The 55,961-nt window shown below is 40.0% G+C and overlaps 1 protein-coding gene across 1 annotated transcript; it reads right to left on the bottom strand.

Moving 5' to 3' along the window:
* Positions 1-20,049: 20,049 nt before the first annotated feature.
* Positions 20,050-43,159, bottom strand: lmo1 (LIM domain only 1). Its single transcript, XM_085354969.1, has 4 exons — positions 43,104-43,159; positions 29,334-29,547; positions 21,694-21,819; positions 20,050-20,155 (listed from the first exon to the last, which is right to left on the bottom strand). Exons 1-4 carry the CDS (start codon positions 43,123-43,125, stop codon positions 20,050-20,052), a joined length of 468 nt encoding a protein of 155 aa, XP_085211095.1. The 5' UTR covers positions 43,126-43,159.
* Positions 43,160-55,961: the final 12,802 nt, after the last annotated feature.

Genomic DNA, 55,961 nt, shown 5'->3' with positions numbered 1-55,961 from the left:
TATATATCCTTTCTAATAACCTCCATTCACTGTGAAAAAGGTGTCAATAAACTGACATGTTAAAAACAAATGCAATAGCCTTTATCTCTGTGAAATTTTACAACCTTTGCTTCAAACAGAGACAAAAACAAACACTCAGCTTTCATGTTTTGCCTTATTTTTTAAAAGGGGACAACCTTGGCTGAGACTGAAAATGTTGGCTTTCAAAAGGTTGACATTCAACTACTGTAGATATTATGATGGATACATGAGATGGAGCACGTTAATGGAAAATGACGATGTCACGGTTCATCTTCCGAATTCAGGCACATTAATCCACCAGTGTTATGGAAAACGCTGATAAAAAAAATAAATGCACTGAATCTTTGTAACAAGTTGCATCAATTTCCCTTTTGACTGTCAGTGAATGAAGATTTCTTAACAGATTGCATTATTTACTTTGCTCAGAAAATCACAGAGCTGTAAAATCCTTGCTAGCATATTTCTTGATTTCTGGAAGAGATCCCAACAAAGGCATTTTAAATGTCATTGGGCTGAAATGCCCTATAGTGACAACTTCGCTTTCATCATACCTACGTTAATTAAACTTGGCTTTAGCAAAGACTTTGACACAGTCATTTGTGTATGCATGAGTGGTTCTATCTTCGCCTGCTTTTTGATGATAGGTTGATGCAGTATGTTGGTGAAAATAGCTTGAAGTAATCTGAATGTTTGAGAAACTTATATATATATATATATATATAATGCATGGAGAGAGAGAAAGAGAGCAGAGCCAGGGACATGGCGAGTTTTTTGATGAGCAGTATTAGATTGACTGGCTTGATAAAATCAATCATAGAGGCTTTTAGAAAGGATGAAATGCTTTTATGTGTTTAAATTAAAACCCAGCTGATAGGATTTTAAGATTTATGCAGATATTTGGGTATTTAAATATCCAATATATTGACCAAGATTTTTTTACTTAGGTACTCTAAAAAAGTAATACATTACATGTTACTTGTTAATTTTCTTACGTTACTTTTTGCTCACTGGAAAAAATAATTTGTTACACTGCTCTTACATTATTTTCACATTATTCCATAAATGATCCATAATTACCAGTTAACAATATAAACCTCAGACTAGACTAACACAAATAACTGTCTTAATGAGAACACGCGCACTCTTTCTTTTAGTGTTTAGTTGTGAAAACAAAACAGAGTTGAAATACTAAGAGCCAGTGAAACATCTGCAACAATTCTGTTTATGACTGCCTTTGTTACCTTTTGAAGATCAGGCTGTGGCTGCTCGGCTGGGCATGGCAGTTTTAACATTACTCGTGGTTCTTGGCTAGCTTTGTGTTAGCATGCTTTGTTTTCTATAATTCAGTTGTTTCTATCCTGGAGGCAGTTTGCACATTGCCATCGCACTCTTGTCCTTTTGTGCAATAAAAATATGTGTTACTGAACAATGTAATGTGATTTTAGTAACAGGTTACTTTGGAAAGCAGCACACCCAAGCTAGGTATTGAGTTAATAACCAGCTTCGTTTGACGACTTCCTGTGAAGTGAATCCAGATAATAGAGGGATATCCTGGATATGTTGAACTTGCTTTGTGGTACAAGGCCCAGCTAGTTGTTAGTAGCGTTCCAAACAAATACACAGAGATGTTGCCCTCTAGTGGACAAACTATTCAATGAATACTCATAACATGGTCAAAGGGTGTTTCTCCCACATCTTTTTTTACTTTTTAAATTTTGATTTATCATCAGTTATAAATGCCAAAACCGATATCTCAGCAAATAGCTAATATCGGCGCAGTATATGGTAACAAACAGTATAAATTAGTGGGATTCACACCTGTATATTTAATCTGATAGTAAGTATTTAGAATTTAAAAGTGTAATTGTCACTAAATCAGCGATTGTTGTTGTTGACAGCAAAAAAATATATAAGCTGACACTTAACTCTTTGTAGATTTAGATGTGGCAAAATTCCTTGAGATGGTTATTGAAACTGGAACCAAAATAATGAGCCGGCATTTTCCAATTGTAAGACGAAGCATATTTAGCAGTGCTGTGAATTACATTTCTTAATGTGTGCTAAACAGAAAAGCATTTGGACCGGGAGCCTCACAGAGCAGATGTACAAAAAGGCTTACTCGGACATCTCTCGATTCCATGTACTTGTTGAATAAAACATCTGTCTCATGCACAAGGTAACGACAGTGAGAGGGCTTGTGTTTGCAGAGATGAAACTCCCCATCCTCCTCTATGCCCACGAGAGTTTAGCCTTGATGCATTTTACACCAGCCTAAAAACCTGCGTTGACAAGTTATCTGTGACCTGTGGTGAGAGCGGGAGTGGCTGCGGTGAAAATCAATCTTCGCCTCTTCTCTCGCCTTGAATACCAGCAGAGCAAACAAACAGGCCTAAACAATACGATATATACCACATATCAATTACACTAAATGCCTCAGTATCTATACTTCACTGTCCCAGGCACACACCGGTTACAAGGCACACACGCTGCTGTAAGACGATAATGGTGTTGCATTGTTCCTCGCCATCTGGGGGACTGATAAGGCCTGCCTGTGCATAGTTGATAATGAGAGCAGGCAGAGGAAAAACTGAGTGTTAAACATTTCCTTGGCCCATGAAAAAGGTTCCATTAAGTCCACTGACCCCAATTGAATATTAATGAGCTAATTAACGGATTTATTGTTATGCGCAATTTCTGGAGGGGCGATTTTTTTCAAGTGCTATTATTTTTTCTAATTATTTTCTGTACTTTTTATAATTGAATCTTTGTAGCTGCCAGCATCCTATTTGTGCCTTGGCAACAAGAAAAAAAAAAGCAGCTGGCATCTGTTTTTCCTTCTTTAAGCTCGCTGTAACCGCGACAAAAACAAAACAATGTCCGAATGTTTTGATACAAGCGTGCGTTAGTCATCACGGCTACTCCCTGAGCTTTCGTTAATGCAACGCAGTTCCCAAAATGTTGGTCTGTAAGAGCGGCTTTGCTTCTGTTTTTTAGAAATGCGCAGCGTAAGAGATGTTCAGGTGTTGGATTACAAAAGTGCAATTACTTGGTTTGGTGCAGGCTGCACTGCATGCATGCACTTGACAAAGGTTTAAATGGGGCAGTGACAGCTGTGCTTGATAGATAGCATAATCAGCTGATGTAGAGGATGCACTGAAGCAGTCCTCTGTGGACAGCGAGAGACTATAGCCGGCTACTGAGAGAAATGGTAACCTTGGGAGGAATGAGTGCTTATAATTTATTTAATAGATACATGGACTGCAAAAGTAAATTGTTATCTTAATTATGTGATTGTTATTACATTTGTATACCCGCGCTGCATTATTTATTGCATTGTATCAAGCCAGCTTGTTTTGATTTTATTTTCTGAAGCTCAACCATTTCCACACAAATTCACCCCAAACTGTTTTGAATTAAAAATAAATCTTGAGGATGATGAATGCCTATAGGATCTCCCTTTGGAGACAGACCCGTGATGTACCACAGGGATTACATCTTTGAGTTCTTCTGGAACTGCCTGGGGGCGCAGGCAGCCTGATGTCATGAAGTAGCATACGAATAACACGGCAGTTTAGTTAAATTGCTTTGCCTGTTATCACGTGTCACGTGCATGCAAATGCATGTTCCATAGGTCCTGATGAAGCGCTGGGAAGCTGCGGGGAGAAGAAATTAGCGCTGTCCCGCACTTAAAAACAGCACCTCAGTTTGAAAGCCGTGAATAAGGAACAGCCGGGGCCATTCTGATAACCTTTTTGGATAAGAGGAATATAATTATTATTATATTTTGCAGTGTGCATGTTTGCCTAATTCTGTTTATGGCTTAAACTCAATTCTAGCTTAATAAAACCATCAATTTCTTTTGGTTACTTCACCAATATAACTTAGAGTAATGAACTCAATTTGCTGTTGTATGGAAATTTTGTCTCATTACAATAATTTTGCCTGATCCACTCGGCGGCCGATATTAAGAGTAAGGCCCTACAGTCATAGACTGGGTTATTATGCTATACATCACAAAGTGCATTAGGCTCATAAAACCTGTCAACAATGAGGTTGGAAAGTTTGCATGCAGCCCAGCAGGTTAATATATTTCCTCCAAAGACTGACTAGAAGTGTCCAATCTATTGCCACTTTACTCCAGATTCATGACCCATCACCGCTTTTTCACTCAGTACTTACCCTTCATCGTTTCCCATCAGATCAGCTACTCAGACTGTTGTAATTCCTATAATGAAGATTTGATATATATTTTTTAAAGATTAGGGGAAATATATTTGGTTACTAGAGAATAAGTGAAGATTTTTTTTATTTAAAAAAAGAGTGAAATTAAATCATGGTCCATCTTAAGCAATGTTTGGTTCGTTCATCCTCTAAGAGTCCCTAAAAAAGCCTTGATCCTGCATCTGGATGCTATACTGATGATTAAGCAGTTGTTTGTTTTTGTGAAAGCTTTTCTGCATCAAACCTAATGTATGTTTTGGAACACTTAAAATATTTAAGATTTAATATTTAATGCTCCTAGTGGCGGAGACACATTGTGAGGTTTAAATGACTACGGAAACACATGCATCCAGAACTTTCAAACAGCAATTCATTATCATTTTAACTACATCATTTCAGCGGTGAAAGCAACTCCTTATTGCATATTTCGAAGTTGTGTAGGAAATATGCATTCCATTTTCCTATAACTGACATCGCTTGATGGAAGTCGTGATTGCCCGCATGGTTGGCAAGTGAGTTGTAGTCACACTTATAAAGAACCAAAGTGGGGACAAAGATCAAACAACAGCGCATGGTAATTGTTTTGCAAACTGCATGTCAGCATGAATGTGTTGCGCTGAAAGAGCCTTGTTTGCACAGCACTTTGAGGCATCAAATGCAGTTCTGAAAAGCTCGATGTTTTTCTTGAAGAGGGTAATCTTTTGTAACAATCAATTACGATACATTTCCCCCTTTGTCTAGGCACTAATAGCTCCTGTCTGAGCACATGGTGAGGCATGTCTAGTAAATATACACTGTTTTCCTTTTAAATGTCTTATAATATGCATGGGGAACACAGAAACACACTATGACAGAGGGATTGAGCATTAAAGCTGTAGAAGCAATTCAGCTGAGTTTCTCAGTCTAAGAAATGAGAATGGAGCAGTTTGTGGCTTTCCTCCCATTAGCCAGATTGAATTACTGTGTTTTACTTTTAAGGGCCATCTGTTCTGGTTTAATTCATATTTCTAAATCTGTCGTGTGTGTGTGTGTGTGTGTGTGTGTGTGTGTGTGTGTGTGTGTGTGTGTGTGTGTGTGACAGAGAGAGAGAGATGGGTGGTAACCAATTTTTTGCTGAAAATAAAATGAAGTCTTAAGACTATTGTGGAAATGTTGCAGTTTGCAAGCTTCTCAAGGCAGCTTTATTGGACAGTCTTTGCCATAAGCTGCTGCATGGTAATATGGCTGCATTGAAAACTACAATATCTGTAGTCAACAAATTACCCTTCTAAAAGATGTTAATTAAAAGACAGCCATCACATTTGCAATTCAGCACAGTGCACGGGAAGATTTGTCCCATTTTTCTCTCAGATACCAAAAGGATGCAGAGCTACATAGATACTCAAAGATAGATGGATGTGATGTTGCTGTATATTCAATTGCTTACAACCCTTTATTCTGACTTTTTCGGGAGCTTTTACTCCAAACCTCCTGATTTATTACTATACTAAAATACTTACAGTTGCACTAAAAAACCCCCCCAGTAAATTGCATGAAAATGGCCTTTTTCAATCTTTGAAGCCATGAGTTAAGAAAAAAAGATAATAATAATAATAATAATAATAATAATAATAATAATAATAAATTTTATTTATGAGCGCCTTTCAAGTCACCCAAGGACACTTTACAATAGGATAAAACACTTAGTAAAACAATGGCAGAATAAGAACAATAAAATACAAGCACAAGATAAAATGAACAAACAGTGGATTCACAGTGAATATGCAGATTTGAACAGATGAGTTTTGAGTTGGGATTTAAACTGGGGGAGAGAACCAATATTTCTTATTTCAGGGGGCAGAGAGTTCCACAGCCTGGGAGCAGAGCAGCTGAAAGCTCTGCTTCCCATGGTGGTGAGGCGGAAGGAAGGTACAGTAAGCTGGATAGAAGAAGAAGAACGAAGTGAACGGGCAGAACAAGTGGTGGTTAACAGGTCAGAAAGGTAAGGAGGAGCGAGGTTATGAATGGCCTTGAAGGTGAGCAGAAGAAGTTTGAAAATTATCCGGAATTTCACAGGGAGCCAGTGAAGTTCCTGAAGAACAGGGGTGATGTGCTGGTAGGAGGGGGTTCTGGTGATAATGCGAGCAGCAGAGTTCTGAACCAGTTGAAGCTTATGGAGGGATTTTTGGGGGAGACCATGCAGAAGAGAATTGCAGTAGTCAATACGGGAGGTAACAAGACTATGTACAAGAATGGACGTAGACTGGGTGGAAAGAGAAAGAAGCAATCTGCTAATGTTACGTAGATGGAAGTAGGCAGAACGGGTGAGATTATTGATGTGAGATTTATAGGAAAGTGAACTGTCTAGGATGACACCAAGGCTCTTAACCTGAGGAGAAGGGAAAACTGTGGAGTTATGATTAAGATTTAAGATGACATCCTCAAACAAATTACACATAAAAGTGATTACTAACGTGACATTTTGTAGTCAGTTTCACAATTTAAATAAATAGAAACACAGAGAAAGTTAAACATTGGAATCGGGGGTTCTGAATGAAGTGTCAAAGACAGCCTTAAAGACTGAACTATATTTGAAAGTGTGGACTAGAGATTTGTCTTCTCTTTGTTGCTGAAGTGTGCGGCATCATCAGTATATAAAGATTTAATTTACTCAGAATAAATCCTAAATGCCCCCTCTCCCTGCATGAACTCAAGTGACAGTAAATAAATAAACAAAACAAATGAATGCCATTAACTGAAGCCTTAACATAATGCTGTTGTCATGCATTTATATTGAATTTCAATATTTTACAATGGATTTTGTAATACATTATTGAACAAATTGATCAAAATTAATGTATATGTTTTTCACACCAGCTTTGCCTGTTGTACAACATCTGTTATCTGCATGATAACAGATGTTGTACATGTGCATGTGCACTCCTGTGTACAAATCAGCATCATCTTCTATCTCATTCTCGCTGGCAGGTTTGAGTATGATGTTTTGTGCCCTTCTCCTTTGTTGACAATCCATAACCATAAACCTAAACCAGTATCCAAAACTCTCAGTGTCTGTTGTAGATTCTAGACTGTAGATAAATTAGCAGACCATATCCACATATTGTGGATCTAACTGGCTGCTTCTTAAAGAGTTGACTGACAAGGAAGCGGACACCTGGGTAGTTGAGCTTTGCTGATAGATTTTGTTTCACAACAATCATTAAGAATTTGCTGTGATAAATCATTACTACTGTATGCCTTCGTACTTTATAGGAGTTAAAAGTTTGATCAATAGAAACGGTTTATCATGAAGGCTTATGCCATCAGCACGGTTGAAATCATTTTCATATTGTTACCTTGAATTCTTGGAGAGACAAACATGTTCAGATGTTGGAGTTTGTGCTTCACTTTGTAAAATGTATTTACTTTTTACTGAAAAATAAAGTCAGCATTAAGCACTTACAACTGCATCATGTCGAAAGGCCACGAAAGTTAGTAAATCCGCACAGTGCAGCAAAAATAAATATGTTTACAGCGCGGTCCAATAAAGTGTCTGGTTGCTGTAGCTAACTGCGTCATAAGAGGCACGCTTTAGTGACAAGTGGGTGCTAACTAGGTTGCTAGCTGTTGGTTGGATCAGCAAAGTGAAGTCACTGAACTGGACCTTTGTGTGGTGTTTATGTAAATGTTTATAATGCAGTTATCTTACAAATAATCTGATTTGCAGTGTGGTCAGTTAGACAGAGAGACAGTGACTTGGAGGAATCTGTGTCTGTGCTACGCACCCATACAGTGTAAGCATATACCGTTCTGACTAAGCTTCCTAGCGTTAGTAGATTTTCATACCCTCTTGTTCAAATAGGGTTACTTCTGGCTCCAAAAGCAAGGTAGCAATGGCAATAATGCTGAAACTGATGCTTCAAACTGGTGGTAGGTGTTCTCTTTTTACTTATGTATAGCGTGCAAGCGAGACTGCATTAGCTAGCACTCAGGATGTATGTACTGCTGCACAAGAGAAATTTCCACTCTCCTATATGCACTTTGCTACTACTGTATGCAGGGGGTGCATGTTAATTTAGATTAACACTTAGAGATCTGTTTTAATTTAATTATTGCTCTCAGGCATTATCTGCCATGTCACATTCTTCCCTCTTTCCCTTTGAAATGCTGACATGAATCTGGGCCTGGAAGAGCCTCTAAAATGTTAGTGATCCCCTGTTCTGTTGCAAAGATGGAGGTGCATGGCTTGAGGGGACAAACCATTTCCCTGCCAGCCGAAAGACTCTCCAGAACAACCTCTTCACAGACCAGCAGGCCTTGCACTGTCACTGAGTCCTACGATTGAATTGAATGGTCCACAGATTACTCAATTATTTCTATATACCAGCCTTCCATGGCCTATTATTGGAGGTACTGAGACCATAGGAACTTATTACATGTGTGACCTTTTAAAGCCTTTCACCATGATGGATCTCAGGTGAGAATTTACTGGAATCAATTTTTATCTGAAAGCTCGATGCTTGCTCACCAGCCCTGCCCTGTGTGAAACATTCACTTTATAAAAAAACAAAAAGCGGCAAAGGGAGAGACGGCCGCTCGACTGCTGGAAATGGGCAACATTTTAAAGCATCCCAAATGCTCGTGTGTCCTTTCCTCCCAAATTAAAGAGACTTTGAAATAGGGGGCTGGAGGAAGTGCTGGAGTATTGTGCTTAATCAAGGTAGAAATACAAAGACAGAGCCAGTTCCCCAAAGGTTCACATCAAAAGGTGCATCCCACTTTGTGAGCTATTTAATCAGTTAAAACACAGATGGCAGGCTGCCGCAATTAATTAATCATATATGAGGCATCCTGTACCTGCTAGCAGAAAGTATGTCAGTGCTACAGAGATCTCATTTGGATTTCATTGTAACTATGTGCCACCAGAATAATTGCTCTTTATGAGCAGGGCTAGCTTTGGAATTTGTTCTGGATATAATGTAAAAAAATGTGAACTTTCGCTACTGTCACTGAGGCAGAGTAAAGGGCCGCTGTTATTACTGACAGAATTCTTAGGAAGCCAAGTCTTTGCTTGTGAAGCCTCTTTTATGTTTCAGAAAGAAACATAAAAGGGTAAATAGCTATTTATTCTGGCTAAATTTATGAAAATGGCAACAAGCGTGGGTGAGACTGATGCAAATTTGCTGCAGATGTGAACTTGATCTTGATGTTTCTCTCACTTTCCCAAAAAACTGGGGAAAAAAGCAAGAAGGGATAGAAACCCACACACACACACACACACACACACACACACACACACACACACACACACACACACGCACAGGTGCTAGGTCACATACGGAGATGCAAGAGATGTGTATGTCTGTAGGGTTAGAAAACCCTTAAAGTTTATTATACTTCTTCAGTGTGCTGTATATTTTAACTGCACCATGTACAGAGGGTAACAATGCCAGAGCTGCCCTAAATCAACAGTATTGGTAATTACCAAAATAATTTTCATCATTATGTTTCTGTAAACCCAGCAGTATGCACAAGCTCTTTAATCAAACAGATATTTTTAATGTTAAGATATAGATAACGATATCTTTATTATGAGTTTTCAATTTTACTGATCTACAAGAAAGCAGGAAAAATAGTACATTCTTGTTTTTTGATTAATGTGCCAAATTACAGTTATTTACTTGCATTCGTTTGCTTTATTAGTAGAATGTTATGCTTTATTAATTTTCTGACTTCTCAGAGAAGTCCAGTGTGCCCGCTTAAAAATGTTTGACAGATTTCTAAAATGTGTGTGTGTGTATGACAGGTGGTCTAATAAACGTTGTAAGCACTGTAACCAACAACATTAATAAATGATCATACTTCTAAAGAATGTCTCAGCAAATTGACCTCAATAACAAAAAAGAACAGTCTCAACCTCCTGTGAAGATCACCGGGTTTAGCTGCTTAACAAGCAGATATATCCTGATGTATTTACTTTGAGGCAATATACTGTATATCTCAGACGACTGGGAAATCTACTTTGCTATCACTCATTTATCTTGTAGCCTGTCCAGAGTTTCATTAACAACTACAAATCTGTGTTTGCTGATGGATTAAACAGTAACAGAACTACAACAGATAATAGTTATTAAAACAACCATGTACGATGGACTAAAATGTAGCATTGAGGCAGACAGCCTGTAGAGCAGGATATTATACTTAGTTGTGCTAAATATAAGATCCAAACCAATAAAATCTCTCCAATAAAAGCCTTAATTTGACTGAAAAGTTCAAGGCCTGGTATGTATCCCTATAAAGTTTTTGATTATAATGCAATCTATTCAATTGTAAAGTTACATAATGTCACTATTCATTGAATTCAACATTTGTTTAATATGCAAAAACTTGGAAAGAGAAATACATTTAATGCTACAAGGTCACGGTTTAGCTGCCTGGTATGTTATAGAGGATATCATACATAACTTGATACTGTGGACTGATTTGTAGGATTAAAATGGCAAGTTCAGAGTGTGACACACAGGACCTCGTCATCTATGTCTACATAGGATCTATCTACATGTCTGCATAGGATCTGGGGCACAGTATTGATTGCAAGAAGGGGTTAAATTGGGATTTGGTGGGTGGGGGAACCTGGAGATCAGATGCACTATTGCACTTTGGGGGAAAGAATTACTTAGAAAGGAGTGACATAATAATTTGTTTTGTTAGCTCCAGTAGATTTTTCTTTGTGTACAGACTGGGATCAACTGATCTGTGGCACTGCTACTCTGATATCTACTGCTCTTTGTGGATGTAGCCAACCAAATTCAAGAAGATTAAAGCAGTGAACTATATGGTCAATTTCCAAACTGTAAACACTATATAGCTAGCATAAAAGGTAGAATTAATTGAATATTAGTAAATATAATCAGCAATGAATCAAGCAATCAATCTAATAACCCAAAATATGAATTGAAATATAAATTGTAGCCCAGTAACGGTAACCCAAATGCAAATAGTCCAACATAGTGAAAAACTGTAAACTTCATCACAACACTGCATACTAACCAGTGTAGTCTGCACTAAACTGGTATTTCCATGCAACATTTGAATAACACCGAATTAGTATACTTCAATTTGTTTTGCAAGATATCTCACAAAAACATCAGGTACAGAGGAGGAAATAATTATTTGATCCCCTGCTAAGTTTGTATGTTTGCTCACTTACAAAGAAATGAGCATGCTCAGATTTTTATGATAGTTTCATTTTAATTCAGAGAGACAGAATATTACCCAATCCAGAACAAACACTTTGCATAAAAGTAATAAACTGGATTTGCATGTCACTGAGTGAAAGAAGTATGTGATCCCCTACAACCTAGCCAGAAATTTGGCTCCCACAGTTTGGCTGTGTGCCTCGAGGAAAACACTGCCTTAGTCTAGAGTGTGGATATGGGTATTACTTTTATTTTTATTGCACTAAAGGACAAGAGTGCGATGTTAAGGTGGAAACTCAAGACAGAAACATCTATGTTATGCTGCTAACAGAACTTCAGCTCTTTGCAAGCATTTGCACAAACAGCATGCTAACGCTAAGCTAACAAAGAGCCCAGAGCTATTTAAAAGTTTAGTCAATTATGACCTGAACTTCAACTTTCACAGGTAACAAAAGCAGTGATGAGCAGTCAGGCTGCAGCCTCTGTTTCTTCCTGTTCATGTTCTAAAGTAAAATCACCGTGGCGATCGCTTTAAAATCTCTTTGTGCTGGTTTTCATTGTTGCTTTTTTCCTGTCGGCTTTGTGTTCATAGCTAAGTACTAAGAAAGATCATATGCGTGTTCTCATTAGGACAGGGATTGTGTTGGTGTGTGTGTCTGTCTATACAGATAAATGGTAATTATGAGACAATACCCATATGGAAAAGAAATAGTAAAAACTTATATGACTTAACTCATGAAAGTGGCCACTTTCATGAGTAAATCATATAAGGCTTACATGATTTACTCATGAAAGTGGCCACTTTCACATTACTTTCATATATTGTTTTAGTAAGTATCCAAAACATACAAGTTTCATTATATAATTTTTCAAGGGGTCTTCAGAATCAGAATCAGAATCAGAATACTTTATTGATCCCTGGGGGAAATTATTTTTTGTTACAGTCTTATATCTGTTTTTACTCTTGTATGCTTTTCATACAAGTTTCACACAAGACAGATACAAACTTTATACGATTTATATATATATTTTCCATATGGGTAAGGTCATTTTACAGAGAAAGGCAAAAGTAATATAACAGGTAGTGTAACAAATTACTTCCTCCTGAGAGTAATTAAGTAATGTACTGCAGTACCTTTAAGTATTCTGTGTAATATATGCGTAATACAAGTGGCTTTTTTCGAGTAATGACCACTGATCAAAATATATGCACAGACATTTGACCACACAGCATGCAGTTCATTTGCATGAATGTAATTTCTTTGACAAACATGCTTAGAGATGGTGGTGACTCTTAAAGCAGAGCCAGTGAAAACTCAAATCAATAAGGGGTCAAAGCAATAAGTGCAATCGATGACGGAATAGGAATCGCTAAATTCCCATCAGTCCCTACTTACATGTATGATTAAAATGTGCAATATATAAAATGTAACTTTCCTCCTTTGTTACATCTATCAGTGTCACATAAATGTTTTTTGTCATCCTGAGAAATACAGCAGACGTACCTTTCGCCAAGAGACACATTTTGTGAAAAAATGTGAAGAAACAGTTCAGGATTTTGCACTTGAAACCACCTGATACTTAATGTTACTGATGTTATGCTCACTCCACAGCTAGCTACTTGTAAAATACTGCAACTACGTCTGCACCATGAACGCATCGCAGGGATGAGAAGAAAAAAGATGTATTGAGGGTGTAAGCGGGCCTTGGGATGTCATTATTTTCTTATTACTGAGCAAGTATCTCCACGCTGTCACTGGATGTAGCGCCAGGCTGCAGCACCCGAAAAATTAGCTCATTTAATAGTAACCTGCCTATCAGATTTAATTACTCATCACCTGAAGGTGCTGGAATGCTGTTCTGGATCACTCAGGCTCACTTTAACCCGTCATTGTAGGATTGCCCACATTTTGGATGTCCAGGAGGCATGTTGTGTTTAAAACAGGAGAAAATAGAGGAAAGCAGATGACTGAAAAATGCTTCTGAAATGCTTTCTGCTTAAAGACACTGTTAGAGATTCTGAAAGAGCTGGTAAGAAGTCACTTTGTTGCACTTGTTCTGATTTAGCATTTTATGATTAAAATGTGCTGTTGGGGAAACGTGCAGTAATCCAACAAAATTGAACATTATTTTGTAACATTACAGTGAGGACTGAAAAATATTGGAAGTATTAAAGATCTGTGTTAGGACTTGGTTGAATTTTGGAGTGTTTTCTGTCGTAGCATGGAGTTATATAAATTCAAAAAGCCAAATATGATGAAGTGAAAACTGAAAGGACTCTGAGGGCTGACAGCAAAGATTGAAAAAACCACTGGGGTGAAGGCAGCCTTATACGAGCCTGTGCTAGTATTAAGTTAACTCTGGATGTGTCAGTATTGAACTGCATTGTACATAATAATGAAACCATGAAAAGGACCACCGAGCATATGGTTTGTGCATTTGTGAAGTAGCGTTACACCATCGAACTGATGCATTCGGAGCTTAAACACAGTACAAACTACTCCCCGTGATTTTATTTGCTCACTCACTATGTAAATACACATAGCAATGCAGTGATCTCTCAGCTTTTTTTTTTGGACGTTTTATACATGAAGTGTTTCCATCCAATCCCAAGTGCACTATCCTTGGGGGTGTAAAGAGACAGCATCACATCAGAGATAATAAAAATAATATACTGTATATGTCTTCTCTGGATCATCCATACTCAACAAGGTGATGCGCACGCTCGCTATTCTTTATGAGAGAAGAAAATTGCACATGTAATAAAATCCAATTTTATATTTTATTCTGAGAACTACAATAAACACAAAACAAGCAGTAAATAAGCTTTTCAAAAAGCTGATTACCAAAGCAATTTATTGCCAAGTCCAGGACTGTGTTAAAGCAAAGCAGCACTGGAAAGTGGAGGGACCCACATTCCAAATCTTCTCTCCCTCAAGCTCTTTGCTTGCCACGTTATTAGCTGGGCTGCTTGCTGAGGAGCCAATCTGATCAACTTATTTTACTATACAATGTCCCAGCTCCCGCTGAAAGCAGTTAAAAATTGCTTGTGATTGAGGTCATCTTTGCATCCATTACAGTGGTAAACACTATGTCTTTGACTGAGGACATTTCCAGTCTAAGAGTTAGCTTTTCTGCAACAAAGAGACGGAGCTTAGTGGCAAGAAGTGTAACAATATTTTTATGTTTTCGAAGAGCAGATCAATCTATAAAGTGTTTATTCGTGGACCGCATGTTCTCGAGCTGAATTTTGGTTTTTTTGTCACGAAATAGATTTTACTACAGTGTACAATATAAGGTGTCATGTCAGGCATGTTATGAAACTGTCGACTCAAATGACCATTTTACCCTTCCCATGTTAGTTACACTTTTTGTTCTGAGTCACTGATAAAACATAGTGTTAATGTGAAAAATGCTTCAGGGATTTTGTCGGCTGTATTGTATTGCAGATATCTGAAATTAGCTCTAACTTTAGGTGGGGATGATTGAGGAATGAGCAAAAAGTAAAAAGTCTGCATAATATTTTTGAATATAAATTGAGGCTGTGATGGCAGGAGAAAATGCTATGTGGGGATTATTCACAGTTATATAATGTTAGGAAGAAAACCAGGCGCTTCTCATTTTGGTCACTTATCCCTCATTGTAAAGGTCTGTATATTTCATTGCTGGTGCAGCAGCTTAGGGGATACATTTCAAAGCAGCAAATAAAAATTGGCTAAACTTCCAAAATTAGCACTTCAAAGTCAAACATGATTTGCAGCGAGGGAAGGGGTGGAAGCAGTGTGACTGTGAAAGTGTGTTTGTAAAAAGCTAACTCAGTGTGTGTGCGTTTGAGTGTGTGTGTGTGTGTGTGTGTGGCAGAGCTGATGTGCAGAGTTCAACATTAGGCCTTAGAACCAATTTCTAGGCAAATTGGTTTCATTTAAGAATGAGATCAGAGTAAGCAAACCTCTTTCAGGGCAAGTTCATGCATCTGTAGCCATTTATTTCAGTTTTATATGCATTGCTTGGCACAGGCTGTTTGTAGGTAGAATATGCATAATCTTAGCCATGGGCACCATGCTATAGTTAACATGTGCACATTTACCTGTTATTACCATGAATTTAAATAGTTTCTTCCATTTTTATTGCATTCTGTCACAAAGAGCTTCAGCAGTAATTTAGCATTTTGTTTTCTATATTCCTTCCAGCACTGCTGTGGAATCAGTGCTAATCAAAGCCACTTGTAACTAATTGCCCTCTTCAGTCTCTTGCATATAGCAAAAAGCAGGCCTATTAGGCAGCAATGGAACATATGCTGAAATTTTAGAGTAGCTTTGAAAATCTGTTTATTTGCAAGGGGAATAACAGTCACTTGACCACAATTAGCTTCTCTGTACATATCCTTTCATGTAAAAGATTAAGTGTACCCCGTAGAAATTATACACAAATACACACACAGACCTATAAATTTGGACAAGGACAGATTTAATCCATTTAAAAGTGCATGCACATAAAGGTGAGCTTCAGAAACATAACAATTTACATTTTTCTGTCATCTCCATAATTCGAGTTAATAAAAGACATCAGTCACAGGGAAAACTATGTACACCTCTACATTTATCACATCTTCACATCAATACGATTAGATCACGGGGCTCCAAATGAGATGCTGATAACTACAACATGCCCCAGTCACACAAGCCGCACAAGACAACCACCATAGAAAAATGTGGATTCTTCTTTTAACCGGTTGGCTATCGACTACAGTCGGTTGCTAGGTACAATGGGTTTCAAAAACCTGCCTGTGTCAGATTCACTGCAGTCCCCCATAGTTTGCATGAAAGACGTTGACTTCTCTGCAGACACCTGCAGCTTCTCACCTCGCGGTGGTGAATCTGTAAAAAGTGCAATGCAAGATGGAAATGCTGCACCTTTTGAAATTAAAGGCATCCACTGTCACCAAAGCAATAACACTTTAAGGTTTTTACTGCAGCACCGCCAACCTCCAGCAAACTCAATCTCCACTTTCTAACCAGTTGGGAAATCTACCTTTTTCTCCCAGTGGCTGGAGGATGCCAGGGAGTGGCTGAACAGTCTCAAGGCCTGTGCAACTGAGGTCTAAATAAGTGACAGGTGTAACCCATATCATTTGAAAATTCTCATATCTGAGATATTGTGTTCTCTGTAATATTGAAGTATGCAGTGTCATCAAGCCAAGCAGGTCTTTGAGGCCTTCAGAATAAAAAAGGCTGTGGATGCCCACAAATCTGGCAGGGGATTTAAAAAGATCTGCAACTTATTGAAATAAGTCCGACCTGCCCCCACGTGGTCCAGAATAATTAAAAATGATGGCATTGTCGTGCATGTTTATTAAATATTTTGGGAGATAAATGTGAACATTTTGGTAAAAGAAAGAATGAAAAAGAAAGAAAGGAACAAGGTCTGTTAGTGCATAGATGCTAAGGTTGTGATTCATGTCCAGTGCATCCTGTAATTTCACTGCTTTATAACACCGATCTTTCTCTAAGCCTGAACACTGTGCTAAGATGAAAAGGTTTGGTCCTGGATGTTACAAAACTTGTAACATTGTATAGCTGTATAGTTGAGTCATAACAATAAAAAAAAAACCTCCTCTAATTAGCTGTCCTGTTGGGGTCACTACATACAATGCCTTTTGTGTTATGAGCATGTTCCCTTGATCTGTGAAGAAGCCCCATGTAAGATCCACAAACTTGGTCTTCCACTGAGAAAGGAGTATTTTGTTAGATGGAAATGAACAGAACTGTTCAGATAATGATTATAATTCCCCATATGGCCGTAATGAGGTTGATTCCTCGCCAAGAGTTGGGCAACACACTAATTTATATAATACACTGGCAAGAGGTTACTTTTAATATACCTGAAATAATCAAAATGCATAGCCTATTATCACTTCCTTCAAGAAAACTCTCAACCATAAAATTAAATTCAGTGTAATTAGAATTGTTGCTGATGGATCCAAAATAAAACACAGAGTTACTAGTTTCACTTAGATTTTTTTGGCAGCCTTTCCACTTATCTGCTCTCCGTGTGGTTTTTCTATTCTACGTGCACCCTTTATGACCACGCTCTGCTGACAGCTGTCCCTATGTCAATATGAATGCCTGTCAAGAGAGATTATACATCACATGAGTCGAGGCAGATAATGAGCAAGAGGGAAGGGCACTTTTTAACACCCCCTCGTGTGCAACATATGACACCAGCCAAGCTAATTAAGCAGATGCCATAATGCAGTAATCAGGAACACAGAGGAGGTTTGAGAATTCACAAAGTTGAGTCATAACAGAGCAACATTTGGTGCTTAAGAACTTCTCCACCAACACAAGCAGATGGGAATGCCAAGCTGCAGTGCGTGTGTATTTATGTGTGTGACTATGCCTGTTTGTGCACCGTGTTTTGCAATTATCGATGTGTATGTTTCGTAATAATATCTGTGTGCATGTGTTTTTATTACATAGATAGATAGACTGTGTACGTGCATGCATGCCAGTGCACACATAGCTGAATCGGCACGTTCCTATTACCTTTCAGTCGGGGACAGTGTTACTTGGTGAGGTTTTTTTTTTCCTCATTATTTTTCAGCAAAATGAGCAATCAGCCACATTGCAAAGAGCCTGATTGTTTCCCCCTGTAAATCAATCCAAGAATTGCAATTAAAATGTTCTCTTATGTGGTATAATTGATGCCTACCTAATCCTTTATTTGCACACCTGCCGGTGAGTCTAAATTTTTAATGAATTTCTAATTAATGCTCTTTGCACACTTGATTTATGTGTTAGCAAATTATAATGATGTTCTGTGTCCTGCTGGTAGGAGAGTTCTTCGCAGATTGGCGAGCCTCGGTGGAAATCTGAAGTTTGTTGGACACACTGTTGAATGAATAAGAGTTAATACACACATGGAGATTAGTCGTATTAACCCCAAGAGCATTCATGTATTCGTCATCTGAGACACATTTAGCGACATATATACGTCGTGGCCTGTTTCTTTGGAATTGCGCGGTTCTCAAAAGGCCAAACATACATGAACGTAAATGCAGCTATTTATGTTTCTCTCACACAGAGATAAACTGGTGACAGAAACTCTCCCACTAAATCGAAGGCAGCATTAGGTGGTTTTAATTCTCAGGGTCTTCCACGACACACGTGAAGTCTGGTAATGTGAGTGAAATTAAGGCCAATGAGGCCCGTCCAAACCGATGTGCAACAATACTTCTTACTGACCTTGGATGGAAATGAAATGGATGATGAGCCATGAATTTTTAAAAACTGCTTTGCAGTGTGTAAAAATGTGGCTGTTTCAGTTTCGCTGGGTGTAACATCACATAAATGTTGAGATTTATTTTGTAATTATAGCTTGTTACTGCTAGTAACTGTGTAGTAACAACAAGAAACTATGATTACTATTTAACTTTCAGCCTTAATGTATTAAAAACAAATCCATGGTAATCAGTGTTCCTGCACATAGTCTTTTGCTGTGTGCAGGAACACTGCAGTTAATATATGCTTAACGCCTTTCCCCCTCCTTTAATTTAAAGATTAATGTGTACAAATACATGTAATAAGCAAAGCCACTGAAGTGGATTATCACTTGATGGAGTGGCTGCAAATCTTGACAGCTCGACCAGAGTTGGTATATCTGATATAACCTCATCAGATAAACAGACAGTGTCACACATCTCCATTAACAGTCTTCTGGGGAAAGTACCCTTTAATACAGCTCTGCACTTGTGTAGCTGATGAGTTTGAATGAGCTCAAACTCAATGAGCATTTATTTTCTCTCTAATTTATTTGCTGTTGCATTTCATTTCCAGGCCAATTCACCCTCATAATCAGATGGCAATTAGTGAAGCATGAATCACACAGAGCAGCTCAGCTTATCTCAGCCCCCTTTCATGACACCTGCACGCTCACAACAACACGGTTTTGGAGAAGCATTCTTTTATTCCAAATAAAATCTTATTTAGTTCAATTTAAACAGCATTTCTAATTCCATCAGAACTCTGCAAAATGTAATAAAACTTGTTTCGTTGCATCATGTTTTAAAGAGGACTTCAAATATTTTTTTTTTCTCGCCTGCAGGGCTCTTTACAGCATTGCAGTTTTCTGATACATGATTACATATCAACACGTGGGCCAACTCCTTCCAACAACAACTTTGGTTTTTGGTAAGAGAAAAAAAAAATCTCACTATGAACATTTAAGAATCTTTAATTCACACTAGTAATAAAATTGCATTACATTTCATAAAATAAATGTTCCAGTTTATATATACAGAGAAAACAGACTGTACATACCCTCTAGTGAACCATTTCTTAAAGAAAAAGAAAACAAACCTGAAACAAATTTCACAAAACATACAAGCAATACAGTGCTCAGCTAAGCAGGCACAACTGTACATCAAAATTTGTAACTGCTCAGTGTTGAGGGGGGGATGTGGGAGGGGCAAAAAGTTTAACATTTACAATAGAGTCCTTAGGGACTGATAAAGGGGTCTTAAAAAGTATTGCAGGCAAGCAGACAGACGCTTGTCTTTTTTCCAAGTGCAGCGGAACATCCATCTCGTGTGTAACGTGTGGAGCCGGCTGTTGCTGCCGTCGGGGTCCAACTATTGGACCTGTGTCTCAAAGCTCCCATTCAGCTGACCTTCCTCATAGTCCATTTGACACAAAATCATGTTGTTTTTTAGGAAAAACTTGTCCCCGACGCAAAACCTGTTGGCACACAAAAACAAAAGGCGAAAAAAAAAAAAAACATTGTCAAAAACAAAACGAAAACAAAAAGATGATTAATGCTGGCATCACGACAAAGTGGTGTGTGTTTGTTGACTGGTTGACTCTGCTCTGGCAGTGAAAACGCTGCGTTTAGGATCAGCAGGTACTGATGATTCTGTTTGATCGCACCCATTTGGCTCGAGACATTTTACCTCATGCGCCGAGACCGCGGCTCGCCAGATTCAGAGTCTGTTTTGATGGCCATCGTAAAATGTGTGGTTTCAAATAAAAGTAGATTAAAACCCTAAACAGTTTCGAATCAAACAGACACAGGCGCTGGCACCCAATGAAAAGCAGGTCAGCTCTCCTTGGCCTGGCAAAAGCGGCGGTGGCGCCGCAAGAGTTTCCAAGGAAACTCTGCCACGGGGTTAGCTTTTCACACACCAGTTTAGTTCCGGTGCTCGAAAACATTTTTCCTCCAAAGTCTCACAGTCAGTTGGAGAGGGAAAAATAACTCATAGCAGCCTGCCCCACTGATGTTCTTCTGCGTGCTGCTGTTTGTTTGTGTGACACAGTGGACACAGCTCCATAATGTGACTGAAGGGGAGTGAAGATAAGAATACAGCTGAAAATGGCTTGGCTTTAGTAATGTGCCAGGCTGGTAACACAGTAAATAAAGCTGGTAACGGTCACAGCCGTGGCAATACTGTGCCAGATGAGACCTGGCTTTGTGTCTGCCAGCTGAGAAAAGAGACTGCAGTCATAATTCCCTTACAGCAGGTGTTCACTATGGTAACTGAATCTGGTCTGCAGAAGGTTAATGGGCTTGTGCTGTGTGGAGGAACAGGGTCACAGCACCCCTGACAAGCATGCAAAGGACGTTCTGCTTTCAGAGAGGTGCCATTACTGACAGTATATTAATGGGAAAAAGCAATATTTGGCTATGTCATATTCTGTGTACATCATACCATACAGTAGGCTTTGTGCTTGCTCCAATTCTATAATAGTTCCTATCCCTTAGGAAAACGCCATTTCACACCTGTGTCTATTCTCTTTTGTGCAACAGCACAAATCTGGAGGACGTCTTTTTTTTTTTTTTTTTTTTTGTGGCTCCTTTGCCTCCTCGGACAAATGAGAACAAAAGCTAATTTTACATCCCATTGGCTTAAAAGATTTACAGATCTAGCCACAAACAAGGACAAAGTGCTGGCAGCGTGACATAATAGAAAATAATTAGCAGGGCATTACAAATGCAATGCAACCTTGATTCTTGCAACACAAGCCAACCACAATTTACTCCCCCCACCACCAATTATAAACTGTGGTCTGCAATAATGGAATGAAATATAAAATTTCTTTTCCACCTGAGATTATTTTTTAAGAGCCTCGAATATTTAAGCCACTGGCCATTTTAACGCCCTATTTTTGTGTGTGTGTGTGTGTGTGTGTGTGTGTGTGTGTGTGTGTGTGTGTGTGTGTGTGTGTGTGTTTTTCTTAAATATGCAATGTTGTTGTGCAGTTATGACCCCCATTCTTACCTCTGGTTACAAAGCTGACAGGCAAAACAGTCCAAATGGTAAACATTATCTCTGGCTCTCATCACCATTTCAAAGGCTGGGATCAGTTTACTGCAGGCTGCACAGTTCCCCGTTGTACCAAAGAGCCTGAAAGACAGAGCGCACAGACAGAGATTAACCCACCTTCTCTTTACCTAGATGCAGTAAAGAGAGCAAACAAACACGTAGCAAAATGACAGCAAGAAATGTAAAAGAAAGAAGTTCAATAAAAACAGGGGCTTTCACAGGAAAAAGGGAGTGAAAATCGAATTGAAGGCAAAAATCTTTCTTGGCATCCAGTTGGTATATTTGTTAATGAGAGTTACAAACATAGATCTTAATTCTTGGCTAATGATCTAATTATAATGATCACATGGTTTTAATCTCCTTCTTCAAAGAATTTCCCTCTCGCACACTGCAAAAGCAACGAAAACAGGTCTGAGGCAAACCATTTGAACTGCTGAAAGTTTTCTTCTTTCAAAACAAAACTACCTAATGAGTCTGTCTTCAACCAAATCCAGCTGGATTTTTTTTGCACATGAGGCTACACTCTATAATGTAGTCATAAGTTCAAAAAGATTTCTGTTACAAGGATTCAGGCTCAAACCCTCGCTCTCTCGCTTTTCTCCGTCTTCCTCTTTCATTCAGAGAAGAACCTGAGACAGTGATGGTAGATGCAACCTTGAGGAGTTAACTAAATGTTTTACAGTGAACAGACTCACTGCTCAAACCTCACTGCGGCTTGTTTGGGCTTATTAGATAGAAGCCAAATGATAAAGGTCACAAACACAGCAAGGAGGCACTGGTGTAGATCTCCTCAAAGCCAAAAAAAAAAAAAAAAAGGAACCTCAAATGCTTTCCCCAGTCAGATTTACATTTTCATTTTCCAAGCGCCTGCCCCTATGTTTAATTTGGAGATTCTGAAGCACAGATAGATTTATATATTCTGCAGCAGGAAAAGGACCGCTTCACAGCTTTGCAAGAGGGGATAAGGCAACAGCAGATTGTCATTCCAACAGTATGTTAAACACTTTTCCCCCCCAAACTTGTAGAGCTCAGACAGAGGAGTCCCCATGTTGATATTCTGCCTCGTTTATGCGAGTCCCATTCAGTTGCTTTCACCTTGTTAAAGAAAATGTCTATCCAGCAGCTCTGCTTCTAATTAGGGGCCACTGCCCCAGAGGAGCAGGAAAGACAGAAACAGAGGGAGAAAGGTTGTTATGTTCCATGAGAGGGATTCACAGGGTGTTAAACTGAAACATTGTTACAACTGGTTACTGTTTCAGTAACAAAAAGGAAAAAAAAATACTGAATGTTCTCATACAGTAGACATCTGCCACCCACGGGGTGCTCTGTAACTCAAAGAATGTTTTTCCCCCCCCTCTTTAGAGAGACACAAAGACTTATCCAAACAGCTTTAAAAAATTGCAATCTCACACATTCAGTATTGATCTGAAAACAGAGCAAATACCAGTGCTACAGAACCTGACCTTGTTATCACACTATTCCAGCATTCATATTACAAGACATGAGTGAGTTTGTGTGGACAAAGCACAAGTATTGGCAACCGTGAACTGTTGAGTTTCCAGCTTATAAATGAACCCCTTTTCTCTCTCTCTCTCTTTTTTTTTTTTTAACCTGGATGGAAAAAAAGAGAAAACTCCAGAGCACCCAGAGTCATCATGACATTCAGAGACTCTTCCATGTAGTGAGCAGGTCATAGTGATGTCCTTTCTCTCCCTCAGGGAACCTAAGCTATAAAAGAGCCTAGAGAACCCTTGGTCATTTACAGCAATTGACATGCACACACCTATAGCAGCCAGAAGGATTATTCTAACCCATCTCCATTACACCCTGCTGGGCTGCAGACATGGTGCTCAGTTGATACATACAGGTTGTGAAAACGCCTGGTGGGGAAGCCCAGCTTGCTCCTGACACCAAGTTCCGCCTTCAGTCAGAGCAGCGTGTCACATCTGTGGCTACTTTTTACTTTGCGGCTACATCTATACTCTCCACAAACCAGTAATTCAAATAGTGTGGGTATAACCTCTTTTCCACTCTATTATGAGGGTTATTTGAGCTCGTCGTTGGATACGAAACATTTACAACATAAAGCCTGCAGAACCTGGTAAACACCCACGTCTTTCAAACTCCACAGTGAGAAAGTATTCTGCTAATGGCACCAAAAAGGGGTTAGAGGCCTTCAGTATGGAAGGACGGTAACGGCTCTCATAACCGGTCTGTCTTAAGCGTCTTAATAGTCTTTCGTGCTAACCTGATTTCCTTATCAGCTTTGTGATTTGAAATCGCAGGCAGATATTTGGCACAGAGAAGTTGGAGTGCAAAAAAGTGCTCTCGGTAATCGCTGTGTCCCACTCATACTGTTCTTCAGCCAACAGCTGACGTGTCTGGGTTATAATGTGGCATCAACATATGGCTTAATTGAGCCCCTTGTGCTAAAAGGAGATTACAGGCTGAGTGAACTGTTCAGCACACATTATACTCTTTTCTTCCTGCTCCTATGAAACTAAAAGGCAGTCAGAGAGAAACACCACTGTAGCAGAGCATCCTAAGTAATGAGTTTCATACTAAAATGCAATGTTAGCCAACAGATCCCAACATATTAGCACAAAAATGAAGACGCAAGCTATTCAGAGTCACCTTTAACTTGTACTTAAGTATAGATTGTGTGTGATCAAGGACTCTGCAATTATACACAACATGTGTACTACAACATATATAAAACTGCATTAATTTTAACCGTCATTTTTTATAAACTTGACATGCTTCACCGCACCCAAACAGTGCATTCCACGAACATAAGCTGTAAATGGGTTTTGTTCATTAATTCATTTCATTTAAAGTAGATTTTCTTTTTGTTTGAATAGACTATTTTTGGAGGAATTCGAATGCATTGTTCTGACACATGTCCCGTATTGTAGGAGTGCAGTGGCTCATGCACTTCAATTTCCCTGGCCATTTGGATTAAATAAATCAATATTCTCTGAAGAAAAGTGTAAAAAAAAAAAGAAAGAAAGAAAGAAAAAAAAATCAACATCAACACCATTTTTTCAGCATTTATGACTGGCAAATTTCTCCAGCTTGTAATGCACCAAGGCCTGTGTGCTTTGCTGATCAATCATCGGTATTGTAGCAGGGTTTGTAGCAAGAAGCCCTCTTTTAAAATTGAACAATTCTGTGGTTCATATAAATGGATTAAAGGGTTAGAAGTGCTGATTTGGATTGCTCACCACAGCCTGTGACGCATTCTCATATGGATTTCTAAATGGCATAATGCAGTATAAGTAAAAGCAAGCTGGATGTGCTTATTAGATGAGTGTTGTGTTTTTGCAAACTTAAAAATGTTTTTACTGGCAGTAGCGGCAGAACTCAAACTGAAGTGGTAATGCTTTTAGGTATAAATACAAGTTACGTTTTGATAAAGATGTGCTAGCATCCTGCTAAATTTGCTATTGTCGATGTTTTGCAGTTATTACTGTTAAGTCTTAATCTTTGTGGAAAAGATCAACAATGAACATTAACCTTAGCTCTTAAATAAACTGGCCGAATCTTATCGTAACCACCTCGTAGTACCGCATCAACCAAGTAGAGCACTTTGCTTTCAGACTGATGGCTTGCTTTTGTTTCTTAAGTAGAATAGGAGGCAGAGCCTTCAGCTTACAGTTAGGTCTGGGTCAGGTGACCCTAAATCCTCCCTTAATTATGCTGCAATAGGCCGAGGCTGATATGGGCTTCCCATAATGCACTGAGTTTCTTCTTCACTCACTGTGCACTTGTACACACAGTGTGTTTTTTGCCCCGTCTTTTGTCCCAACCGGTCGCAGCAGATGGTCGCCCCTCCCTGAGCCTGGTTCTGCTGGACGTTTCTTCCTGTTAAAAAGGAGCTTTTCCTTTCCACTTTCGGGGGTTGTTTGACTGATGAGGTTTTCTTTGTATTATTGTAGGGTCTTTACCTTACAACAAAAAGTGCCTTGAGGAGACTGTTGTTGTGCTTGTCACACTTGCATCAAGTGGTGGCTTGTGTGTGCTACTCTAACACAGCTGGAGTTCACAGGTCATTGGAGAAGTTGGTGATCAATGCAAATTCGTATAATGGCCTTGCCACCCCATAGTTTTGCAATATGGGGTGGCAAGGTAAGAAAATGTTAACGACATTGTTGTACCGCTGTTGTCGTTCCATATTCTACGACATGTCTTCAACGCACACTGTGATGTTTTTAATGTGTTTTTTGCAGACTGAGATTAAACATTTTATAATTAAATATTTCAGACTGCTAAATCTAAGGGTGGCAATGCCGGGGGTGTGAGAATGTTACTATAATGGCCATGAAAGAAAGACTCTCTATGCCAAACGTACATTTTTACTTTAGACACTGATCACCAGTCTTGGTAAGTATTAGGATCAAGACAGCTTAAAAAACCTTAATATATCTGCAGTATAATATGCAGCAAACTGTATTATCAATAAAGTAATTTTGTGGTTCATCTAATGACCATAATTGACACCTTTCAGATACACAGTGATGAGTGACACCTTAAATTGCATCTGTAGACGAATAGATATGTGTGTCTCTGCTTAACAATGCTGAAATTACTCTTATCTCACCATCTCAAGATTATAGGCTTTGTTTGGATCACTTGCCGTCATTATTATGGCTTAGGTCTAATTATATGCATGCTGACTTTGGGTTTTTAAACAATTTAGTTGCATTTTAGGTTCTTAACTTTATAGAATTTGTATACTTGCCTTATCCCTGCTTTCTACCATCTTCAGTGCAGGGGAATGAAGCCTATTCTCGACTCCTTAAAAGAGCTCCTATTTAGTAGCTAAAAATGTAACTTTGTGTGCTGGTGTGGGATGTTGCGAGCAAAGTTGGACGGCAGGAACATAAAGGAGCTCTCCTTCCTCTGTTATTGAGTTATTACAATGGGTCTTTAGAGAAAAGAGGGCCTTCTTTAGTTCTTTCAACTCGCTGCTTTGCTAACTTCAAACCCTTAAAGCTCCTACAGTGCATCATCTGCCTCTCTGAATTGCTTCTCTCAGATTGGGCTGTGGCTCTTGAAGTTTTCTACCTGTTCTCTGAGCTCTTTGAGACTTCCCTGCCTGCATAGGGTTTATCAGATTTCATAAAAGGGAAAACTGTTAATGCATGCGTCGCGTGTTCTGACCTTCCTCAACAGTTGTGTCTTTTTTGAAAGTGTAAACCTCTGTACAGATCTATCTCGCCTGAAAAAGAAGAGCGACTGTTTCACTTCCTCAAAGAGTAAGAAGAAGACTGATCTGAAAAACAGTCACATCCATGTGGAGCCATCCTCTATCACATTGCTATTCAGCTGGTTTTAGGATAACTTATAATGTCCATTATCTTGAAAACGTTTTCCTCTTACAGTTAATTACACCACATTTTGATAAGTGGCTTACTATTATGTCCACTCTAATATATGAAACAGAATATTGAATTATTTCTAGCTTCATGTCCTGATGATCGTATCATCACTATATATACGAGGGGTTAAAGGTTTTACGACTTCACCAAAAGACTGACAAAAAAGAAAATGCTTAATAAAGCTGCTATTCTTACAAGGAAGTCGCTTACAAAAAGAAAGATGCAGGGAACTGACATCAGGTGGATTAAAACTAAACTTTTTGATGGTGCATGGTTTTGAAGGGCACGGGAGGACACTGGCTGAGGTGTGCATTTTGTGTGTTTGTGTGTGTGTGTGTGCGCGCGCTGGAGTGTAATATTCAGTAAAGTGTGGGTGCATTCAATAAGTTGCTAATGCCACTGAAGGACAATCACAGATGGAGCTCCTATAATAATTAATGTGAGCATGGCAGGGTTCCAAACCCTGGGAAATAACCAAAGTGTGTTTGATCCACTGCTTGTATTTAATGAAGTGCGGGAGGCTAATTCAGTGTACAGATTTAACTTCATTACTGCAGGTGAGCAGAGCCTTCGTCTTACTACAGAGAAAAGAAGGAATGAAAAGGAAACCGGCGCTGCATGGAGACTGCATCACCTACTTTCAAATACTCTGGTCTCTCAAACTGCCTCTTTCCTATATACGCAAGGCAAGGGTTTTAATTTGTTCCATAATAGAATTCATCTCGAGCATCTCAGCCATTAAGTGTTCTGCATTTGTCGCAGGCTGAAGAGCAGGCGAGTGGGATGGATTTCATTAGACAATCTGGGGCAGCAGAGGAGCACAGGAAGCTCTCTACAGCTCCGTCCTTTTTATTCTTATTTTAGTATTCCTAACTCTTGATTCCATATGTCATTCTCTTCATTTCATCCCTTCTGTGAACTCTACATCTTAGTGGCCTAATGTGCGAGAAAGCTTTTCCTTCTCCCTTTACAGTGCCAGTAGGCACTTATGGCTTCAGGGTTGAGGTTGCTGTCCTTTCAGCTGATGTATTTTACCAAGTGAAACTCTGAGCTTCATCATTTTTGCCTTCTCTCGGTCATTTGCCCATTTATTATTACCTCATCTGCACCATCTGCTCCTTTTGGGGGAAACATCAGGTCTTAGTCAACCTCTCACTGCATCTTAAAAGCATTAACTGTGGGTGGGGACTGATGGATGGTAATGGCCTATCTCAACGTAACATCTCTAAGCACCTCGCAAGTGGGCTGTAGGCTTCTTCCAGGTCGAAGGAAGAGCTGAAATGAAAGTGAAATGTCATTAAAAGGCATCAGTGAGGTAGAGGAAAGCCAGGTTGATTAAAGCTCTCTGTGCTGAATTTTAGTGGCTATTTAAGTGATGCTGCTCTTTTTTAATTTACCATCTTAAATTGGAATAAACTAATCAAAACTTAAATGGGTAGCAGTAAGAGATAAAAGTGAACACGCTGTGAGACAAGGAGGCAGAAGGAAAATGGAGAAAGGGGAAGGGGGGAGGACGGTGCAGGGCAGGGTGTTTCGGGAGGAGGGGCCTAAGGCACCGGCATCTTTAAGTCGGCCCCAGGGGGATTCCCCCTCAAATAAATGGTAGGGAATGTGACCTAACGCCCAGGAAATGGTCATGTTTAATTTAACAAGCAGATGGCAGGGGTATCAGAAAGAAGGGGTGGGGGGGGCAGCATTAGTGAAGCAACAAGCCTGCCTGGAGGTTTCTCACAGCCTACAGTGCTGATACAACCAAAAACATGTCGTCATGACAGAACTCTAGTTCATTGTTCATGTAAAGAAGAAATATATATATGGTTGTGTGTCCACGTGGTTTATCGTAGATGTTGGAACTGTGATTTGTGTTTGTGGACAAATTTTTTTTAAATAAAAAAGAGGAAGAAGGAAAAATGGTGTTCCAAAAATTGCCCGTATTTTTCTCCTTATGCAAAACAAATTAGCCTTCACCTATATACATTCTGTAAAAGAATAAGGCGTTAACCTTATCTGATGGAAATTGATTTTAAAAGTGTTCGCGACTCATACTGACAAAGCACAACAAACCCTACCGGGAGGGTTATATGCGAAACTGAAAAGAGAGGAGGGAACAAAAAAACAACAACTCTGCGATCCTTTTAAGTAACACAATTTTTGGAACGACATCGCTTTTGTGCTTGTTGTGAGGGGAGAAAGGTGATTGTGTGTCTTTCTTGCCTCAGGTAGTCCCTGCGACAGAGGATGAGGTTGGCTTTCGTATAGAGGGTGGAGCCCACCTCCCCCAGGCGGCAGTCGCAGCAGGCACATTTGAGACAGTCCTCATGCCAGTATTTGTCCAGGGCCTTGAGCAGGTAGCGGTCTTTAATCTTGCGATTGCAGCCAGCACACCCCTTCTGTTTCCCTTTGGGCTGGACGGAGAGCATCGGCACACCTGTAGTGATAAGGAGACAAACAGCCACGCGTGATTTACGGCCGGGGAACACGAGTGACTTTTCATGTTCTCTTTTTGATAAGCTGGCTGCTTCTCGAGGCGTCTAAGCCTGGCCTCGCACACGGCCACAGCACACTGCCTACCTGCTTCATATGCATTAAAGAAAACATTCTTCCATGTAGATAGGCACACAGGTCACATTGGACAACAAAGCCTCGACTTACTTGTTCCACTAAGAACATGCTGTAATACAAAAGTTACATGATCACTGGCAGCAGGCTTCAGAGGACGGAGCACGTCTCAGGTAGTTCTCAGAGTTATTTTGCTTACCGAGGTATTTACAACAAGCTGCGTAGTATGTTAGTGACCTATCATTTCATCAAAGCCCATTTCACTCAACTGTCCACAGCTGTAAAAGCTCCTTGTGGGCTTTGTTTGGTATAGATTAACATTAACCTTTTAAAAAGCCTCTGACCACAAAAACGTTGCTACCAGACCCCAGTGAGATATGTTATGGCCTAAGTGCCTTTTAGCACACGCGGGGACACACACACAGACACGGACTCATATACACACGTGTGTGCGCACACAAATTGCCAACACACACAGTGCTCCCTGCTCAGAGCATTACAGCCTTTCCTCCTTTTACACTTATCTGTACTCATGTGTCTGCAATGAGCGAGCCTAAGTTACCAAACTCGCAAATTGCCCTGCTGTCACGCAGGTCCCCTTTAAGTGCGCCTTTTAGCCTCCTAAAGGACAAATAAAGTCCATTTAATAACTGCACTAAACACTAATAGTCTATGTGTGGTTGACATTTGTGTTTGGACTAAAAGCCCCCCTCAGGCCACTGCTGGTACAGAGGCAGGGGTGTGCAGCTCCCCTCTGTAGCACTAACAGGTCTGCCACAGCTGAAAGCACAAGACAACAGCTCTTAAGACACTCTCTCACACACTGAGCTATTGATCCATCTAAAAGAACACACAGTGGACGCCACTTGCCACTCTACTTTCAAAACACATTTCTCTCCCTCTCTCTCTCGAAAAAAAAAAAAAAAGACTGGACAGTCTGCAACATGGGGGGTCAGGCCAACATTTTGTATGTGTGGGCATCTGTAAAGGGCCCCATTTTAAAGACGGGTTATACAGTTTTATATGAAATGTCACTGTTGCACTTTAAAGTTGTGCATGCGGTCCAAACACACACACACACACACACGCAGGCGTTTCTCAGGAATGAAAGTATGCAAACATGTGACATATTGTGTAGTTGTGTTATGTTACGTGTGAATAAGGTCATCCTGTAGTTGGATCCGTTTTAACTTCTGCAGTTTACTGAGCGATACACACAACTTCAGCTGGTAACAAGGGACTGCTTCGCTCCGCGCTGTTTTTCTCAGCTCAATCTGTCAAGTTCGCTCTCCTTCACAGAAATCTTACACCGCTTTTCAGCAGAACTTCTTTGGAACAGAAAATCATTATCATTCTCCCTGCCTTTTTTCTCCTTCTTTCACATGCTCTCACACGCAAGCAAGTGGACCCACAAAGTACCTCATTGGATCCAGATTTGCGCTGCAATTTTTTAAGGGCCATCCGCACATCAATAATGCTATGACTGTAATACAAATAGCACCCCCCCCCCCCTCTTTCTTTTTTTTAAGGAGGTGAAGGGAATTGCAGGGCTTGTTAGTCAAATTTATGACTTTGGTTTATATGTCAGTAAGTGCTGTGGTGGTGTTGAGCCGTCTTATTTCTTTATCAGAAGTAGAAAGGAGAGGCTAATTGGTCCAGTGCTGGTGATGTGAGCCATCAATTAGTGTTCTGCCTGCCCTCCAGCTCCCTCGTCTCCCTCCTTCCCAAAACAGACCCCTTGAAGCTGCCGCATTAGGATCACAAACCCTGCTATAAATACCAATGTTCAGTGTAAATGAAGCTAAAAAGCTTCAAATTCAAGCCACACTGGATAAGGGCGGACTCTTCTACCTGTATTTCATGGCTTGTTAGGGGAGCTCTCTGCAGGTATGCCAACAGTGCTCGCCTGACAGGCTTCTACAGAACTAAAAACAGTCTTAATGAGGAGAGAGAAAATGCCTGTGTGTGTGTGTGTGTGTTTCAGAGGTTGTGCAAAGAAAAATATAGAAGTTGCTGCATTTCCCTCAGGGATTTCAAAAATCTTTAATTTGCCTTTTATGACACCTAATTAGTTATTCTACTCAAAATCTTTGCTTTAAATAAGAGAACTAATTATACAAAAAGGTCGTTCCTCCACCTCCGGAGGGCTACTCGTAATTGGTCGAGACCACCACCACTCGCAACACTTCCCTTAAACATATCGCGTGTGTTTTACATCACATTTGAAAAGGCCAAAGCTTAACCCATCATGGAGTTACTGTGTGCTGCTCAACACTTTTTTTTTTTTTTTTTTTTTTTTTAATAAAACGCTTCTCGGCATCATTAAGGTGACAACACAGACTGTTTCTTCATGTCACTGAGGTTTCTCTGTTTCTTTATGCAGATGTCCCGGTCCTTAGGCCTAACTAAGAAAGACACCTCAGCAGAGGAGCACCAAATGTCTGCCAAGAAACCAATATGCCTCTTCCTTGCAGCAACACTGGGGAGGGGGAAAGAAAAAAAACCCCCAAAAACACAAGTTTGATGTCTTCTACCAAAGCAGCCTCTGGAAAACTGCTTTAATAGTAGTGTAGCAAGCAGTAGCTAAAACCTACTAAACAAAGAGCGGTGACAGAAAAAAAATGATTGTGTAAAGTAAATGTCTTTTCAATTCCCCTAATGCCATGAGACATTTTCTTGCACCTGTCACCACTCCCGGCGCTCTGTGAAACGGTGGAGTAGAACAGACCCTCCAAAGCTTGCCACCTCCCAGAAAGAAAAGCTGCATTATGAAAGGAAGCAGCAGACTAGGAGGCAGCCTCCACTTAATCCAATCCATTTAACAGATACAAGTGCCACTGACCTTCCAGTGTCATTTGATGTTACCAAAAGCATGCCTCTCCACATCACGATTCATTCTCCAACAAGGGATGCATTTTACCCCTCAAAGTGGAGAGACAGCACTTGGCCTGCCAAATATCCTTCCTGAGGAGAAATTTAATTTGCCATTAGCACTGTGTGAAAATGCCTGTCATCTCCCTCTTTTTCCTCCCCTTTAAAGATTGTATCTTTCAGGAATATGTACAGTTAGTTTTACTCAAGCCAAGCAGTCTGTCAAAGCATGTATTTCCCATTATAGATAGCATCCGATTTCTGTTACCCCATTTACACTTCCATCTGTAGAGCTATCAACAAAATCACATCAGTCCACTAACCTTTCTGATATATTTAAGGTTTTAAAAGAAAACACGCTGGATGGAGCACTCAAGGAAATACAGGGGAGGAAAATGGAAAAATACAATTATCACACAGACATGGGAAAACCTGTAAAAAAAAAAACCCCAAAAAAACCCTACAATTTGCCCCAAACTCCCTTTCCCCTCCCCATCATTACCATTAAAGTGTTGGTTGCTATTTTAAAACAAGTGAGCAGGTGCTTGAATGGTATTCCGCATACACTAATTTATACGAATCCCGGAGCCACCATCAGCTCTGCTGTGTCATTTCATGCAGACTAAAAGGAAGACTGGTTAGTCTTGTATCAGCTTCTGTGGGCGTAAAGGTGTGGGAATGATAATATTAGTCTGAATAATCACCTGCTAAAATCAGCACTGTTTCTTCTTATATTAAATTTACAATGAAAGAAAAAGAAAACTTGACAGTAAATGTTTATTCACTAAAGAACTAAACTGATTTCATATCAGAAATAGCTTTAAAACAATATAATTTTAATGTTGATTAGCCAGTTGTCTCATTTGATAGGGAAACGAACTCACAAATTCACCCCTTCACTAGTCAACTGCTGTACATGCACACACACCCACACCCACACACTCCCAGTGGAACAGCTGCTCTCACAGGCACTCAGCCTTTAATGGCAGAAAGGACAGTTACATCTGCTTCTCTGTTTGTTAAATGTCTTTTGATCAATTAAAAGCTCTGACGCCATGGTGCGATGCAGACTTTGCTGGTTCACGGGGAGGTAAAGGATCTTGATGAGACTCGCTCAGCCTTCCTGACACATGGGGAGGGAGGTGGTCTTTCAAGGAAGTGGAAGCTGGCCCTGGGTGGGCCTCTTCTTGGGGGCCCCTATAATTCCAACTCCCAGCTGCACTAAATAAGAACGCGTTAGCCACCGGCGTGGTGAATACACAGAGCGCGATGCTCGGGGAAATTAGATACTGTATTAGCAAATGATTGCATTTATCTGGAACAAGCGCATGTGTCATTATCCCCACCACCACCACCCTCTCCTTTATTCAAACCACTCCTGCACAAGACATCGGGCCGGATATTAACAGAGTCTTTAAACTGCTGCATGAAGTTACAAACGATGCTGAGCTCAAATAACTCGAAAAAGTGAAGAATAGTAGAAAAAAATCCAAACTTACTGTGCTGATTTTGGTCTAGTTCTTTATCCAAGTGTTTTGTGCTTCAGCCATGTTGTGGCCTTGGCATTGGAAAATAAAATTTGTCCCTGGGCCAAGGTGTCTGCCACTGAGGTTAATAGGCATCTCATGCAGATGTCTTGCTATTGTGCGCATAAATCAGCCCCTTTTCATTCAGCTTCCATCATTGCTGTAATTGAGTCCGTAGACGTGTTTTTATATCTCCGAGACAAAATACAAGACATCTGGTAATAATATCAGCTGGAATAGACATGTCAGTCGAAAGCAGAGTGATGAGCGCATTCTGAATGATAAACAAAATAAAGAACCCTGAATCATGTGCCTATCGTTAGCTGGCACATATGCAAGGAGCAAAAGAAGAGATATGCATGAACACGTGCATATGCTCTCTCGAATTAGGCCCAAGTCAATATTACATTTCATACTGGCTGTGTTTTTTTGTTTTTCCCCCCTCTCATAATTTGCTCTAAGAGCCTACTATGTTACCGTGCGGCATGCTACTTTTCCAGATGGTTGTGTATGAATGCTAGGGTCTGTGAGGTGATTTCTGGGACTGTATGCATGCTATGATTATGACATAATTAACACCCACAGTAAGTGGGAGAGAGCAGACAGGGCTGGTGCAGTTGAGGAGGGGACTGTTCATTAACAAGATGCACTCTCTCAAACTTTGCAGCTTGCTGTGGCTAATAAGCCCCGCTGAAACGGAGCCCAGCCGTCCCTTGCATTGACCCTGGCACTGCCCAGGATAAGGGAGGGTTTTGTCTCCTGGAATAATTGCTCTTTTCACATGTTACAAGTGTCCTGACCCCCACGGTCGGCAGCCACTTTCCCTACCATAATTACTCCTGATCCGCTCCAAATGAGTCAGGCACATTAGGGCTGCAATAACACTGGCCCAGCTTCAAGCGCGGCATGGGGAGTCTCAGCAGAGCAGCCTGGAACAGGGCTGCCTTTTCTCCCAGCCTACGGTCATTTCCATCACGTCAGAGGTGCATTTCTTACACTTGAAGTCAGCACGAAGGCCCTAGGCCCTTTTTCTAAAGGCTTACAGAAGGTATTGTTAGCTCCTGGTGCTCACTACTCACTGTGGTTTGGCTGCACACTCCATCCCAATTAACGGAAAACTTCATTAGGGTGCTTTTTTTCCACACTTTTCAGCCCCCTATTATTTTTAATTTATTCACATGGGGTTAATTAAAAGAAATGTATCACAGAGATATGCAACAGCTTTCTAATTAAATTCATTGCTGCTTTTTTTTTTTTTCAAGACATGAAACTGGCAGAGTTTCCAAATTATTACAGAAGGCGACTTGTTCCAACACTTGGTTGCTCAGTAGTAGGTTGAGATTAGAGCTCTGCAAGGTAAGCTGTCAACAGCAGAAAGAGAGTGAGGGGGAAAGAATGAGGAAAAAGAAAATGAGAGTGGGGGATTAAGATGAATGAGGAGGAGGAGAAGAGACGCAAAAAACAGCCATGGTTTGATCGTGCAGTTTTACTCCAAATAAACCCCAAGAGAGGTCTTAAAGAAGGAAGACTGTCAGTGTTGACAGATCAAGGAGACCATTTGATATTTCATCCAGCCAATCACATGTGGGCTCACTATTGAGCTTTGTCTGCCGTTGGTCTAAGGTGTTTAGTTCTTGAAACCTGCCATTTTGCAGCTTTTCATTTAAGTGCAAGCTGTCAATAATCGAGAAGGTGAATGCATCTTCATCTCAGTTGAGTACAGTAGGCACAAGATCAACTGACATTTCCCCCAGAGTCTCCAGTTGAGATTGAATAAAGTTTTTAAAAAAAAATCTATATATTGTCAAACTAGATACTTTTAAACCTTTATAGAAGAGGCAATCTTATCTGCCACTTTCTGATTCCTGTCAAGAAAAAAAGAAAGAAAGAAATCAAACCATTAGACCCGTCACAGCCACTTTCCGCCATCCGGAACAGAATGCACAAACACTTTTCAGTCCACATTAAAAATGCATTTGGAGATGGAAAAATGGAGCCCTCTAAAGTTTGTGTCACTCATGAGGTCAGGAAGTGATGTACGAAATCCTTCCCACTCCCCAGCAATTACTGCACACTTATTATTTCAAAGGATATGCCAGGAGACAGGTGTGCCATTCAGGGTCCTCGGTGTGTTGAAAATGGAAGGGAAGACGGAACACCATACTGTGGTGCACTATGTGAGGTTCTTTAATCTTGAATAATGCAAATTCCCCACAGGGGGCAGTTATTTGGCAGCACAGGCCTCTAATGTCATTCAAGCACCTACTCCCACACCTGATGGGGTAAATAATGAGGGAGGTTGGGTGCACAATTAGAGAAAGAGGTCTTCATGAAGAAGCTGTCTCGCAAAGTCAGGCCTGTCCCAAAACTCTCAAAAGGGAAACGCCATAGAGGATATTTGATGTTTCATTATGAAAATGGTCTTAATGAATACGTTTGAATACTATTTTATTACCCCGTAATATAAAAGAGCTATGCCATTCCCTCTAGGAGTAATTCCTGTTGCTGGCTAAAATCAAATGGCTGGTCAAATGAAATGTAATAAAATGAAATGAAAGGTAATGTGATTGAAACGGGGGCCAAAAGTGTCTGAGGAACAGGTTTAACTTTAACTTCATTGGGAAAACACACACACACACACACACACACACACACACACACACACACAAATGGCATTATTTGATCAGAAGCTGTATTTGCAAATACTCAGATAGTCAATATCAAAAGCCTAATCTAACTCTAAGGGGCAACAAAAAGGCTGTCTTAATCACGGGCTTTAATTAGCTATTTAAGATTTTATTACCTAAAGGTCAACCAATGAGGGGTTAGCTCTCAGCAAGTTGGCTCTTATTTAAGTGAAGGCACCCAGGCTCTTCTATTTACCAACAAGATAATTGCAAGATCTTAATAAAGTGTGACGGCTCCACCCTCCTTTCTTTTGGATTCCTCTATTTCATGCTATAAATCAGCTTTTAATTTTGATGTTTTGGGCATAAATAAAAAAGAAACGCAAGCATCAGTTTAAGTATTTCAATACGTGTCATTTTAAGCTGTGTAAAACATTAGAACAAAAAGGTTTATGGCAAATTTATGACAAAATTAAGTTGCCCTAAAAGAATCAAACTAATTTTTCAGAAACATTGAATCTGCTTAAATCTGTTTTCAGAAGTTGAGAGTGGAGTGAAGTTAGTCTGAAAGTTTAAAAGCCCCGCTAGCAGCCCCTAGAGGCTGCGCTGCTCCTTACACTTACAGGAACAAAGTCTCTTTCACTGACCAGTGAACACTTACACCCTAAGAAACAAATCCGCACAGGCAGGGCCAGAGACAGATGAAAATGTACAACAATCAGGGTTTCTGCAAATGGAAATATGACAACGGCAAAAACTATAGAAGCGCGCATGCGATGAAAGGCAGCATAGGCTAATAACGCATTGTTGATTTCCAAGCACCTATTGGCCAATTTTGATGACTTTTAGTGAGGGCAGTGGCAAAGGTTTATCTCATCTGAGATCCGGTTTCCTGAATTTGTATGACTGGATTTGTGCTCATAGATACTGCGATGAAGGATTGAAAGATCAAAACAAACGGAGAGATTTCGCAGGTCTTTCCTCCCCACTGCTGTCAGACTCCATAATAAAGACTTTAACTGATCAAGCACACACATCCATACATATGCAATAACACTAAGTGCAATAATCCTTTCTGTCATCGTTGTATTTTTACTCAGTTGTATATAGTATTTGTATTTGTATTCTATTTTTATCTTATTGTATATTTATTTTATTTTATTCTACTGTATATAGTATTTTATTCTATTCTGTACAGTTGTGTACTGTATTTATTCTTATTGTATTCTAATTTTTGCCTCATAACTTTTGCACTGTCCACTTCCTGCTGTGACAAAACAAATTTCCCACGTGTGGGACTAATAAAGGTTATCTTATCTTATCTTATCTTACACAAAAAAAACATATACGCAATTAGGATTTCTTTGTTAGCTTTGCACAAAGCATTAATAGCTATGAAAGTAAAAAGGAGGAGTAAGTAGTAATCAATATGTCATACTGATATAGTCAGTAGATTCTTTAAAATCTCCGAATAGGGTTTTGCGATTAAAAAAAAAACACATGTATGCATACTTTTAAAAAATGTGCATCAAGGGATTAAATCAGGAGGGTTTAAATAAAATGTAGGTTAGTTTGATTTGTGACACAAGAAGGCGTTAAGAGGCTGATAGGATTCGAGAGTCGGGTCAAACATGATTCAGGACGCACCATCGTAATCAAACAAACATAAACATCCATTTATATTTCAGGTATTTCAGGTTTAAAATCTTTCCAAATGTCATTTAACCCCCCCCCCCCCCATTGTAGCAAAGCTGCTGAAGAACGATAGTTGGTGGCTTTGTAGTTTTGACATCTGCTCATCTCAAGAACTTTGTTGCATGTCATTCGTCTCTCCCATGTTTCTTGTCTTCCTTTTCTAAGCCTATGATGACAGAATAGAGGAGAAATTATTTTTTTTCTCTCAGCGAGCAAAGAGTGAGCTTTAGTGAGTGCGGAACGACACACAAGCAGCAGCCGTGAGCATGCAACCGGTAAACAGGTGAATAAATAACTTCATGTTAAAAAACAAAACAACAGCAGGAAAAAAATAACTGATGAGATGTTGCAGGAAGTGTGTACATGTATGTTTGCAGAGGCATCAGTGTATCGGTTTTCTCCCCCCCCTTGCCACGTAAACATGAGCGCAGTCAATAACTGCTGGAGGGAGTCGGCTTCACGGTGACAGGTAGCAGTGAGACTTGCTTTCAACAGGTTCAAACAGATGAAGCAGTATCGTATATACAGTGTATACGCATGTATTGTGTTAGTTATTCAATCAGTGCTGACACCAGTAAAGTGGCTCATCTAATATTTTTAGATGTATTCTTCTGCATTTGCCTCTGAACTTGCACTAAGACACAAGGTTTCCCCCAGTGTCTGTGACTCATCTCAGCTTGTTAGAATATATGCAGATTTGGGAAAATGCTGCATTGGTCCTGCTCATTTTATACTGGCTGAATCTCACCAGTCTCGCAATATTCCTGCTGATGCTGAAAACATCGTTTTTGAAGTGAATAAAAACAAGCCAAAAACAAAAAAGGGGGTCAGACTTGGGACAACACAACAGGGATGGTCTGTTCTCTGTGATGCATGTGGTGGCAGCAGATCTTGTTGTGAGAATTTGTATGATAACATAGCTAGCATGTGGCCTCTGGCAATAATAAAAGGGATGCTCTTACAGCTCAAGAGTGCATAATTGAGTTTGTGTGCCACACTGATGAGTGCAGCAATTTACATCGGAGGCAGGTGGGCGTGCTCGCTAACACGCGTCTCTTAAGTCTCAGTTCAGTCTCTTTGAATTCCACTTAGATCATGGAAAGTGATACAAATCTCCCGCACTCGTAAAATATGAAACGATCAGGACTGATAGGGATCTAGAGGTTTTAGTGGTGACAGACGAAATTGTCTCTTGTGAGGCTTCTGCATTTGTAAGATCAGGCTCAGATTAGATGGAATTAAACACTCGCAGCTGAAAATTGTATTAATGCGATTTTGTGTGCATTTTTTTTTCTTCTGAGCTCAGCTAAAATGAATAAAGTGAAATGATTTACATGGACAGCCAAAACAGTGAGGGTGTAAGACTGTTGCTTGTCAGTGCAGGGTATATTGTGCTATTTACGCACATGTATTTTTTTTTGGTACCATTTTGTTACATATTTATAAAAAAATACATTTAAAAAAGCACTAGGTTACACTTTGTAAATGTTTCAAATACTCAACTGCCTCCTGACAAACTGTGTGTAAGAGGAGAAAAAGTTCAATACAGGCAACGCAGGTGCCTATAATAAAGCTTAATAAAAAAAACCGTACTGACTTAAGAAATATCAAACGCAGCAATGTGTTTGTAATATTGTTCAAGCCCTAGAGCACCAAAACCAGATGTAATTTCAATATTTGAAATGGGCAAGTTTAATTTTGAAGTAAGACCAAACCAATAAGCTGAGAAAATAGCAAATACGAGAGAGCAAATTGCATTCCTTTGTAAAAGTGAAAAGACTTAAGGAACATATAAAAGTAATCTCCAACTGGAAATTAGAAATCAACCCTCAGAAAGCAAATAACAGAAAAGAAATATTACTGTCCACTTTCTAAATCAATATAACATCGCTACAAGACAGTATTACCATGGTAACACTGGTAAAGAATGAAGCAATTCTTATTATTTCAAAATAAAAATCGGAGCCCGAAGCCCAAGTTTTATTACAGCAGCTGACAGAAAGATCGCCAGTCTGTATTCATCTGGAGCACTGCTTTTCAATCACATGCTTTATGAATGTACACATTTTTAGTGGACAGGTTGATAACAGGATCTTAAATTAACAAGCACAGGTAACTGGAAACTTGTAAGTAGCTGGAGGTTTTTTTTTTCTCCTGTTTTCTCCCCCCCGCCCTTTGGTTCAGGTCTGTAAAGAGTATACTGTAGTTATGGTAATGTTCAGCAGGAAGATGCCTTCAGCGTGGACCCACTTTCTTCTCCTGCAGTGTACGAAGAAAGAGAGAAAACGGCTGAGTTGCTTTTTCCACCCCTCTCAAATTATACGCAAATTGGAACCTCATATCGCAGAGTAAAATAAAATGTTGACAGTGAATATTTTGGTACATGTTGCTATTCATTGCCCACTATAACCTGCATATTAGGTCACTTCACAGAGCAGTGCCTGTGTTCCTACTGCAGTCGTCCTCTGTGCTCCCAGACTCAGGGCTCTGCCAGATAATATACATACAAGGATAATGACCTAATCATCTGAGAGTAAGAAGCTAAGTTTACACACAGTATCCACAGGTATCTGCATCCAACATGAAACCATTCAGGACGAGGATTTCAATGACAGCTGACAGGGGTGCGTCACAAATTTTTAATTTACATTTTCGACTCGAGACAAACTTGCGCAGTGGGAAGAGAACTGGTATCAGTCACAAAGGCTCGTTTCTGGTAATTGCTTTTGCAGCACAAATTGTTGCAGACTTTTCTAAGAGGAGTCAGAGTTCAAAAACGGTCTGCCAAACAAGCAGCATCATTACTTTGTTGCCAACTTGGATCGCTGGCTTTGAACACGAGAACAGACACACTGATGATCTGTTTTATAGCCCGCGCAAGGACTGAAATATGAACACTTAGGCGACTCGCACACGGGCATAGTAGTACATCAATCAAGGAAACAAAAAACAAATAAACTAACAAAAAAAAAAAAAAACAGCAACGCAGAGTAAGCACACATAAACACACGTGTGGCCACCCAGACCCACACCTCCACTGCCACATACGCGTGCATCTGTTTGCGCAGGCACTAAGTGGATACATTAGACGTGAAGGTTGAATTGACAAGCCTATAACTTTGGAGCCAATAAACGCTAAGAGGCATCATAGAGAAAGAGACCAGATCCGAGCCGCTCTGCTGACAACCTGGCCAAAATGCTGGAGCTGCTGGTTGGACCCAGCAAATAAAGGGTGAAGCTTTTAGGCAATGAGCAGCAGGTGATCTCAGCTTTTCTGCAAGTCCTAATGCTCCTAAAAGCCTCTCTCCCTGGTTCTGTAATTGGGCATCAGTAGTTAATGTAGTATTGACTGCATTACATGCTCCTGTGCATCCTTTCCCACTAATGCCATTTGCATCACCTTGTACATTTACCATATTGCTTAGCCAATAACTGTTAAAAGCAATCTGAATCATGAATCATATAGGGAACTTTTAGCAAGACAGACATCCAAAGGAGACAATTTACAGTTGAGTTAATTTGAGTACATTAGCAGCACAACATAGATTCAGCCAGACAGACCAATTTATGTCTCTACCGCAGTCCTTTTATTGGTTTTTGGATGTGTAAGTGAAAGGATGCTCCTCTAAGATGAATGAAAGATCCATTTTCAAACATAAATAATGGGTTACAGATGCATCCATTACTTTTGGAGGAGGAGGAGTCCTGCATAAACTGGAGTGTACAAGAGAAATATCCCGTACTTTGAGAAATAACATGCACACACACGCACACACGGGGAAAAAAAAGAAGTGTTTTATGGTCGTGGTGGCTGTCAGCGTGCATGCCAGCAGGTGGTCTGTATTGTCAGCAAATCGACCTCAAAATACTCTTAAAGAAGTGACAGAATAAAGACATGCAACACACACCTACTTGGTTTTTAGTTCATCTCAATCAGGTTGTGCAAATGTGTTCAGAGCATATGCACTAAACAGAGCCGAATGTGACGGATGCACTGCACACATCTCAACATCGGCTTAATCCAAAATGGGACGTCATTAGAGGCGAATTTGATTTAAATTAAAATTAATTAGATTGCCTCGCCCATTAACCTAAATACATTGAAATAGATAAGTAATGCAAGTAGGCCTATTTGGATGGAAAGTGAGCGAACGCTGCACAGGCGCTATCCATAATTTGCAATCAAGTTAAAAGCACTCTGCTGTCATCTCCCATCCCGTGGTGATGTCAAAGGCTGCCTCGCCAACTTCACAGACGCAAAAAGCACTTAGGAGGAGGAAAGAAAAGAGGAGCCACATGCACTGCAGTCTGTGTGGAGTATCATCAAACTGTGGCTCACACGAAGAAAGACAAAAAAGAAAACAAAAAAGAAAGGCAAAAAAAAAGCTACAAACAAATCCCGTTTATAATAAACTCTCCCTAACTGAACTGCAGTTTGGCATTTGTAGGGTTTTTTGTGGAAGAGCGCATCAACTTCGTGGTACAGAAAGCACATACGATATTGTTAGTTAACAAAAAAGGAGGGGAGGGGAAGAGAAAAAATCGCCCGGACCCCATCGTGACTGAATGGGGTTGAAAAAGCCAGCGTTAAGCGGAGGCTGCCGGTGCACAGGGTCCGGGGAAAAAACACTCAGTGTGTAAAATGTCACTAGTTTGCCGCGTTACTCCCTAGGTTATAGCATCCTACGGTGGTAGACGTTACTCACCCTCTTCCTTGTCCAACACCATCGTCCTGAGGAACGAGGAGTCCTTCCTCGGGCGATCCGTCCTCGGCTCCAGCAGGCTGCACCGCTCGGTGTGCTCACAGCTTCTCCTGGAAATGGCTTTGAAACGCGCGGTTGACTAGACTACGCCTCGATAAACCGAAACCCTGGAAAGATGAATTGCCGTCTGCGCGTTTTCTCCCTCCTATCAATAATAATTCACACACGGAATACGGCGATAAACACGACGAGAAACCCCTATCCGGACTGAAGTGCAGCGCAAACAAATAGCGATCAAACAGCGTCGGTTGCTCTTGATAAATTCCATGCGAATAGAATAAAAAAAGAAAAAAGAGGAGGGGGGCAAAAACAATGAAAAGCGATACAAATCTAGTGTCGCCTATCTGTAACTGTGCACACACGGTCGGATCAGACGCTCAGACTGAACGGCTGAGCTCTCCTCGCTTCTTAATATTCTCTCTTTCCCGTTCTCATTTGCTCCGAAACGGCAACTATATTCAAACAAATCCAATTGCAAATCTGACAACTGCTAAAAGCAAACTCGCGCCGCCTCTCTCCCAGTTTATGTGCCGCGCTCGCCTCTGCTGCTACTGAATAAATGCGCGCAGTTTCCAGAGACCCTCGGATTCCCCTGTTAATTAAATCAATTCATTATGCTCAGATCTGATTAGCAGCCCTTCCCCCCTCTTTGAATCAATTATTCAATACACAAACATAATTGCTTGTGCCAGAGGTGTCTAAGTATTAGCTTATTTAACTCCAAGGACACTAATTACCCCTAGGGCAAGGGAACTTTTCTCATTAATTCTGACAAAACACAAAAGCACAGCTAAGGGAAAGTGTGTGTATGTGTGTGTGTGTGCGTGTATGTTACTGGTCCGCCTGCCAGTCTGAATGTGCGCGATCGAGAGGGAGAAAGAAGGAGAGCGCGCATGCACCTAAGTTGGTATTGATGCACGTGCGCACGCACGCGGGTGCATGTTTCAGGGAGAATGAGAGAGAGGAAGAGAGACGTTGAAGGAGAGCAATAGTGCTTCACTGGTACAGTTTGAGTAAACATAAAACGCGCTCATTGTTTTTTGTTTTTTCCCCCTTCTCCCTACTTTTTTTTTCTTCTGCAGAATTTAATAGAAATAGCATCTAATTGTGGTCTGTTTAGCAGTTAATTAGTGTCCAGACACAGTTATCATACAGGCTGCAGATAAACAGTCGTTTCAAAAGACAGCACAACAGATGGGCTGCGTTTTTGATTAGTGGGTAGATAGAAGGTTCAGTTTCGAATCTGGTAATATAATTGTTGGCTGTTATTGCCAAGATGAAAGTGTTGCTGTTTCATGGTGGAGCCTTAAATAGCACCACTTTCACTTGCCCTGCGGAGACTGTTAACCAATTAAGGGTGAGATCCAACAAAGATTAGCCATTTAGGAGAGTAGAGTGGAGTATAGCTACAATAATGTAGGTTCGTCAGCAGCCAGCAGGCTGTCTGTGGTGTGAGCTTGCTCAGTCTGTCCTTGCCTTCTGTTACATTTTGCACACATATTACAGACCTCCTCCAGGCACATCATCATTAGCTCCCATATAAGCAAATTATTGTAATAAACAATAGCGATAATAATGCAATTTCTATTCAGAACTGTTTCGGAGCACATTTTAGTAACTTTGCCGTGGCGAAAGCTTATCTGTGAGATAAAACTTTGATGACGAAGCGCGAGCTAAACTGCACCGGTTTTGAGTTGATTATAGGTTCCGTTTTAACACTAGTTTACAGTGGATGAACTATGCATGTTTTATTATGCCGTAATTATCCTGCTCTGCAATTGAAATAAACATTTTATAGGCCGTTCTAATGTGATCATGCACTACAAATCTAAGGTATAAAGCTGACTGTACATGGCCCGTAGGGGTAATTTCAGTTTTCAGCGCAGCAGGCTGTGGTGAGATTGGGTTGGCCCTCAAATCAATGGGCTGATCCTTCTCTGTATAGCGTTCTGGCTGACACGCTTGACTTTTCATCTCCACGGTCACATAGATTGATGACTTATGACCGAGAATGTATGTTTGCTGACCTCTAGCAAAGTGAGTGACACATAATTAATCCAATCACACGGAAAACTGGGAAGGAAAGGGGAAGAATGGTTCAGTATCATCAGGGCTCCACTTCAGGAAGTGGAGTTTTGAATGTGAACACCATTATGTGGATTTCTGTGGATCTGACACAGTTGTTTCACTAGAGCCTGCTTGCTATGAAAAATATCTTGTAGATGAGAGGTGCCGTGTATCTTAAAGTCACCAGCTTGGTCATCATATTTTAGTTTCGTATTTGAACACACCGGGACCCTTTTGAGTCCATGTTATTGCCATATTTGAGTTTTCTGTTGCGGCTTGGTTTGGGCTTGACAATAAAATTACGTCATTATGTTTAAGTAACATAACAACATTGTTAGAGTTTGAGGAGAAAGGCATGGTTTGTATTAAAAGATGCACTACCACACATTTATTCACACATGTTAAAAGACAAACGTATGCCATCTCCAACGAGGTTTTCTGACATCTTTTATGTTTATGACTATGTATGTGACTGCTACATGTCCTTGGATACCAGGGTTGCACAACCAGAAGAGCATTTTAGCTCATGTTGTCTTGCAGACTGCCCTGCACAGTGAAAAGTGACGCTAAAAGGGTTTTCAGTGCATTACAGTATAAAGCCTTCGCTTCCTTGCCAACCATCAGTCTGTGATGATTTTGGAGTTATATGGTGTTGACAGGATCATATATAAAGTCCTGTTTTAACATATGTGAAGTCACAGACAAGTTGAGCAGTGGTTCTCACTAAAGGTAGTTCTCATTAATATAAATCTAAAATGATCAATTATAAATTATAATACCTGTGATACATGCTCCAGGTAGGCCACGGCGTATTGCTCATCATCTCAGCCCTCTGTCTTGGGTGCAGACCCTTTCCTACTTCACATCCAGCAGCTAGGTCAGTAAATACTAGAAACAGGCCCCTGAGTGGGCCTCTCTGATACACAGTTAATTAAAATTCATTTCTGAGCATGCATTAGCCATGCCCATCTATTTATGGGCGGCTTTCAAATGCAACCACTACAAAACAGTGCTCTGTAATTAACCCCACCTAATCAGATAGCACACTAGTGTTGTGTTCCTATTCGTCCTCAGGCACACAGCCATTGGACAGGGGTTTCAGAGAGAGGATGAGCCCATTCTATAGTTCAGAATGGCTAAGCAGATTAAAACCTCATATCAAACATGATATTTACAGGCAAGGCTCAGTGGAGAGTGCTCCTTTTATGTGGGATGGGGAGAGGCTTCAGGGCTGGGCTTTTAAAGCCATGTCCCTTAATTGTATTCTGGCTAAGTGGGATGAATGGTGCTTTTTAATCAGACCACTGACGGGGCTCTGTGTTGTAAAAGTATAGAGATAGTGCCTGATAGTTAAGATGCTGAACGATATGCTTTTAGTCCAGGCTTTTCCAGCTTCCACCGATATTTGAATGCATTTTGGCATTCTGGTGACACCTGTAAACATCTGCGTGATTTACCTCGTGTTTCTGTTTCTGTACTGTAGGAAAAAATGGGTTGGTAGGTCATTGCAAAAGGGAAAAATAAAAATAGAGTGTAGTCACTACGCGACTTGAGGTTTTTAGGTCTGTAACTTAAATGTAGGCATTTGTTTTGTAAATGTGCCGTGCTTATAGTCAGAGAAAATCTGTAAAAACGACACAAATAAGGTTACATTCAAGAGTGAGGCCTGGTTACTTTGTTACCCTGAGAGTTAAGGTTCTGCTCCTCCTAGTGGCTGATCCCGGCTATGTTTCCCCTCAGACTTGCTCACAAATGGCTTTGATAGCTGATTTTTAACACATCTCGTAATACATTGCTAACACTTTTTCTTCTCTTCTTTTACTCAAATGCCGTGTGGAAAATAATAATTATTGGAATCTTTTTGATGTAACCTGGCATGTTCATCATATAGAAACAGTATAAACCCTGCTGTTCACCTAGTCAATTTGAATTTCATGACCAATCACATGTAGACAAGGTGTCAGTTGGTGGGTAGGGAAGAGGGGAGAGTGAATCCCTTTCCCAAACAGTTAATCCAACTTTAATCCTAGTCATTAGGAATTAGACATGCCGAGCTGTCCGGCCGTGCCTCTAAATTACAATCAAACGGTTACCAATTACACAAATTATTGATGGTAGATTCTCTTTTCAACTGCAAATTAAGGCTATTAAGGAAGGCTCCTTTTTAATGCAAAAGTGACTAATTAACCAGCGGATAGGAAATCTGCTGCCCAGATATCAAAAAAGTTCTCAGCACACATTGCAGAAACACAAGGGAACCAATTAGTTTAATTATCAAAACAGCTAATTAAAATTGCACAGTTCCTAATTAGTTCTTTGCTTTTGCCTCTAATTGACAGCATGGAGATAAATGGGCTGCCGATGAAAATGGGGAGAGGAGAAAAACAGGAGAAACTTCGGCAGAATATTTATGCTGACTTTATCTCCGTCTGTGTGGCAGCCCTTGAAAGTGGAAAATTAATGACCTTAATTCCCAAACTGTTTTTCCTCTAACGGTGCTCCCCTCTGTGCTCCTGGTGCATGCTCCTTTGTATGGGCCTGCCACCCTGCCAACTGCTGGAATGGGAAAAAAGGGATACTTGGGGGTGGGAAGGAGCCACGATTCTCCTCCTAATGTGACAGCTCCCACCTAACAATGGAGAAAGATGAAAGAATGGTGCAGATGTAACCACTGGGAGCGTTGCATCATGGGACTGCAACTCTGTTGCACTTTTTTCTAAAGCACTTCTATCATCTAGGAGGGCACTAATTTGTCCAATGAAAAAGAAGAAACTCTGCTGTGATAATATGCATTTGACAGCCTGGCACTACTTTAAATAAGTTTCTCGATTTGAATTTTAGATTGACTAATGCTTCCTTCGAACGTCTGCATAGCCATATTTGTTGGCGTTAACATAACTGTGAACCTTTTTGCTTTATCCTCTCGATTTATCTTTCTGGTTCTCCTTCTTTATTGGTGTGGTCTGTTTGAAGGTCCTTGAAAACAAAGAAGAAAGATGGATCCAGTTACTAAGAAATGCTACACTGGCAAACCTGAACGACAGCCATTTACCTCACGAGATTTTGTGCTAGACTTTGTGTGTGTATGTGTGTGGTACCACTCTCTGTTGTCTGTCCTTCTGGCAGGCTTTGTCTCTTTGTGTTCCTGCAAGGCCAACCTTGTCATGTGTAATCCTGTCCCTGTCTGGATGCAAGTGACGCGTGGGTCCTCTTGGCACATTAGTAGATAACTATCGACTAATCGGTTTACTTTTGGGACTGTGTGAAAATGTAAATTACATTAATGCTCAAATTATGCATCAAACTACGCAGATAGGCCAGACCAGAGGCCACATAATGCTGGGATCATTCAGTTAGTGCCTTCTACATGCAGTGTTAATGCACTCTGATTTCCCTGCTCTGGTTCAAATCAAGTGTGCTACGTCAGCCAGTTGGTGTCTGGGAAACTGGAAGGGTCTTTGTATTAAGTGGAGCTCTTCTTTGCAGAACTCCAATAAAAAAGCAGAGAGATGACAGCTGCCCTTTGGGTTTCTTTTGTCTCATTCGGTGGAAAGGACTTTCTGTTCCACATGCGTTCTAACATTTTACTCCCCACTCAGTCGAAACTGCAGATTTTAATTTGTTTGTAATCTCTGTGAGGAGCTTGCCTAAAGTGAATTCGCTAACATTCAAAAAAGGTGATTTAGCTAAACCCGTCCATCTTTCTGTTTCAATATTAAACAATGAAGATGCGGGTCTGTTGGAGAGCCTTGGCCTGGAGGAACTTGCTTCCCATGACTAACAAACACACGTCTAGCACTAATTGATTGTCTTGTGTTTTATTTATGGTGCAGTAGTAATTAGTGGACAGCATAATGTAAGCCATTCATTAGCACCTGGCTACCGCTATGGATTTCACTGCTTTGTCTCAGATGCACACATCATTAGGGAGAAACAAAGACTGGAATTTATTAGCATGGCTTCTTATAAATATTCTTAAAGTCAGTGTGCCTTTAAGGAAGAACACAGGCCTGTAAAACTTTTGTCAGCATTTGCTCACTGATTCCATTTTCTGCAGAATATGTTAAGGAAGAGCAGTATAAATTTAATTTTAATTGTTTTGTACACACGCCAGTGAAAAGGAACTGATTGGATACAGTTCAGAGACAGTATATTAATACGTTATTTTCATATGTTAATTGGTTTGCATAATCTCTCCCTTTGCTTGGTTTGGAAGTACCTGGCATTGAGAAGGGGACTGAAGAGAATAGAAGACTCCAATTTACATAAAGCCAGCTACTCTGAACATTAAATAATAATGCATATGCAAGCTGAAGGTGTGTTCAGTTAGCAGAAAGCACATCTTTATAATTTATAGTCCAGCTGTTTCAGTGCTTTCGAGTCCATTTTCCTCCTTGCCTGCTTTTAATGAAATCTTGTTACTGGAGAATTGACTGCAATGAATTGAGATTTTAATCCCATTGACGATCTGCTATGGAAATGCATGCTGGTAGCAACTTTTAATGGCGGGGCCTGTAATCAGCAGACACTTGTATTCAGCTCTCTATAATAATGAATCTCATCAAATGTTAAAGCTTGGGTCGTGTGCAAGGGGCTCAAATTTCAAGGTTTTTGACCATCCCCATTTGAGAAATTCCTCAGGGAGTGTGTGATTACTCAAGTTTAGCAGTTTATTGCCTCATCTTTCAATAGCCACTGAAGCACAAAATTCTCATCTAGGTTGCTCTTTTTTTCTCCACTTGAGGAACAGGCCAATATAGACTGCAGAACAGCTGCTCAGATCCCGGGGAACTGCTGTTGGCACTGCAGTGTTATTAGCTGCCACCATTATTGTCCATTCACAGAGTCATTTAAGGAAAACTAAATTCACTGACAAAAATCATTGGTGTGATTTTAATTGTTAGAACTGCACTGACTACAGCGGTGTTTGTGTCTTTGTGCAAAAGCAATATTCCGGCATGTATGTGCGCAGGAATTTAATATGTGCACAGAAACCGTTATATGGCAGTGCCCAGAAAATAACCGTGCAAGTAAGCGGGTTAAAGACAAATATTAATAAAAGGAACATAGAAGAATATCTATCAGTGTATAGTTCCAAGATTTTATCTTAAATTTACTTGCATAACATATAGTAGCAACATGAGGGGCTAAAAAGAGCCATGCCAAAAATTGCAGTTCCCATTATGACCACTAGAGGCTGACATGTCAGTTCCCAAAGACTTTAAAAGGCTGAATTTTAAAGCTAAATTTAAAATGTTTTTAGCCTTTTGTCCTTTGATCTATCGTTGATCAGGATATTATTTTGATAGCCCACCTTTGTTTTATAAATATTTTATTAGACGTATGGCCACTTTGATTGACTGGTTGGTGTCGACATGCTAATAGTGCCTCGTAAAACATTTCTAATGCAGCTATCGATTCAGTTAACTCTTTGGTGAGTCAAATTCACATATTCATTTATTTGTTACTTCGCACTAATCAGCAGGTTAACTGTCTATATGAAGCAAATATCTAATCTATTGATGGCTATGCTAGCCAAGCTTGCTAGCATTAGCATTTCACCTCCTTGTTCAAATACAGTCACTTTTGACTCCCAGGAGAGATGTCTGTGACCAAAATGCTAAAATTAAGACTTCAGAACAGAAGTTCATGAACCTATGGGCAATGTTGCCGTAGCTTCTGCCATATTTTGTATACAGTCTATAGTTAGCCCAGGTTAGGTCATTACTATTAGGCTGTAATTTCACAGAATACAAAGTTATCATCAAGTTCAGTTCAGGTCCCCCATCCAGGGACAGCACTTCATCTATGAATTGCTATAACTGGAATCACAATTTATATTTCTAATCACTACTATATCTTAGGGCTGAACGATTATGGAAAATAATCTAATTGCGATTTTTTGCCCCAATATTGCGATTGCGATGCGATATGCGATTATTTTTTAAGGTCTTTGTCTTCTGTATTATTAAACAAAGACAAGTAATAACTTCATATAGTATGGCCAATACTATATTACATTAATTTTAAACTGTTCTTTCCTGGAAGACAGACCTCTGTTATGATGACATGAGGTGATGCATGAATTGATGACTGACATTTTTATTTAACTTCTTCAATCACAACAGTATATTTGAACATACACAATAGTTTATTTTTAGCTTACAAACATCTGAGCATAAAGTGCTGACAAGGAACCCTGGTGTAAACATTAAAATGAAAGTCAGTACAATGTGCAGATTGCAGAAATATACATAAAAAAAAAATCAGTGGCTTTACCACACTCAGTTTTTCGACAAACTACTAGACAGTCATTCAATTAAAAAATAATATTAAATAAATAAAACTAATAAATAAAAAATACACACATCTTACTGATCTCTGCAGTCAGTAACATTACACATAAAGTGCAAACATAATAGCAATTGTATAAACACACACACAAACACGCCTTTAAAGTTTAAAGGCGTGAAATTGGACGGTCTAGCCTTCTGATTAGCGTCACCGCTGTCTCGGTGGGGAACAACTAAGCTGTAGTGCCTCTTCACCTCACTGTACAATACCTTGTGCAATACTTTTTGTAAATAGTCAACAGTGCAATAGACTCAATACTTGAAATGTGCAATTCACTTGTATTTTTATTTTTTATTCCTATTTATTCTATTTATCCCCTTTGTATATTTTATTTATAGTTGTCTCTGTATTTATATATGTGTGTGTGTATATATATATATATATAACAGTTCTGTAACTGTAACTTCGGTCGTTGCTGTGCTTTTTTTGGAAGTCGAATTTCCCAGAGGAACCCACCCGAGGGATTAATAAAGTTCTATCTTATCTTATCTTATCTCTTAATAAACTCGGCCGTCTGCTTCTTGCTATCTAAAATATAACCAGACACTGGTGTAAATTCTCGACTGTCTCATACTTCTGTTTAATAAGTTTTCTGTTTGACGTTTAGTCAGCTGTGTGAAAACCAAGGAGGAACCCACCCGGGGGATTAATAAAGTTTTATTTTATCTAATCTAATAACTTTAACCTCAGCCAAACCGATTTACTCACGAACAAACAAAACACTGAAAAAAGCCCAACAATAACATTTTTAGGTTGTCTAAGTGACTTATATATTACGTTTAACCCGAGCAGCGAAACTCCGCGGTGATCTGAAAATGATGTGCCGGGAGTTGTGCCGTTCTCGGCCGCATCAGTAATCCTCGAGCTCCCGGCTAGCTGTCGAGCTGGTGGGTAGCAGACGCCTCTGAAAACGTCGAAGCACTTTTGCAAATATGGGATATCTTGATAAACCGAGCAGATATTTGATGTTTACACAACTACTTTCTCGCCTGAAAATATGTTAAAAGTTTATTTTGTGACCCAGAAAGATTAGTATGAGTAATTTTAAAACTTAGTAGCGGCCGCCATTGCTGGAAACTGGAGTTTGGCTGGGCCGCGCTATGAATTCTGGGATATGGTAGTAATTTGGACAGCCTTATAATCGCAGTATAATCGCAGCCTTTGCGGTTAGAAAATTGCACTTGATCATGTCGCGATATTATCGCAAATGCGATATATCGTTCAGCCCTACTATATCTATATAAAATATACCATATGGGAAATTAAGAAGCTAATTGTTACAAAGAGATGAACTGCATTTTTACAAACTGCCTGCATGCACTAAGATTTAAATTCTATATGGAATAGGCTTTGTGTTTTTTCCTTTGAACCTCTGCTCTGGAGAAGACTAGCGGGTCGCTTGGGTGTGAATGATGTGATGCTGTTTTATATTTGAATGACTAAATGTGACCTTTGAGATTAGAGGAGGAGTTGCTTCTCGGGGGGGCTGAAGAGAGTCCCCGCTGCTATGAAGCTCATGTCCCTTTGATCCGTCTGTAATGAGACTAACACCAGGCGTTGTGGTCACTGAACACATTGACACACCACTGGAGAGCCGACAGCTCTGCTGCCTGGTACTAAAGGTGGCTGTGTGTGTTTATGCGTGCGTCCTCAGATACAATAGGGCCTGGGGACATGTAGTATATCTGCGGGGATTTACTATTTGACAGAGTACACTTTCTCATGCAGCAATTTGAAGTTAACATACTGCATGAATAATATATGCAAATGCCCAAATTTGTCTTGCCAATTAAGTGACAGTACGCTTGCAATGACACATATCAATATGTCTTATTTTCTCCTCACAAGGAAAGTTAAATCCATGAAAGAAAAGAGTTTCAGGTTATTTGTGTTGATCTAACCAAAGTTTTCACTTGACATGATGCCACACACTCAAGTTTGAGGGCATTCACTCTGACCTGAACACAACTGTGTTGAAACCCTGTCCTCTTAGACATCTTCAGAGATCCACTGAAGATCAATCATGACTGGGCCCATCCCCACGAGACCCTTAGTAACAGCCACTGATTGCTTTCTGCTGTGCAGGCCGTTAAGTGGAGTCTGGCAATGGGCTCCTGGACAACACTTAACAATCAATCAGAGGGCACAACCACTTCTCATTGCATTCCAGTTCTTCCCCCGCATTACAGACAAACAATAATTCAGGTGGACACGAGTGACTCTTAAGAATCACAGCCTGAGCATGCCCCATGATTTAGCTGGAGAGGGATACATCGGACCATCGACACAAACTTGAGTTGAAAGATTTACATAAACCCAGTGATTGAGGATACTGCTGACTTTTTACCCATTGTCACTTGGACTGTACTGACAGCATGAGTTTGATGGTTATCATGTGTGTTTGACTATCCAAGATTACCATTTTTTGACTTTGAGAATGGAACAATAAATCGCTGTTATGATTATCCCAAAACCACATCTCAGTACCAAGGTTATGAAACATATTTGTAAAAATCTTTCCTCTAAGGCTGCATTTCATACTTTTCCAAATACTTCACTGAAGTATCCTGTTACAAATAGCTTGAACCTTTTACGAGGCTAGCTGTTTACCAAGGACAAAATACACAAAAGTTGGGGAGTAAAATACAAGAATATTAACATCATGATAACGATAGCTTAGTGCTTTACCAGTGTAACTACATGTGCAGCTGAAAGTCTTCCATAAAAGCCTGGACTTAAAGTTTGCTTATTGATTAAGGATTCCATTGACTTAATGAACCTTCAACCTTCCATCAGTTGACTAGCCAATATATGCACTAATCTCTAAAACGGATGTCTGGCTGTGGTTCCTTTTAAATGAATTGATCTACTCAGCTCACCCCAAATGGGGAAATGGGCGAGTATTGATATGATTCTTGACTTAATGATGGATGTGGGAGATGGTAAAACACGAGCTACACGCGTCTGGTTGCTGTAGAGTAAGCGGAAATTCAGCGAAAAGTCTTACTGGTACTCTTCAAAGAGAAAAGCAATATAATTTGTGTCGATGCCAGACACTCAGCTAACCTCTTTGAAACTTTTAAAGCATTAATATTCAAAATAAAAATCTCTTTACATTGCTTTGAATATGTTGGATCAATAACTATCTATATATTATATATCTATATATATATACACCCCAAATGGTTTTTCTTTAGTTAATTTTCATTCCTCTTTATATGTGTAGCCTACAGATAAAGCAAAGAGCCCAAACTGTCATTAAAAGCCAATTCTTTCTCTGAAAGACAAAACCAATGTGAACGTGCCTTAACAACTCATCCCGACACGTAACATACCAACACTATGTGACAAATCGTCGGTATGTTACATGTTTGGGAGCATGAAAGCCGTTTGGAATGAATCTATACATGTAAATGTGTTTTACGCTCTGATCATGATTCACTTTGGAAAACATTGTTTGACAGGGTTATGGTTAAGGTTAGGGTTAGGGCTCGAATGGACCGCTGGAGCCTCTGCTCTAAGTGTGTGTTACCACCGTGAGCGGCGTTCTATTGGATTCAATTGAGAATCCGGAGCATCTCATAGGGACCTGAAAGGGTACCTTTAATGTTACTTTGAGACGCCTCGGGCCGTGACAAATCGTTGGTATGTTACGCGTTAACCTGCGTTTTATTCTAGTAACCAACAGGGGGCAGCTCGTTTGGTTGCAAAAAGAAATCAGATTGTACACTTCAGTTAATTTTATGTTTTTATGCTCTTAATTACTAGTTTTCAGTGTTATTTAATACAAAGGATGTTCATTTTGGAAATTGTGGTCCCAGTTGGAGTCACAAACGGCGATAATAATGGCCGCAGTATAAGCATGCACTGTTTCATGGTGTTCGGTCAGTTCCACCCCTTGCTCGTCATGTCTGGTTTGAAAACACCAAGATAGCAGTGATCAGTTTGAGGCTTCGAGATGGGGCCTTAATAACTAGTGTTTGCCATCACTGTGGTTATGAGTGAGACTCTAAAATCTGTCTTTGCTATGAAATACAACAATCACGCCTACCTTCAAAAAAGCATCACAAGGATTTTGCATGACGTTCGGACTGCACGGTAAATATTTATTTGAACTGTGATTACGCCCAAGAAAGATTTCTGCATCCCTCCTCGCTGTGTTGCTTCACTGCGGAGAGAAAAGCTTAGGACAGAGGGTAGAACTTCTAACTGTTCACTTCCCGCAACAGAAAACCATTGTTCAATCTCTCCACAATAATAAGCGTGAGTGCCATGAATAATCACCAGCGTGTCAGCTAGCTGTATTGTGATCCTTAGCACTGGTGAGCCTCAGATGGCATCAAATAATTTTGTCTGTCTTCCCTCTGAGAGCTACGCAGC

The sequence above is a fragment of the Diplotaxodon limnothrissa genome, linkage group LG1 (assembly GCF_057381915.1).
Source record: "Diplotaxodon limnothrissa isolate DT_005_m linkage group LG1, D_limnothrissa_male_GT1.1, whole genome shotgun sequence".
NCBI lineage: Eukaryota > Metazoa > Chordata > Actinopteri > Cichliformes > Cichlidae > Diplotaxodon > Diplotaxodon limnothrissa.
The sequence above is the reverse complement of the archived record's forward strand: the minus strand, read 5'-3'. Positions and strand labels throughout refer to the sequence as shown.

Bases quoted from the DNA above. Each gene is read 5' to 3' on its own strand.
- lmo1 (XM_085354969.1), bottom strand. From the start codon at position 43,125: ATGGTGTTGGACAAGGAAGAGG. The intron at 21,820-29,333 runs GCAAGAAAGACA...TCTGTCTTTCAG, and splicing joins TGTCGCAGGGACTACCTGAG to GCTCTTTGGTACAACGGGGA. The intron at 20,156-21,693 runs GTAAGAATGGGG...GTGTGCCAACAG, and splicing joins TGTCAGCTTTGTAACCAGAG to GTTTTGCGTCGGGGACAAGT.